The 72,089-nt window shown below is 36.7% G+C and overlaps 1 protein-coding gene and 1 pseudogene across 1 annotated transcript; both read left to right on the top strand.

The window, feature by feature from the left end:
• The first annotated feature begins 38,376 nt into the window (after positions 1–38,376).
• LOC114299362 (cytochrome P450 81Q32) lies at positions 38,377–40,984 on the top strand. The gene is made up of 2 exons (XM_028244082.2): positions 38,377–39,447; positions 40,283–40,984. The coding sequence occupies exons 1-2, from the start codon at positions 38,422–38,424 to the stop codon at positions 40,910–40,912; spliced, it is 1,656 nt and encodes a 551-aa protein (XP_028099883.2). The 5' UTR covers positions 38,377–38,421; the 3' UTR covers positions 40,913–40,984.
• Positions 40,985–63,689: 22,705 nt separating this feature from the next.
• LOC114299365 (cytochrome P450 81Q32 pseudogene) overlaps positions 63,690–72,089 on the top strand; it is a 9,189-nt pseudogene continuing 789 nt past the window's right edge.

The raw sequence follows: 72,089 nt of genomic DNA, 5'->3' as shown, positions 1-72,089 counted from the left end.
AGAAAGCCGCGAGCAGAAGTAGAGCTTGTTTCCGTTCAGCAGGAGTGAGGGAAGGTGGAGGCTTATAAGGTGGAAAGATCTTATCTACAGAGAGGGCAAGCCTTAATATCTCTATCCAACAAGGATTGGGCAGGGAAGAAGGTGTAGATGCTTCTATTTCAGGAGGTGGAACAAAGGTAGAAGGAACAAGGGCATTAATATAATCAAGCCAGTCAGAAGAACAAATCTTCGCCTTCTGGGCTAAGAATGATGGATTGTACCCTTGTGCCTCTTCTAGGCGTCGGGTGGCGTGCACTATCTTTGTAGGCATGGAGGATGTATACCATGCCACAAGCAGATTCTCCTCCAAACTACGTTGATGATCAATGGGCACGTAAGGATAGACCACCGAGCTTCGTGCATAAGAAGGGAACTCCAAAGGATCAGTAAATTCGACAAAGTGATGGTTAATTCGTTCCCTCAAATCACAAGACTCAGGTTTTGACTAACTTGTCCAGTCGGAAGCACCAGAAGAGGAAGAAGTCGCAGCCTTGTCCCATGCGGAGGATTGTGAAGAAGAATTTCCCATGTCCATATTTGCAACTTTCTGAATTAAAGGATTGAGAGCAATTTGTTCGTAGTCCAAGGGTAAGACAGAAGAAGGACCTCCCATGTCCATATTTGTAAGTTTCTTGATCGAAGGATTAAGGGCAATATGTTCGAAGTCCAATGGTTGATAATTTGCAAAGGCATCCATGACCTGAATATAGAAAGGTGGGTAAAGGTGGCTAATAAATGCATGGACGTTCTTTCGAGGAGGAATAACATCGACATATGACTCTTCGTGTGCTCGATCGTTGGAGGAAAAAATTAATTCGGCCATGAAATGTATCAGTCTGTTTGAATGCTAAGACGGTGGAAGTGTTCAAAGGATTAAACGAGAGTTTAATACAGATGGTGAGTGACAGTTGCATTTCTGGGAAGATGCAAAACCCATGCACGTTCTAAGACGTGGGAAAAAGACCCTGATCCACTAATATCACCAAGTCTTGGGTATATTAGTGCAGGGGGTAATGTTGGTTGTATATTTTGTACAAGCCAGTTACAATTTGACGCGTGGCAAAGTAAGGGTAATATGGGGAGACCATTCAAGTTTTCGATCCTGATCGTATACGTGGCAGTTGATATTGGTTGTTATGAGATCTGAGTAGCAGTGGATCAACAAAGAGATGCAAGGTGATGTGGCATCAGCGGTTATTCTTATTTAAATTCAAATTTAGAAGGGAAGCTTAACTGCAAATGATAACATAGTTGAGCTAATCTTGAGGCTACATAATCAGCGATCATGGGGGAGCAGTTCGACGGTTGAAAATACAGTTCGACTGTCATCTTTGAGCAGTATAAATAGCAGAGAAGGCCCTGGAAAAAGCCCCCGGACTCAGATCTGAAAAACCAGTCTTATTCTACTTTACTTTTACATACCCTGTTCTTTACATTCCAGTACTTCAAATTCTGCACTGTATTTTCATTCATAGGAGTAGTTTCAAATAGATTGTCGCTTCGAATCATTGTAAGTTTTTCATTCTAGTGAAATGCTTCAGATTTTCTTTATTTGATTGGTATTCTGTTTAAATTCTCTTAAATCAAGCCATCAGTAAAAGTCCTCTTCATTGAGGCTGAGAGAATTAAAACACAGTCGTCTGATAATTGGTTGGCAATTAAATTTCTGTGAGGACTAAATTGATCCTTGCTGGCACGCTCGCAATCACAATAATAACCTTCGAAAGCTAAAAAACCAACAATAATTAATAACATTTTTATTCACACTTTCTTAATGATTGATAGATATAATAAAGAGTTAGGTTTTAAATAATTAAATTTAAAATCAATTAATAATTGACATTGAATAGTTTATATTACTGTGAATAAATTTAAATAAGTTTTAGAATAATTTAGGATTTCAAATTTTTTTTTTTATAAGTGAAACCTATAAAAATAATCATAGCGGTAGAGAATGTGATAAATCAAATAAAGGTAGAATACAGAAAAATAATAATTTATTAATAAAAAAATCCATATGTAATTCAATGTCAACTTTTCACTTTAAAACAAAGTGCCTATGATATGAAAATAAGTTTAATTATAAAAATTGTATTATTACATTATTCTTGTGGTATTTTTTATATTACTTTTCTTTAAGAATAATTTTTTCATATTAAAAATATCAATAATGACTTGGACTCCCTTTTTTTCCTACCCCTTAACCCCCTCTTCACCTGATTAGCTACTTTTTCTTTCTTTTTTTTTTTTGTTATTCATTCTCTTCCAATCACCACCCGCCACGTATCTGTGGGGATGGTGGGGGTAGTGATTGGAGGGGGTCTCAATTATCACTCTTTATATTGATAGAAATGATTTTTCAAGATTGGCCCCACAGTAATAAATATTATAAAATTATGTTCATTCATGCCTTTTATATATCCGATTACGTGTTCCTATTAAAAGTATACATTTTTAATTTGTTGCTTTAGAAAAAATATTTATATACATAAATTTTATACAAGAAAAGAAAAAGAAAAAACCATATAGCAATACAAATTTATTGCATCATTATGTACAAATTTTATGAATAATTTTTATGTTTGTATACTATTATTTTTTTATATTGTACGGGGAGGAAATAATTCTCCTCGTATAATCCTGTTGACCAAGTCCACGCTTCTCCGTACGACGTCGCTTTTTTACCTGAAAACACAAACATGAGCTAGCCGGCGGGTGTGTGCCGGAAACCTCTCCGATGCCTAAGTCAGAAAACTTGACAGATAGACAAAGCTCTAAGTTCTCAAAAAGATTGTGTTCAATTACCTCCTCCAAGGTGATGCTTGTGAGCTTTTATAAGTTTCCCGTGGCACAATCCTAGTAGGATTTGTACTTCTCCATGCAGAGTCCTTCTAGGATTCATACTCCAAAGGATAATGCTTATCCTTTTACACCCTCCCCCACTGCTTAAACCAAGTGGGATGGTTTTCTCCATAGCCGAACTACCACACGACCGAAATAACACTGGCTATGCTAAGTCACAGAGAAGGCCGAACTGTCCATAGCTCGGTCTTCTCTTCTAACTCATTACTTCGGCTGCCCTTGTTTAACCTTGGTGCGTTTAGATCAAACTTCCAAGTAGCAAGTTCTGACTGACCTAGCCAGAGTATGTCATGACCGGACTAACTCTGAGACCGGCCTAACTCCGAGTTGCCTCTGGACCGGAGTAACTTTACTCCTCCTTGGGCCGAAGCAACTATCTTTTCTTGAGCCGGAATACACTCACCTCCTTGGGCCGAAGCAACATTGTCTCCCCAAGGCCGGAGTAACCTTGCCTTCTAGGCCGGAGTATTCAGTACGGCCTTTTTACCTAGTCCTCTACGTTTTGGGCCTCGAAACCCAACTCGAAGCTCGGCCCAATTTTTCCCAAAAATTACCCTCTCAATTGCCCCTTAATTCCATCTGTGCAACATGATTGGGATTACCAGCCTTCTGGCCGAGCTAGAGTTTGTTACCCTTTTTCAGCCGAGCTAAAAATCCTTTAGCCTTTCCAGCCGAGCTAAGTTTACCTCGGGTATCACTATATCCGGTCAAAACGTCTCTTTAATCACAGCGACTGTAACGCTTCCCATTCCAGTGACACGTGGCAAACTCTGATAAGCTGTGGCCAACTGTCACGCCGCCCTACAAAAATTTCGTACAGTTCCCGCCCCTTTTTGCCGCTTCTTTCTCTCTCCTTTTTCACAAAAGAACCATTCTACCTTTGAATCATTCACTTACATTCTTCAAATCCTTCGTCTTCTCTCTGTGTGCTCTAACTGTTCTTCCACTATTCTTGAAAAGGCTGTGGTTTTGCTGCCATTCTTCCTCCCTCGCCTTTGTTTCCCTCTGGTAAGTTTGAAAAAACTTGTTTTTGCTTTCTTCTTTTCTGTTTTCCCTGTCTTGGCGAAGCATGCTTGTGCATTTTTTTTGTTTTTGCCTCTGTATTCTTATGAAAAAATGAATAGAACTTGTATGTGTATGAACTGTTATGTAGAAAAAGAAGCCTTAGATCCAAAATCACATTGCAACCGAACTAGGATTCTGTTTGCCCCTAATAGGTAGATTTCCGTAGTCAATAACCGAACTAGAACTTGTAGGAATGTCAGTAGTTTCTTCTGAACCACTCTAGCCAAGATAAGATTACCGAACAAGCTTGCACATACCGAACTAGGTACTTTGGTCTATAACCGCGCTAAGACTTTGGGGCCAAACCGGCTTTCTTAGTTCTGAAACCGAACTCAGAAAGCCGCCCCTAGGGGCTCAACCGGAGTAACTTTCCTCACACCGCAACCGATTTAGGCCTTGGGACTAAACCAGCTTTCTTAGTTTTTTACACCGAACTCAGAAAGCTGCCCCTAGACGTTTAAACCGGTCTAAACTGCTCAAAACCGAGCTAACAAACCTTCTTTTGGGCCGAGGTAGAACCAGCCCACTAAGCTGAAGTAGGATTCGTATATCTTGCTTATAATTTGTAGCGCGGTCCAACGATCTGTGCTTAACCCCTTTGTTTTCTACTTTGCAGACTTAGGTTGCCCAGGCACTCCTGCGTGTGCTCAACCGAGCTACTGAGCCTAGTTTTTGTACCGAAATAATTTATTCATAAATTATACAACAAATGGGTAAGTATAGATATTTAGTCGAAACCCCTGGTGGCATGGCCGAATTTAGGCAAGATTACCAGATTCCTGATGATGTCCAACTGGTGTTGGCCAAGAAAGATGCTACTCCCTGGGACAATGAAGGCTTCGTCCCTTTCACCCTTCAATCCATAATAGAAACCGGACTACGGTTTCCTGTCCAACCGCTAATCTGCGAATTTCTTAGACAGACTAGGTTGTGCCCCACCCAACTGTCCACCAATACATATCGTATCATAATGGGAATAGCCGCATTAAACCACCAAACCGGACTGAATCTTGGCCTAGCCGAAATATTCCATCAGTATTCCATAGGCTCAAAGAATGCTGGGTGGGTCTACTACCTTAGAATTCGCCGCCGCCGAGAGAAGATAATTAAGCACACTCCGGACAAAGATCTTAACGATGATGATTTCTTTTGGGTCTCTGGGAACTTTGAGGATTTTCAAGCTCAAATTCCTGGCCGACCTATAAATTGGAAAATGGGAGAGCCTGGTAATTTTACTTCGGTCTTCTGCTTTGTGTGTTATCTCGGTTGTTTAGTCTATTAGCCGAACTAACACTTCTCTTTTTTGCAGATTTCGCCCATCTCCATTCCTTGTATAGCTATCCCAACCTCGGAGTCTTGCGGGCTGCATTTCGGATTAAAGAAAGAGATTGGGCCAAGCTTCTAAATTTCGAACCGACCTACCGTTACAGCGGTCGACGGAAAGCAAAGGTAACCGATTTTCTTCTCGAGGAAGACCCAGAACCGGACCCAACTTTGCCCGAGATAAGACTTGTCCCACTATCAGCTGAGGAAGAAATGGCAAAGAAAAGCAGAGTTAGGGCCCTCCTGACCGCAACAACCAGGGCCGAAGTAGCACCAACTACTGAGGTGCAGCCCGCCGTCGTGGCCCTTCCTTCACAACGGCCTTCTTCATCTCGCCCTTCAAAACGCGCCCGATCTACGTCAGCCGAACAACAACTTGTTGATGAAGTGGAATTCGTCCCCCAAAGTCCTCATCCTGCCTCCCAACCAGAGCAAACTGACCGAGCTCGATCTCCGAAGTGGGCTCCGCCTTTGATCTTCAATGACCGAAACATCAAAGCCACTGACTCGGTCGTGGCCGAAAAAGACCACCAACTGGCCTTTAACCTGGCAAAAAGTGTGTGCCTCCCCAAGGACATGGAGCACCACTTGAAGCAACTGAACACCGAAATGAAATCAATTCGGTCTGCTTCCAAGTCCATGATCTTGGTAAGTAGCTCTGTCTGTTTTTTCCTGTCTAAATTTTTCTAACTTTTACTTCGGCTGAGATGAGATTTTTGTTTTGCCAGGCCTTGCAAAAGAACAATGTCACTTATAGGAAAGTCCAAGAACTCCGCAAAACCACAAGGCAGGCGATGGCGGAAGCCGAAGCAAAGTCGGCCGAACTACTACAAGCCGAAAAGAGAATGGCCGAGTTAGAAGCGGAGAACGGCCGTCTTGCCGATCTAGTTAATTCGGCGGAAGCGGAGAAGCAGAAAGCTGCCATCGTTATGAAGGACAAGTATTTGCGGGAGTTGTTGAAGCTTGAGAAGAGAAAGGACGCCGAAATAAGCGAACTGAAAAAGAACATGGAGGCGGTCGACAATGGGAGGTATAAGCGAGGTTTCAAGGAGGCAGAGGAGGCCTACGTCAAGCAATGCGATGCCGCCAAGGAGCTTTTCTTCAAGTGCGGCTGGAGGGCGGCTGTGGAGAAGCTCGGTCATGATCAACAGACCGAGGTCTTCAACCCTCCAGAGTACTTTATACCGAAGTCCCTTGCGGGGTATGCGGATGCCATGCAGCAGCAATTCCTTGAAGGTTCAGATACTGACGAAGATTCTGCTTCTGAGGATACTCCGGTTGAAAACATGGATCAGATAGATCGGCCGGAGTCCAGAGTGGAAGATCTGACTATTGAACAGCCAAATGAAACTGTGGCTCCGGTCGATGCTACTATTGTGACTGAAGGAGTGCTGCCACCAGAGACCGGTCTTCCAGCTGTCACTGATGCTGTCTTTGATGCCGAGATTGAAGATCTTTTCGCTTGACTTTGTATTCTTTTCTTCTTTTTTTTTTTTTTTTTTTTTTTGTAACCGAACTAAGCCCCCTTGTAATGACTTCTCTTGCAATGAAAATTTTACTTCTCTTATTCCGGTTATTGTGTGTATGCTTGCATTTGTAATGTCTTCTATTACTCCAAGTGTTATTTCGGTTTTTGGTTGGTTAAACTGTACTTACCAGCCAACCACTCCTTAGCCGACATAATTACTTCGGCTGAGGAGTACTAAGTGTTGGTTTAATCCAGCCAACCACTCTTCAGCCTTACACTTACTTCGGCTGAAGAGTAACAAGAGTTGGTTTATTCCAGCCAACCACTCCTTAGTCATGCACTTACTTCGGCTAAGGAGTACAAAGTGTTGGTTTATTCCAGCCAACCACTCTTCAGCCATGCACTTACTTCGGCTGAAGAGTAACAAGAGTTGGTTTATTCCAGCCAACCATTCTTCAGCCATGCACTTACTTCGGCTGAAGAGTAACAAGAGTTGGTTTATTCCAGCCAACCACTCTTCAGCCATGCACTTACTTCGGCTGAAGAGTAACAAGAGTTGGTTTATTCCAGCCAACCATTCTTCAGCCATGCACTTACTTCGGCTGAAGAGTAACAAGAGTTGGTTTATTCCAGCCAACCACTCTTCAGCCATACACTTACTTCGGCTGAAGAGTAACAGGAGTTGGTTTATTCCAGCCAACCACTCTTCAGCCATACACTTACTTCGGCTGAAGAGTAACAAGTGTTGGTTTATTCCAGCCAACTATTGAAGTTAGTTTTTCCAGCTAACTTATAGTATTTGGTTATTCCGACCAAATGTCCTGCAGCCTGGATCCTTATCCTGGGCTTAGGAAAGGTGTTGGTTTAATCCAGCCAACCTCTAAGTTTGTTTTTCCAGCTAACTTAGAATAGAATGCTTGCAATATACTTAGTCTTTCAAGCTAACTTTTACAAAGAATAATTCGTGCTAAAAAGAATTTCTTATTTTATTGAAGGAAGAGAAAAGTACATATGTTTGGAAAAGAAAAGCTAAAAGTAAAATAACTTGAGATTGGCCGTATTCCATGGCCTAGGGATTGCCTTGCCATCCTTGTCTTCTAGGTGGTATGCCCCTTTGCCTGCTAACCCAACCACCTTATAAGGACCTTCTCAATTTGGGCCTAACTTGCCGTCTCCTGGGATCAAGGTGTTTCCCATTACTTTGCGTAGTACCCAATCCCCAATCTTGAATTGTCTTGGATGCACCTTTTTGCTGTATTTTCTGATTAACTCTCGTTGGTATGAGGCGATGTGGACTAACGCTCTTTCTCTTCTTTCTTCTGCAAGGTTGAGTTCTAAGGCTATGGCTTCTCCATTTAAGTCTGGATCAAAATTTTCGCTTCGAATTGTGGGGAGGCCAACTTCTAGTGGGATCACTGCTTCCATGCCATAGGCTAAGGAGAATGGTGTTTCTCCAGTTGATCGCCGAGGCGTGGTGCGGTAAGCCCATAAGACGTGAGGAAGTTCATCTGCCCACTTGCCTTTTGCTTTCTCTAGCCTTTTCTTTAGTCCATCCAAGACGACTTTATTTGATGCTTCAGCCTGCCCATTTGCTTGAGGATATGCCGGTGTGGAATTGTAGAACTCTATCTTGTATTCTTCACAAAAGCTTCTAAAGATTCTGCCGTCGAACTGAGTTCCATTGTCTGAGATCAGTGCTTTTGGTATGCCAAACCGAGTGATAATATTCTGCCAAACAAACTTCTTCACATCTTTTTCTTTGATTGACGCCAATGCTTCTGCTTCCACCCACTTTGTGAAGTAGTCTGTTGCTGCGAGAAAGAATTTTCTGCCCCCGGGTGCTGTTGGAAGTGGTCCTACTATGTCTAAGCCCCACATTGCGAAAGGCCATGGGCTAGTTAAGGGTAGGAGTTCTCTTGCTGGTTGATGTATTTGGTGCGCGAATTTCTGGCATTTTTCACACTTCTTCACATATTTCTCTGAGTCTGCTTGCATATATGGCCACCAATATCCTTGTGAAATAGCCCTGTAAGCGAGCGACCTTCCCCCTTGATGACTTCCACATACCCCTTCGTGTATTTTGAACAGGAATGCTTCTACTTTGCTGGGATGAACGCACTTGAGGTAAGGCCCAGAGAACGACTTCTTATATAATGCCAAAGATGGAGATAGCCAAAACCGCTGCGACTTCGCCCTTATTCTGTTGGCTTCTTTTTTCTCTTCTGGTAGGATGCCGTCTTTTAGGAACAGGATGATGGGATCCATCCAAGAGGGCCCTAATTCTGCGCAATACACTTCTTCTGCTTCGGGGTCTTCTATGCTTGGTTTTGGTAAGAAGTCGACGAGTAATGGATGAGGGATTGATGTATCTGCCATTGAGGCAAGGCCTGCTAGCTCGTCCGCTCGGCTATTTTCCTCCCTGTCAATTTGTTCTATCCTTACCACATCAAACTTCTTGATCTCCGTTCTGACTAGCTCTTGGTACTTGGCCATTCTGTCATCCTTTGCTTCGTATTCGCCAGAAATTTGGTTTACCACCAGCAGTGAGTCACTGTACACCATTAGTTCGGTTGCTTTCATGAAGTGTGCCGACTTGAGTCCTGCGAGAAGCGCCTCATACTCTGCTTCGTTGTTGGATGCTGGGAAGCCAAGGTTGATTGCTTGCTCTATAACCAGGCCGTCTGGAGAGATGAGGACTATGCCAAGCCCTGCACCATGTCGGTTGGATGCTCCATCCACAAAGAGCTTCCACATCTCTCCAACGAATAGTTTCCAGCAAGTGGAAGGATCAGACGATGTCGTGAGGTCAAGAATGGTGTTTTCTTCAAAGTCCAGGTTGGCTGTCTGCCCTTCGTCCTCTGTTTGAACTGCTGGTGAGCCTTTGTTTGGCTCCTCCTTGTTGTCCTTAGTATGGTCTGCCTTTGTGCTTGATGGACTACCTTCCACTAGGGGTTGCGCTATTCCGGCGTCAACTTCCGTCCCTAGTTCGGTTGATAGACTACCTTCCACTAGGGGTTGCGCTGTTCCGGCGTCAACTTCCGTCCCTAGTTCGGTTGAGTCATTCAGGTCGACTGGGCAGATATGATGACTTCCAGGAGTAAACTCTGCGATGAAGTCTGCCAAAGATTGAGCTTTTATCGCGGTCTTGGGTTGGAACTTGATGTCGAATTGTCCCAACTCTACTGCCCATTTCAAAATTCGCCCACTGAAGTTCGCCCTTTCAAACAGAGCTTTTAGTGGAAAGGCTGTGAGGACGACTATGGTGTGGGCGTGAAAGTAATGCGCCAACTTTCTGGATGCCATCATTAACGCTAATGCTAGCTTCTCTAAGGGCAAGTACCTTGTTTCGGCTCCCAACAATGTCTTGCTTACATAAAAGATGGGTAGGTGTTGTATTCCTTCTGCACGAACCAACACTGCGCTAACTGCGTGCTGAGAAACTGCCAGGTACAAAAAGAGTTCTTCACCAGGAACTGGAGTAACAAGTAGTGGTGGGGAAGACATGTACTCCTTCAAGCTTTCCAGAGCTCGGTCGCATTCTTCATCCCACTCAAACTTGGCTTTTAAAGCTTGGAAGAATGGTCGTAGTCTGTCTGACGACCTGCTTATGAACCGGTTTAGCGCAGCCGCCATACCAGTGAGATGCTGCACTTCTTTGACTGAGTTTGGTCTCTCCAACTCCTGGATTGCTTTGATCTGAGAGGGGTCTGCTTCTATACCTCGGTTGGTCACCAGGAAGCCCAAGAATTTGCCAGATCCAACTCCGAATGCGCATTTGGATGCGTTGAGGCGCAACTTGTGTTTCTTCAGGATCTGGAACATCTCGCCCAAATCTTTCAGATGGTCATTCTTATCCTTGCTTTTGACCACCATGTCGTCGATGTAAGCCTCCATTGTTCTGCCTAACAATGGTTCAAACATCTTGGTGACCATCCTTTGGAATGTCGCCCCTGCGTTCTTTAGGCCAAAGGGCATGACCTTGTAGCAATATAACCCCCTTGGTGTTGTGAAGGATGTGACCTCCTGGTCTGGTTCATGCATGGCGATCTGGTGGTAGCCTCTGTATGCATCCAGGAAGCTGAGACGGTTATGCCCTGCCGTTAGGTCCACCAGTTGATCTATCCTTGGTAGAGGGAAGCTATCTTTTGGGCACGCCTTGTTGACCGTTTTGTAGTCGACGCAGACACGCCATTTACCATTCTTTTTTGGCACTACGACGGTGTTGGAGATCCATCTTGGGTAGTGCACTTCCCTTATTGCTCCTGCCTCCAGTAGGTTGCCTACCTCTTCTGCCACTATTTCGGCGTGGTGGAGTGCCGATCTGCGTGTGCGTTGAATGACTGGTCTGGCGGATGGGTGGACATTGAGTTGGTGACTGATGAAGTTTGGATCAATGCCTGGCATGTCGTAAGGTGTCCAGGCAAACACTTCGATATTAGAGGTCAAGAATTCCAAGACCTCTAATCTCTCAGCGCTGGACAAAGATGAGCCAAGCAAGAAGAACTTATCCGGGTTCTTCTCATCTATTTTTACCTCCACCAAGTCTTCCACCGCTTTCTGATCAGCCTCTTTGCCGACGTCAGCGAATAGTTCATTACTCTCTGGCTCTTCCACCGAATGAACGTATCCTTTGGCAGCTCGGCTTCCATTCGCTATGGCGAAGCACTGTTTTGACATGATCTGATCGCCATAGACTTCTTCAATTATACCGGCGTCATTGGGGAACCGCATTACCTGATGGTATGATGACGCTACCGAACGCATGGCATGCAGCCATGTTCTGCCCAGGATGATGTTGTAGGTGGAGGGGACCTTCAATACCCAGAACTCCACCTGTTTTGAAACACTTCCTGCTCTGACTGGAAGGATTATTTTGCCGACAGGCCACTCTGGCATGGAGTTGAATCCAATCAGGGGAGAAACTGCAGGTGCCAAGTCTTTGTCTTGCAACTTTAGTTATTTGAATGTGTCGTAATACATGATCTCACATGAACTACCCTGGTCAATCAGAATCCGCTTGACGTCAAAATCCTTGACTCGGAGAGTGACGACCAGGGCATCATTATGGGGGCAGTAAATTCGTTCTAAGTCCTTATCTGAAAAGGTCATGACGTTTGTTGCCTCTGTCCTCCCCTTCTTGATGGCAGGTTGGGCACTCAATATTTCCCTAAAGTGCTCAGCCTTCTTGATTGAACCTCTGAGCTCACATACGCGCTCGGGTTCAAAAACTCCATGAATTACATTGATAATGCCTTGAGGTGGTGCATCGTTTGGCATTCCATTGGGATGGTCATTATGATCTTGGGGGGCCGGCTGCACTCCTCCTTCAATGTATTCATCCAAGTGGCCTGCTGCCACCAATTCTTCCAAGTGCTGTCTTAGTGGCGTGCAATTCTCAGTTCGGTGCCCCTTTTCTTTGTGGAAGGTGCACCGTGATCTGTCATCGTAATTCTTCTGACCTTCCCCTAGCTTGGCTGGCCACTTGACAAAAGGCTTGTCTTTGATTTCGCTCAGAATCCGATATATTGGTTTTTTGAACACCGTTGTTATGGCAGTGCGGATTCTCAACCATCTTTTGTCTGGGTCTTCTCCGTTATCTCGTTTGCCACGTCCGTTCTTGTTATTTCGGTCAACCGTGTTGACCTTAGCAAGGGTTTTCTTTTCTGGTGCCGCGGTCGTACTTGATTTTGCTTTAGCACGCGCGCCATCCTCTTCTACCCTGATGTGCTGATGCACTCTCTCCATCAGGGCCTCCATGGTGAGGGGTGGCGTCATGGTAATTGAATCCCTTAGTCGGTTCCCTACTGGTAGGCCTCTTTTATATTGCGCAATGGCTAGATTGGTGGGGCAGTCTCCAATCTGGTTGAATGTCTCCCAGTAGCGACTGTTATAAGATCTGAGGGTTTCTTTCTCACCCATGTCGATGGAGAGTAACTGGTCTATCTCCACCGGTGTTTTAGTATTTGTCCGAAACCTTGTTACGAACGCTTCTGCCAATTGGGCCCAGGAGGCTATGCTGCCCTCTGGGAGCTTTTCGAACCAAGTCAAGCCTAAGTCGCCCAGACTTGATGGGAAGAGTATGCACATTAGGGCCTCGTTTCGCCTGTACACAGCCATGACTTGGCGAAAGTGGCTCAGGTGAGAATACGGATCCGTCTTCCCTTCATATGTATTGAACTTCGGCTGAAGGAAGCCTGATGGTAGGGGTGCGTTTTCGATCGCTGGGACAAACGGCGAAGTCTGTAGTCTTGCCAATGCCTTGTCCGTTGGTTCGTAGGCCGGTCGCGGTATGGGCATTCCAACCTCGACGCTTCCGTGCGTTCGAGGAGCCAACCGTTGTAAGGCCGAAACTCGGTGTGGATCCCTTGCCCTGGCATCCTCCTTGCATCGTGCTTTCTCTTCTAGCACGGTTCGTAAGTCGGATGACCTGGGTAGCTCGGTTTGTCTGGATCTGGTTTGGTGTGAATGTGAAGGCCAATACGTGCTTCCTTCAGTGTATGATCTTTCGGATCTCGTCCTCTCAGACCTAGAGTGACGAGTCCTTGAGGACAAGGAGTGAGTGTCGCCTGTCCTGAGGCTTCTGCTCTCTCCTTGGGAGGGCGTAGTATTCCTACTACGACTCTCTGAGTGGCGAGGGGGCGTCTTGTGCTTGCGCCCCTCTCCTGTCGCCACATCTTTGGTCTTCATCTGGCGTTTCAAGGCCTCCATGTCCGCCGCCATCCTTCGAATTAGTTCATCTTGTTCCTTCACGCGATCTTCCAGGGCTTGAGGATCAATCCTCCTCCTTTGCCTGTCAGGACTCTGAGAGTGACGAGGGCTGCTATTCCGCCTTCCCCTGCCACTCCTCCTGGAGTTATGTTGTTGGGGCTCCAGATCCGCCATAGGAGGGACAGAGGGTAATCCTTCGCGCCTTGCGCCCCCCTCTGGAGTTAGTCCGTCGACGGCGGACTGCGGCAAGTCTTCAATGTGTGCCATTGAATGAGAAAAGGAGAAGCTTAGTCAAGAGGTTTTTGTTCTTGTCTGTTCTTCCCACAGACGGCGCCAATTGTACGGGGAGGAAATAATTCTCCTCGTATAATCCTGTTGACCAAGTCCACGCTTCTCCGTACGACGTCGCTTTTTTACCTGAAAACACAAACGTGAGCTAGCCGGCGGGTGTGTGCCGGAAACCTCTCCGATGCCTAAGTCAGAAAACTTGACAGATAGACAAAGCTCTAAGTTCTCAGAAAGATTGTGTTCAATTACCTCCTCCAAGGTGATGCTTGTGAGCTTTTATAAGTTTCCCGTGGCACAATCCTAGTAGGATTTGTACTTCTCCATGCAGAGTCCTTTTAGGATTCATACTCCAAAGGATAATGCTTATCCTTTTACACCCTCCCCCACTGCTTAAACCAAGTGGGATGGTTTTCTCCATAGCCGAACTACCACACGACCGAAATAACACTGGCTATGCTAAGTCACAGAGAAGGCCGAACTGTCCATAGCTCGGTCTTCTCTTCTAACTCATTACTTCGGCTGCCCTTGTTTAACCTTGGTGCGTTTAGATCAAACTTCCAAGTAGCAAGTTCTGACTGACCTAGCCAGAGTATGTCATGACCGGACTAACTCTGAGACCGGCCTAACTCCGAGTTGCCTCTGGACCGGAGTAGCTTTACTCCTCCTTGGGCCGAAGCAACTATCTTTTCTTGAGCCGGAATACACTCACCTCCTTGGGCCGAAGCAACATTGTCTCCCCAAGGCCGGAGTAACCTTGCCTTCTAGGCCGGAGTATTCAGTACGGCCTTTTTACCTAGTCCTCTACGTTTTGGGCCTCGAAACCCAACTCGAAGCTCGGCCCAATTTTTCCCAAAAATTACCCTCTCATATATGATGAGAAACTACAAACAGTCCACATTTGATCTGTATAGCATGTAATATTCAAATACACACAATTATTCGTAAATCAATAAATCGTGTGTATTGGTTTAATATAGATGCAATGCAAGGGAGGCAAACTGTGTTTGCACCTTGTTTTTTGGAGAAAAAAAAAAATTGTTACCAAAATAATTAAGTCCATGTTTTTGTCATTTTTACAAAATTTATCATTAATGTTTTGCCTTTTTCTTTTTATAAATTCAAGATTCAAACAAAAATGAGAGATTGAAATAAAATTTAAATTTTGTTGCAATATGCATACTGATTCTATAATTAATAGTTTTGTTATCAAGTTTTAGCAGAAATTTATATAAGAAATTAAAATTTCATAGCTATCTATAATAGAAATAATATTTAGGGTAAATTACACTTATACCCCTGAGGTTTGAATTTAATATATATCACCCACTGACGTTTGGAAAATTACACTAACCCCCTATCATTGTAATTATTTAGACGGAATGAAGACATGAACTCATGCACTCTCTCTTTTTTTGCTTTGCTTTGCTTTCTCTTTTTTTTTCCCTTTCCTATACTTTCTTTTTTTTTTTAAATGTAATTTCCTCTGTTTTTCTACTAATAGTTGTTACCTTTTATATAAGTAGGGGGTTTGTGAAATGAGACTATTAACCACAGGGGTGAGAATATAATTTTCAAAACGTCAGGGATGGGTAGTAATTGGATCAAACCTCAAGGGGTGTCAATGTAATTTACCCTAATATTTAAAAGGAAAAAGCAGAGGGATAGTTTATTTTATTTTTGTTGCAACCAACAAATCAATGCTTTGGTCATGTTTATTTGGTGGATTGGATTGGTTGAGATTGTTAATAAGAGGATGGCTAGTGAAAAGATTATTAATGTGAGGATTGTTAGTGATGGGATTAAATAAAAGTGTATTTGTCGTATGAAAGATAATTAGTGATGAAATTATTAAATTATTTTTATATAAAATAAAAATAAAATATTTCTATATTAAAAAAAATCTAAAACAAATATAAAAAAAAATTACAAATAACAAGTTGCACTTGGTTAAAAAAAAAAAATGCATCTTAATCCCCTCATTAGTTTTTTTTAGTCTCAGCCCATATGAGGGCAACTTAATCCTGTTGGGAGTGTAGGAGCAGGAGTGATACTCCACCTGGAGTAGTAATCTCTCTCTACAAAAGAGCCACAAACAAGCTTATAATGGGACCCACCTTTTTACTACTCCAATCTCACACCCTGATCTGCAAAATAAACATGACCTTTGGGTTTAGCTAAAACGGCAGCTTATAGTCGGACAGCTGTGGGTGCTCTCCGTGCATTAATTTTTTTTTAATGAATTTTTTTGGATATGTAATACATACCGTATATAAATTTAATATAAAATTACATAAATTTTCATGAACTTATATAAATAATTTTACAAAAATACGTAAATTAAACATAAATTTATGTACATTCACAAAATCATGTAAATTTTTACAAATTTATATTCAATTTACGTATTTTTTAAAATTACTTGGGTAAATTCATAAAAATTTATATAATTTTATATTACATACCGCGTGTAATTTTATATTATATATTGCGTGTATATAATATTTTGAAAATATTATAGTAGTTCCTAACTTTTAACTCCTCAAAATTTTGTAAATCTTCCACGAAGGATCTGCTTAGAAGATTCAGCATTCGAGCGTCAACATCAATTATTGACATCCCAGAAGAAAAAGACAAATTTTGTTGAAGATAAAGCCTCTCTTCAATAATCAGAGATAAGCACACAAAGAAAAGACAAATAGCTATTGTAAATATCTATGTCTGTAATTATTTGTGTCTGTCAATAATAAGACTTCTCCTTCACTCACTACTTTAATAAAGCAGATGACCCCTACCCTGCCTTATTAAAGAAAAGCTATGAGAATCCTTACACGTGTCCTGTAATCAATTATAGTGTCAAAATTTTATCAAAAATGGAGGATTAAATGATATGCGATGGGGCCCAAAACAGTACCCGATATCATTATCCTAATCTTTTATTGATAAAATTTTATCTATATCTAGAATAGTAATTTAAGTCAAAATCTATGCATTTATGGCATAGAAATTGTTGTAAAAGTCTATGGCCTAAACTAGAGTAGCCTTTTAGACTTTTTGAGTCCAAAACTTTTGACGTATAGTTTTTTTTTTTTTTTTGGATTGTTTGAAATCTTTAGACTTGTATGTATCTATCAACTTTGTGTATAAATTGGCATTCATGCCAACGGAAGAAGCAGAATGAAAAATTCCCCTTCACTCTACTTTGTAAAAATTTCCAACCCCTCTCAAAAACCTCTAAGTATACCAAGTCTTTCAGAATTTCAGAGTCTGTAATATAATCTTTGTAAATATATTCCTTTTTAATATGATGTGTGAGTAGTCTCTCTTTTTCCTTAAATATTTCAAAAGGGTAACTCTTCTATTCTAAAAATTTATTTTCTTTTTGGAAAAACTAAGTTTATGGAATACTTGTTTGCTCGTTAATATTGCATACTTTGCACCTTCGTAGTATCTGTTATTTTTTATTTTATTACTGAGTGACCTTAGCTGAAGAGCCCGTGTGAGCCGTGGTTAGGCGTTTGAGGGCAAATTGTAGGCAGGAGGGGAAAGGTAAAAAATAGAAAATAAAAATATATTATGTTGAACGAGGCTTAACTTCAAGGTAGGAGTACATGTAATGAAAACAAACATTACCTAAAAATAGTTTTGCCAAAGAAAAGAATTTTAGAATACAAAGAGAGCAACCCGAGTAGAAATATTAAAGAAATATTGCCCATAAAAGGAATTTAAAAATCAAAACTTTATGCCCTTAGAAGAAAAACTTAGGATTAAAATCAAAATCAGTACTGAACTTATACAAGAATTAGAAGATCAAAAATTAAGATATCAATTTCTCTTATCATTAGCTTCTGGCAGATCCCTAAAAAATTACAGTTTAAAGATTTTTCAAATAAATAGACAGATAACTGTAAAACAAGAAGCCTTAAAGCTAGCCATACAACAGCTTGAAGACCTATTAGCATAACTGTAGAATTAATTAGATAATTCCTTAAAGCTAGCCATACAACAGCTTGAAGACCTATTAGCATAATTGTAGAATTAATTAGATAATTCTCAGCCCAATTTCAAAATAGTGGTAGACCACTAACTCATTATCCCCAAAAATTGGTATCAGAGCAGTGTTCGGTTTTAGGACAGTTTAAGTTAGTTCATGCATTTTGCTTATGGAAATAGAGTAGTTTTTATTTTTGGACAATTTAGTTATAAAATTCATATTATAGTAGCTTTTAATAATTTTAAAGTAGGATTTAATTTTGTGTATGAAAAGAGTAAAATATTTAGATTTAGAACTCATCAATCATAACCATCGTCTTAACATAGATAAAAACAAATTTCGTTGTAATTTCGAAAGTACTTTTACACATCAGCTCCATAGTGAACATAATTCTCAGCTAAATAGTATCATAGATTATCAGATTAATTTTACAGAAAATATTAAAAAGGACGTAAATAAAATTAGTAATCTCTTTACTTCATCCATAGACCATCTTCGTAATACTCGTTGTATAATTAAAGATCAAGATAAAAAATTAGATTATATCCAAGATCAGTGTAGTTTTATCTTACAAAAACGAATAGATTTAAATTTAGAAAAATTTCCCACTAAGCTAGAAATAGAAACTCTAATCTCAGCTATAAATACTAGCAGCTCAAAACCAATAGAATTAGAATTTAAGCAACTAATTGAAAAAATTCATAGTCAGATAAATCAAATAGCTAAACAAATAGAACAAATTAATCAAATTCAAGATAATTTAAAACATAAATTAAAAATTTTAGAACAACTAATTAGATATTAGTTTATGAGTAGTGATAAAAAAAGCTAATAGGGACTATCAAATTTTTTTAAAATAAGCAGAAGATTTTCATAATAACCTAGAAGGAATCAGTAGCTATCAAGGAATAAATCAGTCAGATAAAATAACAGTAAGACAAAATAATATAGAAATTTTATTTCTAATTAGATTGTGTGAAAAATTTGAAGAACTATCAAAACAACTACACGGTTTAGAAAATCGTTTAGCTTCTTTAGAAAGAATAATACTTCAAAAAGGAAAAGGAGTAGAAGGACAAACAAACAAACCCCAATCTTAGATAAACGAAGAGGATATAGTTAGATATTTCGAAAAGCTTAAATTACCAAAGAAATCTGCTTGTAGAACTTACAGAAAATAAAAATGTTTAAACAACTAGTAAAAGGAAGTAGTAGTAAAAAGCGTAATGAGGATGAAGATGTTAAAATAGAAAAATTTATAGATGTAAAACAACAGATAGAAAAATTTAAGAAGGAAAAGTTAGAATTAATTCCAGCTAAATATGTATATAAGTTAGGAGAAATTCATAAAAAATAATATTTATTTAAACACTATGGTGAACAAATGATTAGTGTAACTCATGAAGATGAAAAAATAGAGCTAAATTTAATAGATAGAGAAAGCTATAAATATGCAGTAAATGAACACCTCAAAATGACTCACTTAGGATTAGTAGTGGTAGGAGTTAAGGCTTTAACCAGAGAAAATTTAGGAACTAAAGTTTTTGTATGTCTTTATGATGATAGGTTTAATGATGTAGGACAAAGTATTTTAGGCAGCTATGAATTAGACATGAATTCAAAAGGAGGAATAGTTTATTTTACACCAGATTTCCTATTACCAACCTCGACTTTTCATAAAAAGATAAAAATAGGAATAAAAAGTAGGGGATACAAAATGAAAAAATGAGAAAAGAATTGATTAGTCTACACAGGATTTTTAGGTTTAGTAGTCTCAGAAAGTAATACTCATTATAGACTTACGAATGATCAGATAGTGAAGTTGTTAGGCGCAAAAGGTATTAAGGCACTACCAGCTAAAAAATTTAATTCTGACGATAATGCAACACTAGATTGGAAACTAGGAGATTTTTTAGGACAAAAGAGATTAGCTCCTCAAGATAACTTATTATATCAAAGAGCAGATGGAAGCTATGCAGTAAGATTTACTCAGTATACTTATGTAGCACCAGAAAAATCTGAAGATGATGAATTTAGCAATATAGATAGGGAAGAAAATCAAGATAATCATAGTGACATAAATCAGTTTTATGTAATGACAGAGGAAAAAATAATATCACAAAATAAAATATATAATATTGATAAGATGGATTTGGAAAATTTCACCCTAACTGATATGAATAAAATATTAGATACTAGATATTATGAATACTTAGCTAGAGGAGATACCCATGATGAAGCAGTGTCATTTTTAGACCAAGAATTTCATACTGAATATGTAAATGATATCATAGAAGATAAAATACATCCTAGCAAAATATTTAGAATACCAAAACAATCTAACTTAGAAGATACTTTTTATATGAACACAGAAAGCACAGGAACTAGTAACCCACAACCAATTGTAGAAGATCCCGTAGAACCAATGCATTATACAGTAGGAGGAAGAAGGCCATTAGCAAGTTCAGGACGTAGTAAAGCAGACCTGATTAAAAGTTATAGATTTCATGGAAAGCGTAGACAGCCAGATATGAATATACAATTACAGCCAACCAATAATCAAGGAACCTTTTTAGATTTAGCCAGATTCGACCCTCAGATATGGCAAGAAGTAATAAAAAAATAGGAAAAATATGCAGTAAAAGCATGGATGAGTAATCCCTTTGAATCAACGGATGTGTGGGAATATATAAAAACACTTTTAGGAGATTCAACTTTTAATATATATTTAACCTTTATAGGAAAATATGAGGAAATAATTAGACAGCTTAAAGGGCTAGGAGATAACCCATGGAATTTCACTAGCTTTATAAAAGAAATATTTATAGGATATGACCTTTCTAGAAGAAATAGTTACACTAAAAGCATAGCATTAACTGAATTAGATCAGATAACATTAGGAAGTTGGAAATATATTGTACCCTAGTAAAGAATACTTAGCCATAGCAGCTAGAACTGGAAAAAGTTTTGATGAAGAAATAGGAAATAAATATTTTAGAAAACTACCCGGAGAGCTAGGAAGAGAGATTGAAAATAAATGGTCAATTTATTATGCAAACTTACAAGCCCAAATAGCCTCAGGAGAAGTAAAAATAAAAGGAACCTTAATAGGACCTAGGATAGTTTTTACATTTCACAAACTTAAAGAAAAATGTATAGAAGTTAAAATATAGAAAGATTTGAAAAAACAAAATTATGGATTTTGTAGCACTGTAATATATACTCCTCAGCAATATGAAGATAAATATAATAGGAAAAAATACAAAAAATATGGAAAATATAGAAAAGAAAAATATTAGAAGAAAAAATATAAAAAACCATGAAATAAACAGAAATTCATTAGAAAGAGTAGAACTTTTAATAGAATAAATTATAAACTGAAAAATCTAGAAATCCCCTAGATGTTGATTTGTGATTATGTATCAATTTTAAGCAGAATATAACAATCCCAATCAAACAATCAAGACAAAGAGACACAACGATTTTACGTGAAAAAAACCACAATTGGACACCTCCAACTGTGATCAAAAAACCACGGGCAACAGCCACAAAACAATCCACTAAGAAGATTTAAAGGAATTACACAAGTATACTCTCAATTACCTAGCGAATCCACGCCTAATTGAACCAACCTCTATGTGCCTCTTCCAACCCGTCTTCACCTCGGAATTGTCTTTACGATGAACCACCCCGGAATCCACCAAAGCTTCAGGCTCGAATTCTTCAGAATCCACCGAAGAATAACTCTCTCTTTTGTAGAACAAACAAAACCTTTGATGTATACTCTTTAAAACATGAGTTGAATACTCAATCAAAACATCAAAGAAAACTCACAAAATATCCCCAGATATAAACCCTAGAACCCAAAAAGAAGATTTGGAGTAGTAATACTAAAATCTGACCCAACACGCGAATTTATAGAATCTGTCCCGCGATCTCTGCTCGAGCGCCCAACAGCCCGCTCGAGCGGCTTCAGCAAAATATGCGCGAAATATAACAGAGGTCCGCTTTAGCGCTAGAGAGCCCGCTCGAGCGCGAAATCACACATCTCAGTACTTTTGCAGGCGACCAAAAACTGCTGGAACCAGGGAATCTCCACTCGAGCGGGGGAATGTCCGCTCGAGCGGACAGGCAACTTGGAATGCATTTTTGCATTTTGCTTCGGGGGCGCTGCCCCGGACCCGCCAAGGGGCGCTGCCCCCTCGACCCCCGCGAGCTGACCGGGCAGCTCGATCCCAGTCATAATCAACGAAGTGGCAATCTTGAAAGCATTAGCATCACAAACTTCTCTGAAAGGCTTGATTCAGGTTGGATTTGCATCTAACAACTCATAGCCTCACTGAAATAAAAGTGCGAAAATAAATACAACTGAAAGGAGTTTTGTCAAACGGGATTGCCAAGAAATAAAACCTAACAATCTCCCCCTTTGGTAATGCCGTGACAAAACACACCTAAAAAATAAAATCCTAAACACCCCAACCCATTACAGCCAACAAAAGCCAACTTCTTTCTCAGGGTCTTGATCTGCAAAGCAGTTATTAGTGCCACAATCTCCAAAACAACTATTAGTCCCACAAGAATATATGAATAAGCAATAGACATATGACACGATTAACTTGTAACATGAGATGGAAAACATGAATAGATGAAAGCTAAGACTCATGAACAACAACAAAAGCAAGATCATAAACCACACAAGCAATGATATGACGATGTAAATACCAGAAACATACAAGAAGGGCAAATAGTGCATAGCAACATGTAAAACATATAGCCAATCTCCCTTATCAAGCATATCAAAGTGTTCATGCTAAACAACTCTTGCAATGATAAACCAAACTCCCTTACCAACCCAAATCAAGATGAACCAAACTCCCCCTCACTAAAAGTAACCACAAACACTGAAAACAGTGAACAAGAAGAAAACGATAAAAATAATATGGTGGAGCAAGCAAGGAATTTCAGATTAGTACCTCAAAACACATAAGATTATCCAAGAAGCACCATTACAAGAAAATACAATGTGCGCAGCTTGTAGAAGAGTCCTCATGAAAGAGAGTGATGCATTATGTGAAAAGCATAGATCCCATGATAAAAAGCGTGTGTGTGACTCTTGGAGTTCGACAAACACTAGATTCAATCCTAGTAGTGATATGAAAGCTGGACTTCCGACAAGAGAATCTAAGCACAACAAAGGAAAGTCAAACCACTAGGAATCAAGGGATATTTGGTGAGTAAAGGCGGAGGCTCCCCCTCAATCAATGAATCTTTTTTTTTTTTTTTCCTTTCTTTCTTTTGCACATTTTTTATTTCTTTTGCATATTTTGTCTTCTTCTCTTTCTTTTTCTTTTTCTTTTTCTTTTTCTTTTGCACAATCATTGGGGGCTGAAATGCTCGAGAGTATGGAAACCGAACCAGAGAAGCATGGATATAATAAGGATGGCCTGGTTGGTGACTCTGAGGTAGCCTTTTCCTCATGGCTAGACTGCAAAGAATTAAGGGGAAAGCCATGGAGATACAAAAGGATGGTAGGTGGTTAAGAGACTCAACATCACCCAAGATATGCTAGTATAGGTCAATTCCTCTAGAAAAGCAAAAGATACAATGCCAGAAGTCCATAAAAAAATAATCACTAAGGCGGAAGACTCCAAAATTTGCTAATCCAAGAGTGTGTACAAAATGAGACATACTAATAAAAAAACACACACTCCAAAATGAGTAATGACCACAGAAAGCACACATATATTAACAAGTAATGGATATTCTCATCAAATCCAATATGCACTAAGGACCACTCAAAAATTTCAAGCTTGCAAAACCATACTAAGAAAATCTTTTTGGGATTTTTTTTTTTTTCAAAAATAAAGCATGACAAAAAAAAAAGAACAAGCACGCATTTTTTTTTTTAATTAAAAAACAACACACAAAAAATCCAAAAGCTAAAACAAATAAACAAATTAACACAAGTCAAGTTTTCTCACCCAAACTGCTTTAGTACGAACAACGTTGTGAGAATTGCAGTTCTTGGGTGGTGTCTTGACGTTATGGTTCCTTTCCCCTACAATAGGAACCCGTCTCGACATGGTTTCCAACTTCCTATTCCTAGGTCTTGGCAAATACACTCTCCCATGCAACTTATAACAATAAGGGCGAATATGACCATGCATACCACAATGATGACAAATAAAAACAGGGTGTACCTTCTTTTCTTTTACCTTACCAACTCTAGGAAGTTTGAGAAGTCCATCCTTAAGTTGAATTTTTTGTTCTCCCTTTCCTTGAGTTCTTGTATCATGAGATGTGGAAGCAATCTGTTTTTGCTCTTTCTTACCACCAAAGCCAATGCCACTCTTGTCACAACTCATTTGTTGAGACCCAATGATATCCTCCAGAGTCTTTAATCCTTTGTTCCAAAGACCAATGGTAGCCATAGCACACTTGAGCTCTTCCTCTTTCTTGATCATTAGTTCTTCCAAAGCAACTTGTGACATCTCGAGAGATTCAATCTTTTCTTCATACATGGCATGGGTTTGCAGCAGCTCATTCCTCTCTGTCTCATAAGTCAACAGTTTTGCACAAAGAACTTGTCGATCATCAGCTACCTTGATGGCATTAATCTTGGCCTCGAAAATCTCCTCCTTAAGTTTGACATTCTCACTTTCACATGCTTTGAGTTTCTTTGTGAGTTTGTCATTCAATTTGAATAAGTTAAGAGACTCCTTACACAACTTTTCATAAGCTTGCTCAAGCTCTTCATGATCACTCTCCGAGGATTCATCATCAGTGATATTCTCAACTGACATCTTCGGAGAATCTGTTTGTCCTTTAGCTTCGGAAGCCGCCATGAAAGCAAGGAATTGTTTATGTCCCTCTTCGCCTTGATCTTCGTTGTCACTTTCATCTTCATCAGATTCTGATTCATCATCCCAAGTGATAGCGAGGGCTTTCTTCTTCCTCAAACGAGTAGGGCATTCTGAAGCAAAGTGGCCAAATCCTTGGCATTCATAGCATTGGAGTCTTTCAGAGTTCCCTTGTATCTTTCCTTTCTCCTTCTTGGCTATAGGATTAATTTTGAGTTTTTCTTTGCCTTTAGATTTATGAGAATGAGTAGATTCCAAAAGATTAGGATTCTTTTTCAAAAAAGATTTTTTAAATTGTTTAACAAAAGCAGCCGTAATCTTGGAATCTATATCACAATCCTCATCAGAATCCTCTCTAACTTTATGAGCACTACTAAAAACAATATCTTTTTGTTTCGTTTTGAAATTCCTGTGTGCCTCATAAGTTTGGAGATTTCCAACCAACTGATCCAGCTTGAGGTTGTCAACATCTTGAGCCTCCTCAATAGCCGAAACTTTTGGTTGGAACCGATCGGGCAAGGATCTCAAAATTTTTCCCACAACTTTGGATTCTGGAATTTTTTCACCTAAATTGAAGTTGGAATTTACAATGTCACTCAACTTCGCATAAAATTCATCAAAGGTCTCACTATCTTTCATTGAAAGGTTTTCGAAACTAGATGTAAGCCTTTGAAGTTTTGAGCGTTTAACAGAAGGAGTGCTCTCACGAATAGTTTGTAAGATATCCCAAGCCTCTTTTGCGACTTCACAATTACAAATATGACTAAATTCTTCAGGTGTGACAACGCAAAAGAGAGAATTGATGGCTTTACTATTCCAGCTACTATTTTGGTAATCAATTGTGTCCCACTTATCAATTGGTTTGGGGATTGTAACTCCATCAATGGTAATTGTTGGTTCAGTCCACCCATTCATGACGGATTGCCAAACTTTTTCATCAATAGATTTTAAAAAAGATCTCATCCGAGTTTTCCAAAAAGAATAATTGGATCCGTCAAGTAGGGGTGGTCGAACCATAGAATTTCCTTCACGAATTGTATCCATTATCACAAATCAAACAAGATCTCGTTCTAAAAAAAAAAAAATTTAAAAAATAGAACGACCTGCTCTGATACCAATTGAAAAATCTAGAAATCCCCTAGATGTTGATTTATGATTATGTATCAATTTTAAGCAGAATATAACAATCCCAATCAAACAATCAAGACAAAGAGACACAACGATTTTACGTGGAAAAAACCACAATTGGACACCTCCAACTGTGATCAAAAAACCACGGGCAACAGCCACAAAACAATCCACTAAGAAGATTTAAAGGAATTACACAGGTATACTCTCAATTACCTAGCGAATCCACGCCTAATTGAACCAACCTCTATGTGCCTCTTCCAACCCGTCTTCACCTCGGAATTGTCTTTACGATGAGCCACCCCGGAATCCACCAAAGCTTCAGGCTCGAATTCTTTAGAATCCACCGAAGAACAACTCTCTCTTTTGTAGAACAAACAAAACCTTTGATGTATACTCTTTAAAAAATGAGTTGAATACTCAATCAAAACATCAAAGAAAACTCACAAAATATCCCCAGATATAAACCCTAGAACCCAAAAAGAAGATCTGGAGTAGTAATACTAAAATCTGACCCAACACGCGAATTTATAGAATCTGTCCCGCGATCTCTGCTCGAGCGCCCAACAGCCCGCTCGAGCGGCTTCAGCAAAATATGCGCGAAATATAACAGAGGTCCGCTCGAGCGCTAGAGAGCCCGCTCGAGTGCGAAATCACACATCTCAGTACTTTTACAGGCGACCAAAAACTGCTGGAACCAGGGAATCTCCGCTCGAGTGGGGGAATGTCCGCTCGAGCGGACAGGCAACTTGGAATGCATTTTTGCATTTTGCTTCGGGGGCGCTGCCCCAGACCCGCCAAGGGGCGCTGCCCCTTCGACTCCCGCGAGCTGACCGGGCAGCTCGATCCCCGTCATAATCAACGAAGTGGCAATCTTGAAAGCATTAGCATCACAAACTTCTCTGAAAGGCTTGATTCAGGTTGGATTCGCATCTAACAACTCATAGCCTCACTGAAATAAAAGTGCGAAAATAAATACAACTGAAAGGAGTTTTGTCAAACGGGATTGCCAAGAAATAAAACCTAACATAAACGACTACCCAAAGAAGAAAAAGATAAAAGAAAACAAAGATATGTTAGAAAACCTAATAGTAAAAAATGTAATTGTTTTATATGTGGAGAACCCAATCATTTTGCAAAAAACTGCCCAAAAAGACAAAGGCCTAATGCTAATAAACAGATAGAAAGACTACATATTATAGAAGACTTAGAAGAAGATATAGTTAGCATAAATAACAATGATTCAGAAGTCTATAACATAGTCAGTGATTATGAATATAAAATGGAAGCTATAAGTTCAGATAGTGATTCAGAAAGTGATCCAGATGTAGATAATCTTTTAGGACAACTCAACTAAGAAATAGGAATGACTCATTCTCATGATACTTTCTTTATGATGGAATGTGATGCAGATACTGAATGTCAGCATAATTTTCAAATAGGACTGGGATTTGATATCACTAGATGCAATTATTGTAATTGGTTTTCAGCTAAAGATAAGAGAGCTCAGTGTTTATTATGCAGTATAACCTATTGTGTAATCTGTCTAGAAAAATTAAACATGACACGTAAGATAACATTAGGAAATAACGGCGAGCTGTTAGAAGACCAGAGTGTATAAAACTGAGAATTACCTCTAACAATTAGAGAATTAGAAGTACAAGTAAGAGAACTTAAACTTCAAATACGTGAGATAGAAACTAAAGCTAATTTTGACATAGAATGTTTAGAACTAGAAAATAGACAGCTTAAACAGCAGCTAGAACAATTTCATAATAAATACCCTTTAAAAGACAAACTTGTTGAAGAACATATGAATTCTTTAGAATTAGTCAACCTAGTTGATTCTCAACCCTTTAGTCAGTACTCCTAAGCACAGTCAGATAATGCATACTTACCATTTAATTACTCTGTTATACCCAAACCAAATTTAGTCGAGATCTCTTGTGTAATTAAATTTGCAGAAAAAACCCTTAGTATAGATGCCATGATAGATACAGGAGCTAGTAAATCACACATTGAACAACACATAATTCCATCAGGATAGAGCACAGCTTTGACAACCCCAGCTTTAGTCAGCATAGCCGATGGCACTAAACAGACATACACACATTGCATTAATGGAGCACAAATTAGTTTTCATCATATAGGTTCTCAAACTCAACATATAGAATGGTTTCCTTTACCTCAAGTTTGGATTGGAAATACACGACAAAATCATCCTTTCATCTTAGGACTTAACTTTATACTCAGTCTACAAGGTGGCATGTTTATCAGCCAAAACAATATCAGTTTCTTCAAGCGAACTGTACATACACCCATAGTATATGCCCTTAGCACCTTAGCTCATTCATCAGAGTTGTGTACGAAGCGTGGTGGTACCATAGGAGTAGATTCAGTTCCCACCAGTTTTTTATTTCCTAGTAGAAATATTCTTCCCGAACTAGCCCAAAAGTATAGACCTGATGAGATAGCAAATACTTCTTTAGAAAATTTAGACATAGAAAATTATGAATTAGAAAATTTAGAAGAATTTGACTTTGAAGAAAAATGAGACTATTGGAACCTAGACGATTTTCAACAAACAGTTAACCTAGAATTAATTTTTGCAAAAATAGGAAAATTAAAGAAAATTAAAGAAAAAATCAGTATACAGAAGAACAGAAAATGATTTAGATGAAATAATAAGATTAGCTGAAACAACAGAGATTTTAGGAGAACAACCCATGAAATATTAGGAAAGAAATAAAGTTTTAGCCAGTTTCGATATAAAAAATAAAGATTATAGGATTACATCAGCACAAATAGATCATATGCCAGCAGATATAGAAGAATTTAGAACACAGATTAAGGAGTTACTAGATTTAGGAGTAATTAGACCTAATAATAGTCCGCATAGGATCGCTGCATTCATGGTTAGAAATCATGCAGAGATAAAAAGAGGAAACACTAGAATGGTTATAAATTATAAAAGATTAAATGACAGTATAGAAGATAATAAATATTATATACCAGATAAAGATTAACTCATAGATAGAATACAGACAGCAAAAATATTTAGCAAATTTGATTGCAAGTTAGGATTTTGACAGATAAAAATGGAAAAAAAAAAAAGCATACCTTGGATAGCCTTTTGTTGCCCACAAGGACATTACGAATGGCTAGTTATGCATTTTGGACTAAAAAATGCACCTTCCATATTTCAGCGTAAGATGGATCGTATATTTAATAAATATAGATTTATACTGGTATATATAGATGACATATTAGTATTCAGTCCAGATAAAAATAGTCACATAGATCATTTATATATAGCATTAGAAGAATTCATAAATAATGGAATAATAATTAGCAAGTAAAAGATGGTATTAAATAAACCTCATATAGAATTTTTAGGAATGGAGTTAGGAGATGGAAAAATTAGGTTACACCTCACATAGTTAAGAAAATTTTAAATTATTCAGATAAATTAGAAGATACAAAACAACTTCAATCATTTTTAAGAATTTTAAATTATGCACGGATATATATTTCTAACCTTAGTAAAATAATAGGACCCCTATATAGTAAGACCACACCCACATGACAAAAATATTTCAATAAACAAGATATAGCTCTAGTTAGAAAAATTAAAGACATTTGTAGAAATTTACCAGACTTACAATTTCCCTTAGAATCAAAATATATAGTTGTAGAGACAGACGCAAGTCAATTAGGATGGGGAACAATATTATTAACTAAACCTAGTAAGTATGATAGTAAAAATAAAGAACGCATTTGCAGATATAGTTTTGAAAAATTTAAAGAAAAAGACATAACCATGACCAGCCTAGATCTTGAAATATTAGGAGTAGTATATGCAATAAACAAATTTAGATTATTTTTGCACAAACCCTTTACAATAAGAACAGACTGTGAAGCTATAGTTAGATTTCATAATAAACTTAACCAGCGCAAATTAAGTACCAGAAAATGGGCAAAATTTTTGGACTGTATAGTAGGACAATGATATAAAGTAGAATTTGAACATATTAAGGGGAGTGATAATAGGTTAACAGATTAGTTAAGTATGAAAATTTATTTAGAAAAAGAAAATAACCAGCTTAATTTTTGTGCAGATAATGGAGAACAACAAAACCATGAACTTTGGGGGATTTGCTCTTCCCATTCATGAAGGCAGAAACAAGTTCAGACCATTAACAGGAATTGAGTTAGACCCGGTTCAATAGTGTCTTCTTGATAACCTTTGGAACAGCCATAACCACTCAGCTAAATGTCTGTCAGCTCTAAACTCTCTTAGTATATACTTTTCAAAAATCCAGAATAAACCTTTGTTCAAAAGCTTTTCTTTTTATGTAGTAGTTAAAGGAACCAAGCCTGGTATTTACCATGACTGGATAGAAGTTGAACCCTTAGTTAAAAATTTTCCCAAACCTCAGTTTAAAGGATTTTATGATTTCGAGTTAGCCAGTACGTATGCCCGAAAGCAAATAGGAACCAGTTATTTTATCAGCTAGATAGCTAAAGATTACTTGGATACATTGGGCAAGATGTAGTCAACCATTCTTACTACTAGTAGAGTTCCAGTTAGCCAGATAATTGGAATTAGTAATACTAACCCTTAGATAGATTCTCAAAATCCTCTCCAAATGTGCAGACATTGTGAAGGCCTTACTAGAAATTTCAAGAAAATTATGGATAAAGGCAAAGGAGTCAGTAAAGAGCTAGACCAGCTCCGAGACGAAGAAAAACAATTGAGAGCAACCATTCGAACCCTAACCAACCAGCTTAAAAAATTAGCTCCAGGAAAAACAACTGCCCCATTTCCTAACCAAGAAATCAAACAACTCACCAGTGAGGAATTTGAACAATTGAGTGCTATAATGTTTTTCTTCAGGCATTCTATCATTTGATCTTTTTGTGAGAAAAGCTAAGAAATAGAGGACCTCAAACACTATGTATACACCTTAGCCGAAGAAAGTAGAAATAGTGAGTTAGTCACTATACAGCAGTTTCTTCAGGACCTCTCCATAGCAGAAGCTCACTGCCCACTGCCCCGGCATAGCTTATCAATGGACTTATCTCTACGAAGATAAAGAATAGCCCTGCTTAGAAGAGGAAAGATGTATGGACAGGCTAGAACATTTTGGTCGATACCAGTGTAATTTAGATTTTAGCATCTGTCTTTGCCAGATAAATCTAGCAACGTTTGAGCCATTGGAGATAGAGATTAGGGGCAAAACGCGTTATCTCACGGCCTCACAATTGTTAGGTTACGGCTTTGTCTCTAGAATAATTTTTTCAAATCCAGATCAGACAGATAGCTTTGGAAATAAACTTGCTCATTCAGTACTTCGTGTAATGGAAGAACATCATCCATATGTAGAAGCATTAATTGATAGCATACTACAAGAGTGGAAAGAAATAAGGTGCATTCCAGCCAAGCATAAAATGTACCTCAGAGGAACCTCAACATTTCTGAGATACCCAGGACTTCTCAATCGAAGACCCCGGCAATACAGAAAGTTTTCACTCAGAGATCAGCTCAATAATGGAGGAAATTCGCTAATAATCCTCCATTAGTATATAATGAAAATTATGGACATCTAGTTTGCGAAGATAGAAATTAAAAGATATACTGTAACCCAGCTATCCCAGGATATCCCTTCAGCAAAGAAACATTCGTTGATGAAAGTCAGTATCCTAACTATCAGCATAGCGTCTCTCATGAGTCACCACTAATGGGAGAAGATGACCAAGATAATCAATGGGAAGATGAACCAGCCATGGGAGATGACTTTTATGACCAACTTTCAGCGGCAAACTTGGACAATTTCTCAGATAGAATGTATGGAAAAAATAAAAAATAAAAAAAAGGTGTGCACTTGTGTAATTTTATATTGGCCCTGTTTGGTATAGCTTTTTTTCAGCTTATTTCAACTTTTAACTTAATTTAAGTTATTTTGATGTGTTTGGTTTAACTTAACAATGCAACTTATAGCTTTTTGTAAGTCAGAAATTAGCTTATTCTTTGAGTGGGGCAGGAGAAACTTAATTTATAAGTCAGAAATCAGCTTATGTTCATAGTTATAAGTTAGAAACTGTTAAGACATAAACTATAAGTACTTTCCCACAGCTCTACCAAATAGGATCATTATATACCGCGTGTAATGATAATTTCTCAAGAAAAAGATGGATTTTAAATAATTATTTTGACCGCGTGTAATTTTATATAATTTTATTTTATGTACCGCATGTATTGACTTTTTTGGGTGAATGCCGAATTGATCATTTCCCAAGCAGAAGATAGATTTTAAATAATTATTTTGACCAAATTTGCCCAGGTGCTATGAATGAATGTCTAACCTAGAAAAGTATAATTTGAACTGTAACTACTTGGGAGTTGTTTGGAGTCCAAGTTTTTAATAGTTTTTTATTTTTTAATTTTCTTATTGATTTTTGTAGTTAATATATTTAAAAAAAATTATTTTTATGAATATTTTTTGTAGAAGAAAAAATGACATTGAATTTTTTAATAATATTTTATTTTTTTATTTTGTCAAAGAACATCTGATAAATTACAAATACACTCTTTACGTTTTTAATAGTTTTTTATTTTTTTAATTTTCTTATTGATTTTTTTAGTTAACATATTTTTAAAAATATTTTTTGTAGAAGAAAAAAGAACATTGAATTTTTTAATAATATATGTATATTTTTTTGTTGTTGTCAAAGAGCCTCTGAATTTATCGGATAAATTACAAATACACTTTTTAAGATTTATTTAAAATATGAATTGTTTCCTGTTATTCTAAAAATTCTAAATAGCTCATTGTCTAAATTTTTCATTAAACAAAATAAATAGTGAAAATAAAATATCAAATTACTTTCTTATACAATAATAAAATTACTTAAATTATTAATTAAAATATATTTTTGATATTATTAAAAATTATTATTGAATTGATGATTTATTAATAAAATAAATTATTTGTTATACGATTACAAACTTAATGGGTAAAATATAATTTAAAATTACTTTTAAACAAATTTTTCTTTAACTTTCTCCATCTTTCTCTATCATTTTCTCCTTTTGTTGTAGGAAGTAATTAGCATATGCTACAAATTATTTCATTAGCTTAAGTGATCAAGTTTAATTCAAACTAATCATGTTTAATCTTTAAGAAAAATAATTTACTGAGCAATTATAACATAATGATTACATGGGACGAAATTTACCTTCAAATTTTTATATTTCACGATTTCAATCATATTGAAATACATTTAACAGTATACGAGTATTTTCAATCCTTAATTTTTTTAATATAATATTTAAATTTAATAAAAAAGTACTAAAATATCATCTTCAATCCTTTCATCAAATATTTATCAAAATAAGGAATAAATATTATTTTCATCAAATTGATAATTTATGAAATCTTTCATTAAATTTAAATTTAATTAAAAATGATTTTTTCATCAAATTTAAAGAAAATAAAATTGAAATAAGAGAGAATTTTTTAAAAAGTTTCAACGAAAATTTAATAAAAAAATTGAAAAATGTTTGAGAGCTTAAAAAAGTACTATATTGTAGGATATGTATCAACTTTTAATTCGTTACACACTTATACTATGTTTGGATTGAGTGATTTTGAGAGAAAAGAAAAGAAATTGAGAGATAAATATTTTTCTTACTTGTTTGGATAACTTAAGTAGAGAAAAATTGGGAGAAATTGAGAGAAATGGAGAGAAACACATTTCTCTTATAACTCTCATTTCCAATATTTCCAAAAGTGGAGAGATTGTGAGAGAAAAGAAATCAACAGATTCTTATATTTTCATAATACCAATTTTGTCCCTATAAAAATAAAAGAAATAAAATGATTGGCACCCATGTCCTTAAGGGCTTTTCATATTCAACAAAATGTTATTTTGATAATATAACATAAAAATGTTTCTTTTATTTTCTCTTATGAAATCTAACCGAACAAGAATGAAAGAAATTACAGTCATTTATTTTATTTTATTTCTTACTTATCCAAATAAGAATGAGAGAAATTACAATCATTTATTTTCTTTTCTTTTCTTTTCTCTTGTAACTTAAACAATCATTTCTTTTCTTTTTTTCTCTTAGGTTTTCAAACATAATGTTAATGATGGTCGGCTAAACTTTCATGTCATATCATTGCAAAAATGCTAGAGACCCAAAAATTTGGACTTGGGGATGTTGATGTGCCTTCAAGGCACAACAGCCTACTGTGCCCTTTTGTGGGAGTTTGTCCCGAATATTTTTCAATAATCTAAACCGTTTATATTGTAGGGTTCGTCAAGAATATTATTCATGTAAAAAATTAAGTTAATTGGATATTCATATCCCATGGTTAGGTTTTAATTGTTTTTACAAATTTATGAAAGTTATGTTAACCGTTAATTTTTATAAAAACGAATGTGCTTTGGTTATACAGTTGCAGATATCCAATCAACTTTATTTTTTGCATGGATGATCTACTCAACGAACACTACAATATGAACAGTTCAGATTATCGATAGAGACTCGGGATGACACTCTACAAGGGAATACAACAGCCTGTTATGCCTTTGGGCACAACAAGATCCCTAGATCCCAAAAATTCTATCAAATGTCTCACATGCATATGGAATCCACACAATGTGGATCTCATACCCATGTGAGACATTTTAATGTGGGTCCCACACTCATGTGAGATATTTGGTAAAACTTTTGATAAAATTTTTGGAATCTCTAGCATTACTCTTTAATATTCATTTTAAAGTCAGACTCCAATCTTTATGAAGAACTCATCTATTAGGTTATCATTTTATTTTTACAAAATTATATTAATTATTCAAAATCTCTCCTTTTAATTTAGCTTTAATTAGTCTGATGAAGCTATTTTTGTTTTGATTTGTCAATTATTAACTAAAATACCATTTTAGCAACTCATTTGGAGTTAATCTCCTAAACTTCAATATTCATTTTTAAAGTCAGAGTCCAATCTCCAGAAAGAGCTCATCTATCACGTTATCATTTTATTTTCACAAAATTATATCCTTAATAAGTTCCAAATGTTTACATTATCTCAAAAAATAGAAAAGGTAATGGAGAAATCCTCAAACAATATTAGTTGGAGATACAAACACACGTTTTTTTGGGCACATACGATAATTTTTGTTAAAACGTAAAAACAAAATTATTATTTATAGAATCAGCATGCTTATTGCTACAAAATTACAAAATCAGAATGCATATTACAAAATTATAGATTAAGCCGATACACATGATTTATTGATTTATGAAGAATTGTGTGTATTTAGATATTACATACTGTGCAGATGAAATATGTTCTATAACATTATTTAAAATATATATATATATATATATATATATATAATAATATTATAAATTTGTATTCATTTATTTCCAATCAAAAGAGCCTTCTGAACAACATATTATTTTTAAAAAGTCACTATTATATAAGTTTTTTTTTTTTTTATTGGTATAAACTTATGTATATAAACAAATTTTTTAAAGCAAAAAATTAAAATGTATACATTATCTGCACTCTATCCTGTTTATGTATAAATCAGATATAATTCTTAAAAATAATTATATATTCATGAAAAAGTTGATGACTTTAATAATTAAAATTTATAAATTTTATCATTATTTTAGAAAAATTTTTTTAACTACACACGGATTGGTCATTTCCCCTTATGTAAATGCACATTCTGTCCTAGTAATAAATACTAAAGGCCTGTTTGGTAATCATTTCATTTTTAGTTTTCAGTTTATATTTACAAAAATTTTAAAAATTATCATAAAAACTTATTTGATAATTTTTTTGGTTTATAAATGGTTGTCTCAATTTATAAATTTGAGAAAAAATGAGTTTACGTTGGTTTTTAAACAAAAATTTAAAAAATTGACTAACAAATTTTTTTTTTCAAATAATTTTTCTTTCAATTATTTTTTTTCAAATTATAATGTGTATATCCCATTATCATAAATAATAAAAAATAAATATAAATATTTTAAGCCTGAACAAACATATTTTTTAGTTTATATTTTTAAATTTTTTTAAATATTTTGTTCAAACTAAACGCGTTTGTAGTTTATGTTTTCTAAAAATAAACAAAAACTAATTTATAAAATTTTTGTAAATATAAACCACAAACGTAAACGTTACCAAACGCTACCTAAGATAACATATTGACATGTATTAAGCATCATAAACATAATCTTATAAGATGTATTAGTGTGGGGTCTACCTAAAAAACCATATAAAGAATTTACAAAGCAGTGTTACTATCTTAAAGTAATTATAAATTTATAATTTTAATTATTAAAGTATTTAAAGTTTATCATGATTGTATAATTAATTATTTTTTAAAAATAATACTGATCTGTTATTTTCTCAAATCATATCTATCAACATATTTTTTATATTCAGTTTTACATGTGATTTCCCGCCGCAAACGCCCACGACTCCCACACATTTGTCAGAGAGAGAGAGGAAAAAAATAAAATAAAAATAATGAGTGATCACCAATCAATTAGAGATCACGGGAATCACAAAAATTGGGAGTTTTAAGCATTTGTATTAAATTTATGGGCAAACTTCATTTTATCCCCTACGGTTTCCCCTACGGTTTAAGCCATGTGCGGATTACTCTCTGACTTTCGAATATCACCACATAAACCTTCCGTGGTTGATGGGGTAATGTGCACCGCTTTTCCATGTATTCTAACCGGCTGTGCAGTGCACGCGAGTGTGGTGCAAGTGGGCATGAATTGATAATATTCTCTCACAATAAAAAGACCAAAATGCCCCCTAAGATTAAACATAAAAGCTTACTCAAGAAGATTACTTTTTATATTGCCTCCTCACTTTGTATGTTGAGTTGTAGGCTAGTCTACCCAGCAAAAATGTCATTTTTCAAGCATTGGAGGTGGAGAAGGACAAATGTTGAAGTTCATGAGTAAGAAATGTCATTGTGAGAGAAAAACAGCCATTAGAATTGTGGAGTCCGAGAAACCTTCAAAAGGTAGGTTGTACTATGTTTGTGAAAATGCGGGTTTGGGGGGTTGTGATTTCTAGGCTTGGTGCAACCCAGATGGATATACTCCCATCTATGGAAGAAATGAGATTGATGATCAGAAGCCAAAAGTTGAGAAAGGTGTGTAGTTTAATAGAAGACTGATGAAACTGGAGATGAAGATAGAGGCATTGGCCATGATGATGAAGACAACTATGGTGATTTTGCTTGTGTGTTTCATTTCCACCATGTTAATGTTCAGTATGAAATGAATTTGTAAGAATTTGTAATGTGCTATATGTACTTGATGTATGTTTGAAAGCAATGAAATGATGTTTATGAAATTTGTAATTTTTGTATGTTCTTTTTTACTACAACATAAAAATGCATTAAAAATTATTCCAACACATACCCTGCTTAAAAAAAGTCAACAAATTCTTAATTTTTTTTTACTGTATTTCAATGCAAAATATACAACCAACTACTACAGAAATAATTATTTTGTAAATCCGATTGATTACATGATTGCATAGGTAATCGTGTTGTCTAAATTGGAAAAAAATGATTACTGTTTATTTAAAAATCAGGTATAATTCGAAAAAATAATTATATATTCATGAAAAAGTTGATGGCCTTAATAATTAAAATTTAAAAATTGAATCATTATTCCGGAAAAAAAATTTCAACTACACACTGATTGGTATAAATCAAAAAAATTATCAAATAAGTTTTTATGACAGTTTTTTTAATTTTTGTAAATATAAACTGAAAACTGAAAACAGAATGGTTACCAAACAGGCCCTACACATTCTGTCTTAGTAATACTAAGGTCAAATTTGGCAAGTCGAAAAAAGTCAAAAATCTAAAAAGTTATTCAAAAAGTTAAAAAGTTATTACTATTCACTAAAAGTCAAAAAAGTATGACTGCACAACTCTCAATTCTAATTTTTTCCTACACACTAATTTATACAATTTTTTAATACATATTTTTCTATAAAAAGTCAAAAAGTTAACCCAAACAACCATATTTTTTTTCTCAACTTTTTAGTCCAAAAAGTAAAAAAGTACACTTATTTAGAATATCCCAAATAACCCCTAAGATAATATATTCACATGAATTAAAGGCATCATAAACATTATTTTATAAGATTTATTAGTACATGGTCTACCTAAAAAATCATGTGAGGATTTTAGTATCATATGAGGAATTTACAAATCAGTGTTATTATCCTAAAGTAATTATAAATTTATAATTTTAATTATTAAAGTATATAAAATTTATCATGAATCTATAATTAATTATTTTTTTAAATTAATACTGATTTGTTATTTTTCCAAATCATATCTATCTATCCACATGTTTTTTATATTCAATTTTACATGGATTTATGTTATTAAATTTAGAATAATATTAAAGATCATGAAAAAAATATTATGAAATATTTCTTAAAAATTTTTTATTCCTTAATTAGTGTATAGTGTTTTTTTATATGGGTAATCTAATGATAGAAAATATTTTCATAATACTTTTTTATGATACCTATCAGTACACTTAAATTTATTATATCCTCTACTACAGTAATAAATATTTTAATCCGATTGATTACGTGATCGTGCTGTTTAAATTGGAAAAAATGATCCCTCACAGTGTCGTTATCATCTCTACTGTACTAGGTTCACCCATATACACACTATATATATTATTACAATTTTCACATCCATCCATCCATCCTCACAAAAACAAAGATATTCAATCTTCATTGCGAACCATGGAAGTTAGTTTGCTACACGTGTCTCTCTCTCTTTTCTTTCTTATCATTGCTCTCAAGCTGTTATCAAAAGCAAGAACACAGAAGAATCTCCCTCCAAGCCCACCAGCTCTTCCGGTCATCGGTCACCTCCACCTCCTCAAACAACCTATCCATCGCACTCTCCACGGACTATCCCAAAACCTCGGGCCGATCTTCTCCCTCCGGTTCGGGTCACGCCTGGTGGTGGTGGTGTCATCGCCGTCCGCAGTGGAGGAATGTTTCACCAAGAACGACGTCGTCTTAGCCAACCGCCCTCGTCTCATCATCGGCAAGTACTTTGGCTACAATTACACCGGCATCGGCGCGTCCAGTTACGGCGACCACTGGCGCAACCTCCGCCGCCTCATGGCGCTGGAAATCTTCTCGACCAGCCGCCTCAACGGCTTCTTATCGATTAGGCGAGATGAAATCAAACTTTTACTCCGCGGATTGTATCGAAACTCGTCTCGTGATTTCGCCAGAGTCGAATTGAAATCCAAGTTTTCTGAACTGACCTTTAATATCATGATGAGAATGATCGCCGGAAAGAGGTATTATGGCGGCGACGACGACGACGAGTTGTCGAACAACGAGGAGGCGAAGGAGTTCCGGGAAATCGTGAGGCAGGCATTCGAGTATGCCGGTACATGGTACCCAGGGGACTATCTACCGGTGTTAAGGTGGATTGATTATCAGAGTTTTGAGAAGAATTTGGGGAGACTTCATAAGAAAATGGACGCTATCCTGCAAGGTCTGATCGATGAGCACAGGCGTGACAAGAGTAAGAACACCATGATCGATCATCTGCTTTCCTTGCAAGAATCACAGCCAGAATATTATACAGATGAAATCATCAAAGGACTAATCGCGGTTTGTGGACTCTCCCCTCTCTCTCTCTCTCTCTCTCTCTCTCTAGCCCATCATACAATTTTTATGCTGCAATTCTGCAAATTAAAATCTATATATATCACATGATTTTTCATAATCAAAAATTTGACTTCATAAATTTATTCATTTTCTTTTCCTTCCACAGAACCTTCCTCCAAATCTTTGTTCAAACACAATTTGAAGGTGAACTACCGGACAAAGGAAAACGCTATGTCCGCATAAATGTTATTATTAATTTCTGATTAAATTAAGAACAAAGTATTTCGTAACAAACTGAAATATTTTTTTAATTTATATAGCAATTAATATTCATAAATAATTTCTTTTAAAAAAGGATATATGTTAGGGGATGGCTTTCATTATTTGTTTCATTTTTTTAAGTAGATTAGCACTATAAAAATATGTTTGCAGGTAGAACTCTTTGTATTAAAAATGATAATAATGTTTTTTTTTTTTTTTTTTTTTGGTGAAGATATGAAATATTTTACATACTCATATAATATTTATTGTGTATAAACATAATAGGCTAAACAAATGGTAAATTCATCTCCTGTTGTCCCGTACTTTTGTGAGTAATGATTTGTAAACACAAAAGAAAAAAATATATACATAAATGATTTGTAAATGAAAAGAAAATATATATATATATATATATATATATATATATATATATATATATATAAATTACACACAAAGAATGTAGTAGAATTGAGATCGAACACTTTAAAACAAAATACCTTCTATTACAAAAATAGTATTGATTATGTAAAAATATAATTTACTTTTTCAGTTTAATTTATTAACTTTTAATGTCCAGGTTATGATATTAGCGGGTACTAATACATCAGCAATGACAATGGAATGGGCAATGTCCCTTCTAGTAAACCATCCAGAAGTGTTGAAGAAGGCGAGAGCTGAGATAAATGCTCATGTGGGCCAAGATCACTTGATTGATGAACACGATATCTCAAAGCTACATTATCTTCAAGCTATTATCTCTGAGACCTTTCGATTGTTCCCAGCAGCACCGTTGTTGGTACCACATGTATCATCAGATGGTTGCATTATAGGAGGGTTCAACGTGCCACGTGGTACATTGTTATGGGTTAATGCGTGGGCCATTCACCGGGACCCTAAGGTTTGGAATGATCCTACAAGCTTTAAGCCTGAGAGATTCGAAGGTGGAGAAGTGGAAGGACACAAGTTGATACCATTTGGAATGGGAAGAAGGGCTTGCCCTGGGGCTGGTCTGGCACAACGTGTCGTGGGTTTAGCTTTGGGGTCATTGATTCAATGCTTCGAGTGGGAGAGGGTTACTAAGGAGGCAGTTGATCTAAAGGAAGGAAAAGGACTTACCATACCTAAAGCTGAGCCATTAGAAGCTATGTGCAAAGCACGTAACATAATCACGAATAACGTTTTCTTTGAAGCTACAAACGTTGTTTGAGCATTTTTTTTTTTTGAAAAATATGTCGATATGTTCTCACGTGTTAATAGTAACTGAGTTGACAGTGTGTTATTTTTGTTTTGTTTTTTGTGTTGTTTGTGGTGTATATAAGTTCAAATATATGTTGTACGTGAGATTGATTTTTCAAATAAGTTAAAGGAAAAATTATAAATAAATAAGAAATAGATTTTATTACAAATTAGTAGATAGATTGATTTTTCAAATAAATTAAAGGAAAAATTATAAACTTAATTTGCCTCTCACTCAATTGACACAGAATGCTACACCATTTGCTTGGACTGATGAAAGAGAGACTGTCTTCCAAGAGTTAAAGACTAGGTTAGTAACTGCACCAATTTTGATTTTGCCTAATGGTACTGATGGGTTTCGAATTTACAGTGATGCTTCCTACAAAGGCTTGGGTTGTGTGTTAATGCAAAATGGAAAAGTGATTGCTTACGCTTCTCGACAACTTCGCCCTCATGAAAAGAACTATCCACCCTTAGCGGCTGTGGTATTTGTTTTGAAAATTTGGCGACATTATCTATACGGCGTGACTTGTGAAGTGTACACTAATCATAAAAGTCTCAAATATTTCTTCACCCAAAAGGAACTGAACATGCAACAGAGACGATGGCTTGAGTTATCAAGGATTACAACTTGCAAATCTTGCACCATCTAAGAAAAGCCAATACCGTTGTAGATGCCTTGAGCCGAAAATCCATGGGTAATTTGTCATGTTTACTCACCGGTCAGAAAGAATTAATATATGATCTAGAAAAGCATGAGATTGAAATTGTACTGCACGAACAAGGCAGAATCTTAGCCACAATTTCTGCTCAACTTGCACTCATTGAAAAAATTAAAGAGAAACAACACGAAGATGAGTTCTTGAAGAAGATTTTTGATGAAATTGACTCAAAACTGAGGTCTGGGTTCGTGATTGAAAATGATGTGTTAAAATTTCAAAATAGATTTTGTGTACCGGATTGTTTTGATTTAAGGAAAGGTGTCATGATCGAGGTCCACAATTCAAAATTTGCTATGCATCTGGGAAATACAAAGATGTACCATGACATGAAACAGAATTTTTGGTGGCCTGAAATCAAGAAGAGCATTGCAAACTTTGTAGCTAGATATTTGCACTGCCAATAAGTTAAAGCTGAACATCAACAATCTGCTGGATTGCTTCAGCTACTCCCAATACTAGAATGGAAATGAGAGCATATCACCATGGACTTTATTGTGGGTTTGCCTCACTCTTCTTGAGGTATGGATTCTATTTGGGTCATTGTTGACCAATTGACTAAATCTGCTCATTTTCTTCCTGTTAAAACTATTTATAATGCGAACAAGTTGGCTAATATTTATATGAATGAGATTATGAGATTGCATTGTATACCAGTATCTATTGTATCTGATAGAGATTTGAAGTTTACGTCAAGGTTTTGGCAAAGTCTACAATAGGCTTTGGGAACTGAACTGCGACTGAGTAGTGGTTATCACCCACAAACAGACGGCCAATCTAAATGTAACACCCCAACCCTTCACATGTCATCGATATTGTCCGCTTTGGGCCATGCTCGTACGGATTTGTTCTTCCTAATGGGCCACCCATCCCAGAACTACTCCAACCTAAGTATGCTTAACTAGGGAGTTCTTCTAGGAATTTCACCACCCGGGAAAAAGCCTCGCCGCCCACATGCACCGAGAGACGCCAAGGGCCCACACCCGATACTCCGAAGAGTCGGCTTTGATACCATTGCATTAAAAATGATATTAGAGCCGACTCTTTGGAGTATCGAGTGTGGGCCCCTGACTTTTTTTGGTACATGTAGGCGGGCTTGTGAGCTGGCAAGCTATTGCACGGGGATGTACAGCCCTAAGGGGGATGGATTGTAAAGTCTTGGCGTCCCACATCGGGAATGGATGGGGAGTTCCTGGGCTATAAAAGTAAAAACCTAGACCCTTATATAGCATCAAGGCCTTTTCTCGGGTGGTGAAATCCCTAACAGAACTCTCCAGTTAAGCGTGCTTAGGCTAGAGTAGTTCTGGGATGGGTGATCCACTAGGAAGAACAAATTTGTACGGGCGTGGCCCAAAGCAGACAATATTGATGACAGGTGAAAGGTTGGGGCATTACAAATGGTATTAGAGTTGATTCTCTGGAGTATTGAGTATGGGCTTCAAGCGTCTCTCGGTGCATGTGGGCGGGCTTGTGAGCTGGCAGGCTACTGCACGAGAATGTGCAGCCTGAAATGGGGTGGATTGTAAAGTCCTGGTGTCCCCCATCGGGACTGGATGCGGAGTTTCTAGGCTATAAAAGTAAAAATCTAGACCCTTATATAGCATCGAAGCCTTTTCCCGAGTGGTGAAATCCTTAATAGAACTCTCCAGTTAAGCGTGCTTAGGCTGAAGTAGTTCTGGGTTGAGTGACCCACTGGGAAGAACAAATCCGTGTAGGCGTGGCCCAAAGCGAACAATATCGATGACATGTGAAGGGTTGGGGCGTTACACTGAACATACCAATCAGACTTTAGAAAATATGTTACGGATGTGTGCCCTGGATTTCCAACGAAATTGGGAGACCTACTTATCGTTGGTCGAGTTTGTGTATAACAACAGCTACCACTCGAGTATCGGTATGGCTCCATATGAAGCTTTGTATGGTAGGAAGTGTCGTTCTCTAATTTTTTGGGCTGAGGTAGGTGAAAGACCGTTGTTAGGGCCGGAAGTTGCGCAAGAAACAACCAAAAAAGTGAAATTGATTCATCAACGTCTGAAAGCTGCACAGAGCCGTCAAAAGAGTTATGCCGATGTCCGAAGGCGTGGTAGAGAATATGAAGTCGGAGATTATGTATTTATCTGTAACGCCCTCAAAAAAAACAACATTAAACCCATCAAATAAGACATGCATTGACATATGAACTAGCCACATTCTTATATTCATTAGAGTCTCATTACATAAGTATTACATGTTAACATCATAACAAAATGCCCTACGGGCTTACAGCTTTCCAAGTTAACACTTGGTTACAACAAAAGAGTACTAACTCGTTTACACATTAAGCCCTTGGCTTGAAGTTACATGTAATACATCAAAAGTTAAGCAGCAAAAGTATGCCCGCCACTAGCCTCCCAGCTATGTCCTTGGAGGTGGCATGCTACCTGCACCTGAAAATGATATTCCCATATAGGGTGAGCCACAGCCCAGTAGAAATACACTAAACCAACCATGAACAATGCCTAAAATATTAGCAATTGATGGATGGCCAACATTGATACAATCACATAAATCATATATTTATGTCAAACGACTTACAAGTCCCAATTTCTTTTCATTTTCCTTTTTTTTCAACAGATAAGCATGCTAGCTCTTTCATCATTTCCACAGATATGTATAAAAACTATATCCCACATTCAGATAAGCATATAAGCTATATCCACATTCTCAACAGATATGTATAATAACAATATCCCACATTCACAGATAAGCATATAAGCTATATCCACATTCTATAACAGATATGTATAACAACAATATCCACAGATAAGTATAAAAGCTATATCCACACATCACAAAGATAAGCATATAAGCTCTATCTTCACTTCTAGACAAGCATATGAGCTGTATCTACGGAGTGAAGATAGAGCTTATATGCTTATCTTTGTGATGTGTGGATATAGCTTTTATGCTTATCTGTGGATATTGTTGTTATACATATCTGTTATAAAATGTGGATATAGCTTATATGCTTATCTGTGAATGTGGGATATTGTTATTATACATATCTGTTGAGAATGTGGATATAGCTTATATGCTTATCTGAATGTGGGATATAGTTTTTATACATATCTGTGGAAATGATGAAAGAGCTAGCATGCTTATCTGTTGAAAAAAAAGGAAAATGAAAAGAAATTGGGACTTGTAAGTCGTTTGACATAAATATATGATTTATGTGATTGTATCAATGTTGGCCATCTATCAATTGCTAATATTTTAGGCATTGTTCATGGTTGGTTTAGTGTATTTCTATTGGGCTGTGGCTCACCCTATATGGGAATATCATTTTCAGGTGCAGGTAGCATGCCACCTCCAAGGACATAGCTGGGAGGCTAGTGACGGGCATACTTTTGCTGCTTAACTTTTGATGTATTACATGTAACTTCAAGCCAATGGCTTAATGTGTAAACGAGTTAGTACTCTTTTGTTGTAACCAAGTGTTAACTTGGAAAGCTGTAAGCCCGTAGGGCATTTTGTTATGATGTTAACATGTAATACTTATGTAATGAGACTCTAATGAATATAAGAATGTGGCTAGTTCATATGTCAATGCATGTCTTATTTGATGGGTTTAATGTTGTTTTTTTTTAGGGCGTTACAACTTGGTATCAGAGCGTACCGGGTTCGAATACTTTGGGTACGTGGGAAGTGATTAGTATCACAATGGGTTTGTCTCGCTTGATAGAGACTTAGATGTAGTATCATATGCTATGTGCTTAATTGATAACATGCTTATGTGACTATGTGGGTATGGGATTTAATTTCTAGGATGTTGATTGGATCCTTGGGTTTCTGGGAGTCTTGTTGGAAAAGCACTTGATCAATGCTGTTTCTAACCGGAACTCTAGTAACGCCTCGGGACTATCATTATCCAGAAATGAAATTCGTAAGTGCTTATGTGTTTATGTGCTTATGTGGAGTGAATTACAATTGTCCATGTATTAGGATGTGAGTGTTTAGTTTCGGCACATTTGTGAATGTGCTAACGTTCTGTGTTGCCTTTATTAGGATGTCAGGACGAGAAAGAGGAGCTAGGCGTGGTAGACCTGCGAGGCAGGAAGTACCGTTACCGGGTGAGATTCCGGCAGTGTAGGAGGGAGTTGGACAGGCCAATGTGGCCGAGCCAGTAGGTCAGCAGGCTATGGGTGCCTTGGCCAGAGAGATAGCAGGAGCTTTGGGTATTCTTAGAGCTGGGAATCAGGCAGCTGAGACAGGGCCTTCTTTCTTGAAAAGGGAGTTCTTCCGGTCTAATCCGGACGAGTTTATCGGGGATCCGAAGGAGCCACTGAAGGCTGATGAGTGGTTAGAACAGATGAGTAAGACGTTCGAGATGCTTGGCATTGAGGACGGAGCACTGAAAGTGACCTTGGCATCCTTCCAGCTAAAGGGAGATGCGGGTCAATGGTGGAAGTACGAGAAGGCTCGTGTGGGCGGTACTTGGGAGGCGTTTATAAATGCTTTTCAGGAGAGGTTTTTGTCTGCAGCAGCTAGGGAGAAGCTGAGGGATCAGTTTAGCCGGCTTAAACAGCAGGGCTTGTCAGTGGCCGAGTTTGAGGCTACTTTTACCAGTCTGTCCAGGTTTGCACCGGAACTGGTGGCGTCTGAGGAACGCCGTTGCTATGAGTTTGAGCGGAAGTTGAGGCGGGGCCTCAAGTTGAGAGTTGGTGGGTCTTACATCCGAGAGTATAGACACCTAGTTGATGCTGCTGCTCATATGGAGATTATGATGCAGGAGGAGGAGGAAGAACAGAGGGGCTCCAAGAGGAGCCAGGATAGTCAGTGTGATGGCAGGAGACAGAAGGGTTATAACCCTCAGCAGTCTCAGGGTGCAGTCTCTAGATCGACCTTTCCAGTGCCGAGTGTAGACTCGGGGAGAGGCAGTCAGGGGGAATTCACTTGTTACAAGTGTGGCCAGCTGGGTCACAAGGTTTCAGTTTGCCCGCAGAAGGGTGGGGGTCAGAAAGCTGCTTCTTCTTCAGCTAGACCGCAGAGTCAGAGTTTGGGCAGGGGGCAGCCCTTGACTTGTTATCAGTGTGGACAGCCTGGGCACCTGAAGAGGTTTTGCCCACAGTTGAGTGCCACTTCGGGAGCGTCTGGTTCTAGGCAGATGCAGGGTTTTCAGCCAGCTCAGTCTGTGCAGGCCTCGAGGGCCAATCCGGGAGCTTCGTCATCCCAATCTATGCAGCAGTCTTTTGCTCCGAGAGGTGAGCAGGTAGACCAGGGGCCTACGGGGCGCGTGTATGCTGTTACCGCGCAGGATTTAATACCGGCTCCATCAGTAGTGAGAGGTACTTTTCTGTTTTGCAACTCGGTTGCTAGTGTGTTGATAGACACGGGTGCATCTCATTCTTTTGTATCTGCTGCATTTGCATCTGTTTTGGAATTGGAGTTAGCACAGTTAGCATCTCCTATTTGTGTGGTATCACCTTTGGGTGGTGAGTTGATCCTGAAACAGGGTGTTAGAGGATGTGATATAGAGGTCGCTGACTATAGGCTTCCTTTTCCGTTTGTTGTCATGCCCATGAAGGGTTTTGATGTTATTTTGGGTATGGACTGGCTATCGTCATACCGGGCTGTTATCGATTGCTACCGCCAGAGGGTCACGTTATGTACCTTGAGCGGGGAGTGGTTCCATTTCTTGGGAGACCCGGTTGGTAGTGTTTTGCCACCGGGGTTTGATTCGCGAGGGCGAAGTGAGCTTAGTAGTCTACTTGCCAGCTTTGAGAGTGGTGAGAGTGGTGAGACCCAGCATGTATTGCCGAGGGTGGTTTGTGAGTATTCAGATGTTTTTCCCGAAGATCTTGTTAGTTTGCCACCTCACCGAGAGATAGAGTTCTCTATTGATTTAGTGCCCGGCACGGCGCCGATTTCTATGGCACCTTACCGTTTTGCTCCAGCAGAGTTGGTTGAGTTGAAAGTTCAGCTCCAGGAATTGCTCGATAAGGGCTTTGTTCGCCCTAGTGTTTCGCCGTGGGGAGCACCGGCCCTCTTTGTTAAAAAGAAAGATGGTGCCTTGAGATTGTGTATAGACTACCGGAAGTTGAATCGGGCTACGGTTAAGAATAAGTATCCTATGCCCCGTATAGATGATTTGTTCGACCAGTTGAAGGGTTCCCGTTGTTTCTCTAAGATAGACTTGAGATCGGGTTACCATCAGTTGAGGGTCAGGGAGGAAGATATTCCTAAGACGGCATTCCGTACGCGGTATGGCCATTATGAGTTTCTGGTGATGCCATTCGGGCTTACCAATGCACCGGCAGTCTTTATGGACTTGATGAACCGGATTTTCCGGGAGTTCTTAGACCGATTTGTGGTAGTTTTCGTGGACGATATCCTTATCTATTCGTCTTCTGAGGAGGAGCACGAAGAACACTTGAGAGTGGTGCTTGAGTTACTTAGAGCCCATAGGCTGTATGCCAAGTTTGAGAAGTGTGAGTTCTGGCTGAGAGAAGTCAAATTCTTAGGCCACGTGGTATCCGGGGAAGGGGTGTCTGTTGATACATCCAAAGTTGAGGCAGTGCAAGATTGGGCACAGCCTAAGAGTGTGTTTGAGATCCGCAGTTTTCTGGGATTAGCTGGGTATTACCGTCGGTTTGTGAAAGATTTCTCCAGGTTAGCGTCACCGTTGACTAGACTGACTCGGAAGGGAGTCAAGTTTGTGTGGAGTGAGACTTGTGAAAAGTCGTTCCAAGAGTTGAAAGTTAGATTGACCACCGCTCCGGTGTTGATTATTCCGGAGAGAGGGTTGGGTTATGCGGTTTATTGTGATGCCTCACGAGAGGGTTTGGGTTGTGTGTTGATGCAAGAGGGGAAAGTGGTAGCTTATGGCTCACATCAGTTGAATATACACGAGAAGAATTACCCCACACACGACCTAGAGTTAGCAGCTGTGATCTTTGCCTTGAAAATTTGGAGGCACTACCTTTATGGTGAGAGGTTCGAGGTATTCTCGGATCATAAGAGTTTGAAGTATCTATTTACACAGAGAGACTTGAATTTGAGGCAGATGAGGTGGATGGAGTTCATCGAGGATTATGATTTTGAGTTGCACTATCATCCGGGAAAGGCCAATGTTGTGGTCGATGCCCTTAGTAGGAAGACCATTAGTGATGTAGCTTGTATAGCCATCCGGGAATGGGAGATGTTGGGAGCACTTGGCGAGTTTGGTTTGCTACTGGGCGAATCTGTTGAGGCTGCGACCTTGTTTTCTGTTGTTGCGCAGCCTACACTTGTGATTAGAGTGTTAGAGGCACAGAGAGGTGACCTTGAGGTAGAATCCCTCCGAGAGAAGATCTCCAGTGGGAAAGTTGAGAAGGGTTTGACGGTGTATCCCGACCTGAGTGTGAGATACCGAGACCGTTTGTTTGTACCGGAGTCTTGCCGTGAGGAAGTACTCCGAGAGTTTCATCATTCGCGCCTTGCGGTGCATCCGGGAGGTACTAAGATGTATCAGGATTTGGGTCGCCAGTTTTGGTGGCGGGGTATGAAGAGAGATGTGGCTGTTTTCGTATCAAAGTGCCTTACTTGCCAGCAAGTGAAGGCCGAGCATCAAAGGCCAGCGGTTTGTTTCAACCCTTGCCTATTGCCGAGTGGAAGTGGGAGCATGTCACTATGGACTTCGTTGTAGGTCTTCCGAGGACTCAGCGGGGTAGTGATGCTATTTGGGTGGTTGTAGACCGGTTGACTAAGTCGGCGCACTTCATTCCTATGCGCGTGAGAGATTTGGTAGATCATCTTGCCGATTTGTATATTCGGGACGTAGTGAGATTGCACGGGGTCCCAGTGACGATCATCTCAGATAGAGATCCTCGTTTTACTGCTAGGGTGTGGCAGAGTTTGCAGAGTGCCTTGGGCACTAAGTTGACTTTTAGTACGGCTTATCATCCTCAGACTGACGGGCAGTCCGAGCGTACTATTCAGATCCTCGAGGATATGCTTCGGGGTTGTGTCCTGGATTTCAGTGGGACGTGGGAGAGGCACTTGCCATTGGTAGAGTTTGCCTACAACAACAGTTTTCAGTCTAGCATCGGTATGGCACCGTTTGAGGCCTTGTATGGTCGACCGTGTAGGTCTCCAGTTTGTTGGGCCGAGGTGGGTGATGCACCTTTGTTGGGTCCGGAGTTGGTTAGGGAGACGACGGAGAAAGTTGAGCTTATCCGTAGGAGGCTTGTTACAGCCCAGAGTCGACAAAAGAGTTATGCCGACCGTAGGAGGAGGCCTTTGGCGTTTGAGGTAGGTGATCATGTCTTTCTGAAGATATCACCTAGACGAGGCCTGATGAGGTTTGGGAAGAGTGGGAAGTTATCCCCTCGGTTTATTGGTTCTTTTGAGATTCTTGAGAGGATAGGTGAGGTTGCTTATCGGTTAGCCTTACCGCCGCAGTTGTCCGGAGTGCATGACGTGTTTCATGTGAGTATGCTTCGGAAGTATGAGCCAGATCCATCACATGTGCTGGATTGGACTGATTTAGAGGTAGATGAGGATGCCTCGTATGAGGAGAGACCGGTTCGGGTCTTGGATAGGCGGGATCAGGTCCTGCGTGGCAAGACCATTCCTTTGGTGAAAGTCTTGTGGAAACATCACGGAGTGGAGGAAGCCACTTGGGAACGTGAGTTGGAAGTCCGTGAGAAATATCCGGACTTGTTTGTTGATATGTAATCTTGTATTTAAATTTTACATTTTGTTGAACTTAAGAGCTTTTATATATGTCTTAAGTTGTGAAACATTGAAAATGTTTTGGTTATTGGAAGTATGTTTTGGAACTTGCCTCATATGGAAGTTGAATGTGACATTATATATGCTGATTATATTGTTGAAATTGGAAAGATAGTGCATAATGTTGATGCATGTTGGAAATACATATGTTGTTTACATATTGTGATATGTCTCTTGTTAAAGGGATGGGATGACTGGTAATGGGTCGAATTGTTAAATGTTAAATTGTAACATTGTTTAAAATGGAGGAAAACTTGTTGTGAAAACTTGTGCTTAATTTCGGGGGCGAAATTCTTTAAGGGGGGGAGGTTATAGCGATCCCGGGTTTACCCTTGTTGTACAGTGATCCGGACATGTGTCCGTGGATGTTGGTAGCTGATTATTATCATGTTTACATTCCTTTTTCTTCATATTTGAGTTATAGGATGTGTTGGGCAGGTTTGTTACAGGTTGGTTGTGTTCGGGAGCCTAGTGTTGCTGCCCAGAATTTTGGACCTTCGCTCGAGCGAGGAGTTGGTCGCTCGAGCGAGAGTGGGGTTCGAGTATGGTGGGTCGAGCCAGAGTGGCTCGCTCGAGCGAGCGGTTGCACCTGGTTCTGGACCTGAGAGCTGTCTTTCTTGGCTCGAGCGAGCTTCCTCCGCTCGAGCGGTCTGGATTTTTCTTCGCTCGATCGAGAACTTCTTGGCTCGAGCGAGAGTCTTCTGTGTCTGGTCGCTCGAGCGACCAATCCTTCGCTCGAGCGAGAGTGTTTTATATCAGCGGACAGCAGCGTCTTAAACATCACTTTTTCACTTCCTTTCTTTGATTAAACCCTAAATCCGAGCCTCTCTCTCTCTAAACTTGTATTCTCTCTAAGATTTGATCTCCCTAGGGTGTGAATCTAGCCTAGGGCCTTTGTTAAAAAGATAGAGGGTGTTGAGAGCTTCGATTTAATCTGAAAAAGTTTGGATTTGGAGCAAGTTGATCTTCGAGTCTTCATCTCCTTTTTGGCTAAAACTTCAAGGTAGGGATATCCTACTCCTCTCTATGGGTTTTGTCTTTAAATTTTGGTATTTTGAGATGTTGGGCTTGGTTTGGTAATTTTGTGAAAGTTTGGGACTTTTGTGTAATTTTACAAAAGTTGGGGTTTTATTCATAATAAACCTAGATGCATGTTTGGCATAGAAAAATGGAATGATTGTTGAATCATTGATGAAAATGGGACCTAAGGGTTGAAATGTTAATTATGGGAATTGACCTAATTACATTGTTTAATTAATTGGGATAATTAATTGGGAAGAATGAAGAAATGAAATGTTGATTGAATATCCATTTGTGCATTTATTTTCTGTTTAGAAATAACTGCTTTGGGCTATCGGTGGAGGATAGTCGTGATTGTTGTAGACAATGCATGATGATTAGGCAAACTGAAACTAATCAATGAAATGTGTCATGGAACTTGACGGTTGATAGAATACATTAATTGTATGTATTGGGTGATTGTATATAGAACCAATGTGTTTGTATACGTTATGTGTAGAGGAGGAGATAGGGGATGTACTCCGCGGTTTAGGGGAAGATAGGGGATGTACCTCTAAACCGGTTAGTGTTGGGAGAAGATAGGGGATGAACTCCGTAGATACAGCTCATATGCTTGTCTAGAAGTGAAGATAGAGCTTATATGCTTATCTTTGTGATGTGTGGATATAGCTTTTATGCTTATCTGTGGATATTGTTATTATACATATCTGTTATAGAATGTGGATATAGCTTATATGCTTATCTGTGAATGTGGGATATTGTTATTATACATATCTGTTGAGAATGTGGATATAGCTTATATGCTTATCTGAATGTGGGATATAGTTTTTATACATATCTGTGGAAATGATGAAAGAGCTAGCATGCTTATCTGTTGAAAAAAAAGGAAAATGAAAAGAAATTGGGACTTGTAAGTCGTTTGACATAAATATATGATTTATGTGATTGTATCAATGTTGGCCATCTATCAATTGCTAATATTTTAGGCATTGTTCATGGTTGGTTTAGTGTATTTCTACTGGGCTGTGGCTCACCCTATATGGGAATATCATTTTCAGGTGCAGGTAGCATGCCACCTCCAAGGACATAGCTGGGAGGCTAGTGGCGGGCATACTTTTGCTGCTTAACTTTTGATGTATTACATGTAACTTCAAGCCAAGGGCTTAATGTGTAAACGAGTTAGTACTCTTTTGTTGTAACCAAGTGTTAACTTAGAAAGCTGTAAGCCCGTAGGGCATTTTGTTATGATGTTAACATGTAATACTTATGTAATGAGACTCTAATGAATATAAGAATGTGGCTAGTTCATATGTCAATGCATGTCTTATTTGATGGGTTTAATGTTGTTTTTTTTTAGGGCGTTACATTATCAAAGTGACTCCAATGAAAGGTCAGACATGGTTTGGAGTAAAAGGTAACTTGGCACCGAGATATGTTAGGCGTTATGAAATCCTGGAGAAAATTAACCCGGTGACATATTGGGTAACCTTGCCTCCAATCATGGAAAATATGCATAATGTCTTTCATGTTTCAATGCTTCGAGCCTATTTGAGGGATCCACTCCATGTTATTGAGCTGACACATATACTCTTGAAAGATAATTATATGTATGAAGAATGGCCAATTCAAATCGTTAACCGAAGAATCAAGAGATTAAGAAACAAGGAAATTCCATTGGTGAAGGTCGATTGGTAAAATCATGGAGAAACGTATGCTGCATGGGAAACTGCAGAAGATATGATGAAGAGATATCTGGATTTATTTCTGTTAGATCCAACATTCTTCCAAAATGAAGGTACTTCGAGTTTAGAGGATCAAACTCTTTAAAGGAGAAGACAGTAACAACCCCGACCTTTGATTAACATGTAATCCATGATTAATCCATGATTAGGAATGCTTAATAAGTGATTAAAGTGGAATTTTGCATTCATTACGTGTGTCATGTGTTATATGAGTTTTTATCTGTTTTGTGTAAAATTATCTGTTTCTAGTTTTGTTCTATTCTGTAAATTGAAGGCCTTATCGGCATCCAATCATGAAATTGACTTGGTTTTTGTGTTCGTTGGAATTTTTAGAATTTTAGGGTGAGTTTAATTAAATTTCGGTTTGGAGCAATTTAATTAGAATAATGAATGTCCAATTGATTAGCCTAATCAAAAATTAATTAAGCCATTAACTAAGCCTATATAAGGCCAATATAACTCTTGATTTCTCTTACTCATCACTTTATTTGCACTTTGAGACCCAAAACGTGAAAGAGAGTGAGAGGTTAAGAAACTTGAGATCAAACTTGAGGTAAAGAAAGTCATTGCTTGGAGACTTAAGGAATTGCTCAAGATTATCTCAAAATCTTAAGGGATTGAGAAGTTAAAGTGAGAATTCAAGCCTTAGGTCTTGCTTTTGAGCTTGTAAATTCATGAATTTATGAGAATTGAGTGGATTAATATGAGTATTGGACTAGAATGAAGAAATATTAATCATATCATACTTGCATGTTCATTTTCATCATAGTTTAAGTTGAAATTTCAAAAAATTGGTCATTGTATGTGTTCATTCTACCTTTGTTTTGAGAATTCATCTTGCTTTATATCATGCTATACCAAATGATCATGTTTTGGAAGCCTTGAAACCAATCATCACATGCATGTTATGTTTTCAAATATTTGAGTTTAGTTTTGAACAATTGGCAAGCTTTTGGGCCTCGATTTTGTGAAATGATTTAGAATTCATCATGTTTTATCCATTTACAAGTATTTCTTCAAGTTTTTGGCCCAAAAGACCATGATTTGCAGCTTTGAAATTGAGTTTTTGGCCCAAAGAATTAGAAATTCCAGATTCTGTCTTTCCACTAGAGCGACGAATCCTGCGCTCAAGCGACCACTCTATGTTTTGCACATCCGCTCGAGCGACCAAAGGTTGGCTCGAGCGTAAAATGCATGCTCCCAGAAGTTTACATGTTTTGCAGACCGCTCAGGCGACAAGAGTTGCGCTCGAGCGAGGACATGAGTCTCACGCTCGAGCGAGCATCGAGCGGAAAAATCGAGCAACCAGTACTTTTTTAGAGTTTATAGACCACTCGAGCGAGGGAAGTTGCGCTTGAGCGGCCCCTCACATATTTGTATGTCTGCTCGAGCGAGAGAAGTTACGCTTGAGCGTGACCCCTGTTTTCAGCAAGTTTTGTTAAGAGTTCCAAAGTGCAATTTTGGCATCCACATTGCATCCTAGGCATTCCTAGGCCATGATTAAGACACAATAAAAGGTTAAGACCTACAAATGCACTAAGAATGAAACAAAAGAAGTTAAGTACCAACCAAGTGTGTGTTTCATTATGTGTTTCAGCTATGTGTGTGTAGGTCACGCGCCACAAGTTATCTGTTTTGTCTGTTCTGCAAGTGGAGTCATCTATGAGTAATAACTTAGTAAAGTTGTGTTCAATTTTATTTACTTTTTGCATGATGGCATATGATCTGTGTAGCTCGGCTTTTCGCGTTCCCTTTCGGAAGAATGAATAGCCTTTACAGTTCGGACTCCACTTGTGTGTTGGTTCTGATTCTGATTTCACAAGTGCAATGTGAAACAGTGAAAACACAAAAAGAGTCCAAATCCGACAATTTCTTTTAGAAAATCGATGTTTGAATCAAATGCTAAAAAATGGACTGCTTTGCCAGATATCAGAGTCGCCACCTAAATATTTATTTTAGAAAATTTAGGAAACCCATGACTCGTGCCAAAGGCCATTAGTCCGTCGTTACCAAAGTATCTTGGTTCGGGAACTTAGGTATGAAAGGGGAAGGTCAATAATTGAACACCCCACTCACCCGATCAAAGATCAGCCTCTACTAATCATGATGTGGTTTTTATGTACAGTATATGCTCTCGTTCTATATGTAACATACAAGTATAGACTAATTTCACGAAAAGTTGGAACATTTGATTCCAAGTTTGTTTTGAAAAAAAATGTTTTGAATATGTATCACTGAAAATGGTGATCTCATATATACATGAATCAAAGTATCCAAATTCAAGTGATTAGCCTTCATCCACAGGCATTCAAACAAGTATATCAAGTAAGCATTTAGCCTCATGGTAGTATGTTTGATATGACAGTAATCACACTTATGCAATATGCTAAAGCACAAAAACTTACCTTATGTCCGAAGGCGAGTCAAAAGAAAGTAAATAGTTAGAAAAAATACATGAACCTAATTAATGCGATATGGCTAATGCAACACATACAACATACAAGTAATAAGCTCGGCTACTAGCATGGCATGCGAGTCAATTCAAGGCATGTGATAGAGCATGTATTCAAGGAAAGAGTTTGAATTTGACATTTGAATAATATGATGAGCCGAACTTTTATGCATGCAAAACGAATGGATGCAAATCATGGAAAATGCTAATTAAATATGATGTCTCTAATCTAACCATCATAAGCAGTGAAATAAAAGGGAGAAAGAATGGGGGTTGGAAGACATACAACTTATTACATATTTGTCCTCGCGAAGGAGGGTCCGAATGTCCAAATGTCCGAATAAATAATTATTACAAAACCGAATGAATAATAAATGAAAGGGGCTGTCTAATTTATTACAAAAATTGATGTAAGGCAAGCCTTGACCTAATAAACTCGGTATAACGTCTGATCGAATTCAATTAATCATATTAGTTCTTTATGTCGGTTGTAATTCAATTTTAACCAATTTTATTAGCCTTTTTTATTACCTGTCCATTTCTTTATCTTTTCTCCTGTTTGTGCAAAAGTGATATTTACGTCCACTAAGTCCAAAATGCAACAAGGAGAAACAAGCATCAACTTAACCCGAGAAAATTTTATTTGGGGGAAATTACAAAGGAAGAGTCAAACTTATTCAAAAGCAATAAGGGATTCAAAGTCAAACTCAAGATGTGCAACAAGGACTAGTCAAACTCAAAAGAGTGATAATGACTTAGAAAAAACCCAAACTTGAGTGATAATGACTTGAAATCCAACTTGATAATAAGTGATAATGACACTTTCCTTAGTGATTTCCAAGGGTCAATTAGTCCATTAAAAGTAAACACACTGATGAATAAAGAGAAATGAAAAATAAAAGATTGTGCTTTAGTATAAGAACATGTATATATTTGGGGTAGTGAACCTCCAAAGAATTTAAACCGTTAAGTATAGAGCGTTTTATGCTTTTGGTAGTAAATCTCCTAAGAGATTAAATCAGTAAGCATAGAATGTTGTATACTTTTGGTAATGTACTTCTTAAGCATAAAACGTTTTATGCCTTTGGTAGTGAATCTCTAAGGAGATTAAACCATTAAGCATAGAACGTTTTATACATTTGGTAATGAACCTCTTAAGTATAAAACGTTATATACCTTTGGTAGTGAATCTCCAAAGAGATTAAACCATTAAGCATAGAGCGTTTTATAGTTTTGGTAATGAACCTCTGAAGTATAAAACATTTTATGTCTTTGGTAGTGAATCTCCAAAGAGATTAAACCATTAAGCATATATATTGTTTGATGTTTGATGTCGGTAGACCGACATCAAACGAGTTGTTTTTATTATTTTATAGTATATATCATATAATATATAAAATACATATAATATATAATTTATACCAAAATACTGAACAGATAATATAATTATATAATTATATATAAAATACGAAACATATAATATAATAATATCATTTTTTTTATTATTTTCTTTTATATATATAAAATATATAATTTATACCAATTTATATAAAAACACCAAAAATATGAACAAACACATAAAATTATGCAAAATTACAAAAATACTAAACTAATGAAATATTTAGTATTTTAAAACAATTTGGCCAAAATGGTGAAGGTTGAGATTAAAACTAAAATTCCATCTTTCTTACTGAGGATTCTGTGAGAAACACATTCTAATTGTCATCATCGGGTAATTAAAAGAAAGCGCCTAAGTCTTAGGGCCTGTCAAAATTGGGGTGTCTACAACCTGTTTTATGAAATGTTATATTCATTACAATAAATTATTATCCAATTTTTGACAAGTATTCGTGGCATCCTTAGTACAAGGCCCTTGCTCGAGGGTAATAAGGCTGTGGTCTCAAGGCCCTTTCCTGGGGGTAATAATACCGTGGCTGAAGTATATTACAAGTTTCTCGGTACCGGAGGTTCCTTAATGGAACTGACAAGCATGATGACGCTAATAGATGTACCATATATGATTAAACATGAGCTCTGATTTCTGTATATGATTTGAACAAAATATGAATATAAATCTATTTTTGATATGAACTCTAATTTTTGAATCTGTTATGGACATCATTCATTTAAACCCTTTATTATATTATTATTCACTAGGCTCCCGCTTACTATTTATTTTATGTATGTAGGTGAGTAAGCTGGTGACCAGGCCTAAGCTGTTGCCTGGAGTGTTTTAAGTCAACCAACCATTGTGCCTCCGAGGGAGGTTCCTTTTTGAGAAGTCTAATTCTGTGAACCTCGTGAAGATGTTTTTGTTGATTGTTTTACTTATCTGTATATTGGGGCTAAGTCCCTTTTTACTGTATCTGCAATGAGTACGACGTAAGACTACTGCATTATGACGTCACATGTATGTGTTTTAAAGATTTAAATTTCTGTCACATATATGTCTCCACAGCTTAATGGATTATATATATGTTTCTATATTTGCTTCTGTAGCCCTTAATTATAAGTTTTTCTTTTCAGAGGCCTTTAGTAATCCAAGAATTACTAGCCGATTATGACGCTAAACCTAAGGGACGGGTTTGGATCGTAACAGTTTGTTATACAAATTACGTTGAAACGCTAAACCTAAGGGACGAGTTTGGATCGTAATAGTTTGTTATACAAATTACGTTGAATTCCAGTGTCATAGGATCGCATTGCTTTGGCTCATGTAGAATGGATTCAAATAGTACAACTCCAAATGATATTGGGCCTAACATTATGAATCAAATAATATTTTGCATAAATGTGGATTAATTTTTTTAAAAAACAACTTTCAATAAAATCAAAATTTGGAAAATTGTTAATAAATCACGATTTTTTAACTAAAAAGTTTTGCAATTAATTTTTTTTTTAATGAAACAAAAATTTGGAGAATTGCCTTGGAAAACATAATTTGTTAACAAAATAGGCTATGAAATCTTAACCAAAAAAATTGAAAGTTTAATTATTTATTTTAGTAAGTACGAGTTGCATATTGTTTTTCATTTTTTTATTTTCAATTCGAAAAAAACACTCATACCTTAAAAAGAGAACCCGACTTTATTTTATTTTTCGATAAATTGTACTGATCTCTTGTGAAGTTTAAATAAAATACAATAAATTTTACAATTTTAGCATAATATATCAAATTCCCTCAATATTTTAATGTACATAATATTTAGTCATATTTTCATCAATAATTCATTAGTTCAAACTAATTTGGACTCTCTTCGGTAATTTAAACCATTTATTTTATACAATTAATTAAGAAAATTATTCATGCAAAAAATTAAGGATAAATCACAAATACACCGTCTGAGATTTGCTTAAAGTATAAATTACCTCCTGTGGTTTAGAAAATTACAAATACTCCTTTGTTAGAATTTTTTATTTTACAAAATTAACTAAAAAAATAAAATTTATAATTACTCCCCTATACAATAATAAAATTACCTAAATTATTAATTGAAACATATTTCTAATATCATTAAAAATAGTTAATTGACTTGATAAAAGACGATTTGTTATGAAATTAACAACCTCAGGGGGGAATGTAATTTTCAAAATCACAGGTAGCGTTTCATATTTTAATCAAATCTCAAGGAATGTATTCGTAATTTATCCAAAAATTAAATTGATCTAATATTGATTGTCATACTATTGAAATATTTTTATCTATGCAGTCTATTTGTTTTTAAGAATAAACCATTCATATATTATAATATATATACAATTGGATCATGTGATTACTTATATTTGACCAACTCAATTTCTTACATGCATACTTTTTTTTTAAATTTGTCATATGAGATGAATGATTCCAATCATTAACATAAATATAAATTAGTCCTAAAATGCTCAAAATTCACCCATAAAGCTAGAATTTTCAACATGAACAAATACGAACTCCTGTATTCATAATATAAAGTAATTTTAATTCAGTTAACTTTATTAAAAATAAAATTAATGTAATTATTTTAAAATTTATTATGACTTCGTTTGGGATATATGTTGACTTTTTAACTTTTTTACTATTTTATTCTGGGACTAAATTACTTTGTTTGGGATAAATTTTTTAGCTTTTTTAATTTTAATAAGAAAAAAATAAAATAATTATGATTTAAATATAATATTTTATTTTATTAATTTTTTTAACTTATTTTATTTATTTATTTATTTATTTTGATTGTTTTGACCAAAAAAAAAAACCAAAAAAATGACAGCTGTTTTTTTTTTTTTGAAGCTTCACGATGGTAATTTTTTTGGTTTGACTGTCATTAAACCCAAAAAAATCATAAAAAGGGCACTCTGACGATCAAGTCAGTACTCAATTATCTCTCAAAAATAACAAATAGTGCTATAACTCACTAGCCAAAATACAAAAAGCGTACCTTAGACTCATGGAGGTGCCTTATTTTTATAGTCGGCACTGTCCTGATCCCTGTAGAAGCTTAGCTTCTCTTGGACTCTGGCTCAATGCTCATCTTGGATTCTTCAATAGATAAAGATAAACTCCTTAAGAGCTCTATTCTTATCCAGGTTGAAGTCCTCCCCTATTCTAGGACTCTTATTCCTTATCCATTAATCTCGGACTCCGGTATCGTCCCAGGTAACCTCGGCCTAATCGAGATTACCTCGGCGGACATGTGACACCTCGACTGCCACTTCGGTGCCACCTTGGCCACATGTTGTTATTCAAAAAATATGCCCCCACAATTTTGATTTGTTGATTATTAACTAAAATACCATTTTAGAGACTCATTTAGCATTAATCTCCAAAACTTCAATATTCATTTTAAAGTCAGACTCCAATCTCCGTGAAGAACTTATCTATTACGTAATCATTTTATTTTCACAAAATTATATTAATTATTCAAAATCTTTCTTTTTAATTTAGCTTTAATTAGTCCGATGAAGCTTCTTTTTTTTTTTTTTGATTTGTTGATTATTAACTAAAATACCATTTTAGCCACTCCTTTGGAGTTAATCTCCCAAACTTCAATATTCATTTTAAAGTATAAAGAGCTCATCTTATCATTTTATTTTCACAAAATTATATCCTTAATAAGTTCCAAGTGTTTACATTATCTAAAAAATTAGAGAAGGTAATGGAGAAATCATCAAACAATTTGGACACATGATAATTTTTGTTAAAACTTAAAAACAAAATTATTATTTATAGAATCAGCATGCTTATTGCTACAAAATTACAAATTCAGAATGCATATTACAAAATTATAGATTAAACCAATACACATGATTTAATGATTTATGAATAATTGTGTGTATTTAAATATTACATACTGTGTAGATGAAATATGTTCTATAAAATTATTTATAATATATATATATATATATAAAATAATATTATAAATTTGTATTCGCTTATTTCCAATCAAAAGAACCTTCAGAACAACATAATATTTTAAAAACAGTCTCTATTATATATGTTTTTTTTTTTATTGGTATAATCTTATGTAAATAAATAAATTTTTTAAAGCAAAATATTAAAATGTATACATTATCCACACTCTATCATGTTTATGTATAAATCAGGTATAATTCTAAAAAATAATTATATATTCATGAAAAAGTTGATGACTTTAATAATTAAAATTTATAAATTTTATCATTATTCCAGAAAAAAAATTTCAACTACACACGGATTGGTCATTTCCCCTGATGTAAATGCACATTCTGTCTAGTAATACTAAAGATAACATATTCACATGTATTAAAGGCATCATAAACATAATTTTATAAGATTTATTAGTGTGGGGTCTACCTAAAAAATCATATAAATAATTACAAATCAGTGTTACTATCTTAAAGTAATTATAAATTTATAATTTTAATTATTGAAGTATATAAAGTTGGTCATGAATGTATAATTAATTATTTTTTAAAATTAATGCTCCTTCCGTCCCAAAATATTAGCCCCTTATTCCATTTTTTATTGTCCCAAAATATTAGTCCCTCTTTATAAATCAAGTACAAAAATAATATAAATTTCCTATTTTGCCTTTCTTTTAAATTAATAAACAATTTAAAAAGTACAATTATAACATTGATATTCCTAAAAAATGTACTATCAAAAGGGTAATTTTAGAAAATTAATTTTTTTCAAATGCAATAAGTGTATTACCAAAAAAAGTTGAATTCTCCAAAAGAGATCAATATTTTAAGACGGAGGGAGTACTGATTTGTTGTTTCCTCAAATCATATGTATCATCATATTTTTTATATTCAGTTGTACATGTGATTTATGTTATTAAATTCAACCTGACTCCACACATTTGTGAGGGAGGGAGGAGAGAGGAAAAAAATAAAAATAAAAACAATCAGTCATCACCAATCAATTAAGCATCATGGGGTCACAAAAATGGGGGGTTTTTAAAGCATTTTTGTATTAAATTTATTATACCCTCTGCTACAGTAGTAATTATTTTATAAATTTGATGGATTACATGATCGCATAGGAATTCGTGTTGTCTAAATTGGAAAAAAAAAAATGATTACTATTTATGTATAAATCAGGTATAATTCTAAAAAATAATTATATATTCATGAAAAAATTGATGACTTTAATAATTAAAATTTATAAATTTTATCATTATTCCGGAAAAAAATTTCAACTACAAACTGATTGGTCATTTCCCCTTTTGTAAATGCACATTCTGTCATAGTAATACTAAGATAACATATTCACATGTATTAAAGGCATCATAAACATAATTTTATAAGATTTAGCCTCTGTTTGAGAAGTGAGTGAGTTTTTTGGCTTTTTGATTTTTTTTGACTATTTTAGCCTAGACTAAAAAACTTGATTTGGGAAGGGCTTTTTAACTTTTTTGACTTTTTTTATAAGAGAAGAGTGTAATGATTATGGATTGGATGTGATGTTTTGTTTGTTGTGGTTAAAATAATTTATTTTGTCTTTTGTAACTAAAATACTCCCAAACCTCCTTGCCAAACGGAGCCACGTCTTTTGCCTATTTTGTCTTATTAGTTTAGGGTCCACGTCTACCTGAAAAATCATACGAGGAATTTACAAACAAGGGTTACCATCCTAGAGTAATTATAAATTTATGATTTTAGTTATTAAAATATATAAAGTTTAAAATTAATATTAATTTGTTATTTCCTCAAATCATATCTATCAATATATTTTTTATATTCACGTTTCATTTAGGATGTATGTCACGACCCAACCCCAGGGGCTTAGGATTGAAATCTTCACTTATTAACTTATTCTTATTCGTAGCAAATTAAACTGCGCAAGCGAAAATAAAAATAAGTAAACAGAAATTTTACTTCATTTTACTATTTAAGAAAGATAAAATACATTTCTAGGGCTTTCATTATTTTATTATTCAGTGACCAGCTCCGAATAGAAACAAAAGAGAGCAAAAATATAAAAAAAAAGAAAGATAAATTAGTGATTCAACATCAGTCCATGTGCAGGTTCCATTTTGTGGGGTTACGATTTTTCCTTACATCTTGTTACCTGAAAGGGTAACAGCTATAAGCACACAGCAGATTGAGAAATATTATGCTAAAAGTGTAAAACAACCATGGATAATTAGTTAGGCTAAAATATTTACATATTTTAATTTAAAATGACAATTTATTTAAAGTGGCAGAATACAAAAATCATGTAAATAAATAATCATAACCGCGATATAAAACAGAATAGAACAGAGGTCACAGAAGTGACAGTCAGAACAGAGGTCAATGGATCCATGACAAACAGAGGACCACAAAGTGGTCAAACAGAGGCCAGTGGCTATTTAAGTCCCCCAAGGCGTGGGACTCCCGTAGTGATACTTACAAAACATAATTGTTTATAAGGTTATAGTCAAATATATACTAAAATTTAAACAAACATATCCATGGGTTTCCTTTTAAGTAAATAGAGTTTAGAAAGTAACCCACGTAACTGAAATGTTTATAAACATAACTTTTATTTATATAACTTAATAAATATAACTTGTGTAAAATAAGCTATGGTAATTCAAAACATTCGTAAAACATATAATGGTAAATCAAGGTATAATATACTCACCTTAATTATAACCTTTAGCCTTACTTTACTATCAGAACTTCCCTACTATAGATTCGTTACTCTCACCTACGTACCTCTCTCTCTCTCGATTTTCCCTCTTTCTTTTGTTCTTTCGTGTTTCCTCCCTTAATTCGCAACACCTTTGCCCCATTTTATACTGTTAACCGAGCCATGATGGAAAGCCACGTACCCCTCTCTCCTCGAGGTCATAATGATGCTAAGTGATTGAGCTTTTAATTGTGGATTCAATATAAGATTTGAATCTTTACAGGATAAGATTAAATCTTCTTAACATACTTGGGCCATTTTTCTTTCTTTTTCTTTTGGCTAAAATTCACAAGCATTGCTGGGCCAACAAATTTTCATTTCCTTTTCTTTTATTCATTTATTCCTTTGTTTTGGTGTTAAGCTTTTTCAATGTTCCTAATGTAAATTATATTACATCTTATTATTTTTTTTATCATTATAAAATTAATTATTTTATTTTACTTTACATATTATTATTATTATTATTCTTGTTAGCAATATTATTATTTATTTACTATCTTTAGTTTGACCCAATTAGTATTATAATTCCATAAATGTGTTAATTTACTCCCACATAATAATTCCTAATTAATCCTATATTTGATAATCTAAAGCCAAATTAAATTTATATAGTCATTTATTTAATAGTCTATCATTACATGCAACCATAATTATATATAACTCTAAATATTTATGTGGTACTTAATTAAACGTTCGGGGTGTCACAATGTAGGTTGACTTTTTCGCTTTTTGACTATTTTAGCCTGAGGCTAACAACCTTTGTTTAGAATAAGTTTTTTGGCTTTTTTGAATTTTGTGAAAGAAAAAATAAAATAATTATGAGTTAGATGTAATATTTTGTTCTATTTGACTAAAATAGTCAATTTTATCTTATAGGATTATTTTAGCCCAAAGTGATATCCAAACAGAGCCTTAGTTTTCCATGTGATTTATGTTATCAAATTTAGGAAAATGTTTGGGACTCCCATGATCCCTACTATGTAAAGTTTGAATTTTTTTGGGATTTGTGTCTAATAGTGACCAGCATCGCCACGTCCCGTTACGACGACCACTGGCGCAACCTCCGCCGCTTCATGGCCCTGGAAATCTTCTCGACCAGCCGCCTCAACGGCTTCTTATCGATCAGGCGAGATGAAATCAAAATTTTACTCCGTAGATTGTATCGAAACTCGTCTCGTGATTTCGCCAGAGTCGAATTGAAATCCAAGTTTTCTGATCTGACCTTTAATATCATGATGAGAATAATCGTCGGAAAGAGGTATTATGGCGGCGACGAAGAGGAGGAGTTGTCGAACAACGAGGAGGCGAAGGAGTTCCGGGAAATCGTGAGGCAGGCATTCGAGTATTCCGGTGCATCGTACCCAGGGGACTTTCTATGGGTGTTAAGGTGGATTGATTATCAGAGTTTTGAGAAGAATTTGGGGATACTTTATAAGAAAATGGACTCTTTCCTGCAAGGTCTGATCAATGAGCACAAGCGTGACAAGAGTAAGAACACCATGATTGATCATTTGCTTTCCTTGCAAGAATCACAGCCAGAATATTATATAGATGAAATCATCAAAGGACTAATCGCGGTTAGTGGACTCTTCCCTCTTTCTCTCTGTCTTTCTGTCTCTCTCTCTCTCTCTCTCACTCTAGCCCATCATACAATTTTTATGCTGCGATTTTACAAATTAAAATATATATATATATATATATATATATATATCACATGATTTTTCATAATCAAAAATTTGACTTCATAAATTTATGGGAAAATTAGTCTAGAGTCCCTCTCCCACTTTTCGTAATGGAAGAGATCCACAAACTTATTTTTTGATGTCTAAGGTCCCTAAACATATATCAGAGAAATTTGACTCTTTGTTTCTCTTATTTGCCTTTGTTATTCCAATCACACCACTATCTCCCTCTCTCTCTCTCTCTCTCTCTCTCTGTCTCTCTCTTTCTCTCTCTAATGGCCAATTTCAAACCCTAATCTCTCCATTCGGCCTTCAAATCACCCACAAAGAGAACGCCGATCAGCTCTCCATCAAATGCCGCCGCCGAATCCGGTTCCTCTACCAAACCTCACCGCCGCTCAAGGAGTCTCAGTTGCTTTTGGCTTCCAAGAATTTCATTACTAGAAAGCAAACCGTATGCCTTGGTCTGATTACCAAAAACCCAGCATTCAATTTCGCACAAATTTTCTTTCAGATCTCATCTTTCTCTCTCTCTCTCTCTATATATATATATATACTCACTCACATATGTCTTTCTCTCTCTTCTTCAAGTTTTCATCCTTGTTAATCACAAGTGCTTGGACAATTCTTGTTACTTTGACCTGCAATGTCCATATAGTTTTTTTTATTTTTATTTTATACATTTTGTTTTTTTATATGTGCGCCTATGTATCTTCATTTTCAGCACAACTCGTTTTCTGAAATGGATTTTAAACCCCTTTTTTTTTTCATTTTTATATATATTTGTTTTTGTAATGCCCTAAAAAAAAAAAAAAAAAACATAAAACCCAACATTCTTGATACAAGAAAGATATATCATATTTCATAAATCAGAGTATTCTTACAGAGTGTATTACATGTTGGCAATAAAAGTAAATGCCCTATGGGCTTACAACTTTCTAAGCCAACACTTGGTTACAAAAAGAGAGAGAGTACTAACTCCAATACATATTAAGCTCGTGGCTTGAATTTACATGTAATACAACAAAAGATAACCAAAAATAAACAAAAGAGTCTTCAACTCCCACAACCATCCAAGCTAAGACCTCGGAGGCGGCATACTACCTGAACCTGAAAATGATGTCCCATATAGGGTGAGTCAACGCCCAGTAGAGATATGCTAAACATAATATGAGCAATAACTAAAACATTAGCATTTGATAAATGTTTAACTCACATGAATCAATTCATAATCCTTTTCAATTACATGACAAATGTGTCCATGTTTCATTCCATTTTCCATTTCTTAACCAATTTCCCAATTCATAACCCTGGCTCAGAACCTGGCCATATACTTTAAATGAGATTACATCTCATATCAACAATACTTCCAAACATCACAATTGACACACATATTTGCTGTATCAACATTACACAAAATACCTCCATACTTCACAATAGATACACATAATTGATGTATTAATCTCAAATAAAACACTTCCGTTCTTCTTATATGATACACAGTTTTGCTGTATCAATATTTCAAAAGATACACAGTTTTGATGTATCGTTGGAGTCCATCCCCTATCTCCTCCCATACAATATCCGATTTAGGAGTCCATCCTCTATCTTCCCCTAAACCGTAGAGTACATCCCCTATCTCCTCTCACTCAACACAATGTATATAAACACATATCATATACATAAGCAATCAATACATAAATTTGATGTATTATTCCAACCGTCATATTCGATGACATTTCAATTGATTAGTTTTAGTTCGCCTTTCCACGTCAATCTAGTCAACGGTGAAGCTAGCCTAGAGAAATCCTTTACAAACCAACGGTAATACCCAGCTAATCCCAGAAAACTGCAGATCTCAAAAACACTCTTAGGCTGTGCCCAATCCTGCACTGCCTCTATCTTAGATGTATCAACAGACACCCCTTCCCCTGAAACCACATGGCCTAAGAACTTGACATCTTCTAGCTAGAACTCACACTTCCCAAATTTGGCATACAGCCTATGGGCTCTAAGAAACTCAAGCACCACTCTCAAGTGTTCCTCGTGCTCTTTCTCAGAAAGTGAATAAATCAAGATGTCATCCACGAAAACGATCGCAAAATGATCTAAGAATTCCCGGAATATTCGGTTCATCAAATCCATAAACACTGCCGGTGCATTGGTGAGCCCAAATGGCATCACCAGGAACTCATAATGGCCATACCGCATACGGAATGCCGTCTTCGGAATATCCTCATCCCTGACCCTCAACTGATGGTAACCCGATCTCAAGTCTATTTTAGAGAAACAATGGGAACCCTTCAATTGGTCAAACAAATCATCTATACGGGGCATAGGGTACTTATTCTTGACCGTAGCCCGATTCAACTTTCGGTAGTCAATGCAAAGTCTCAAGGCACCATCTTTCTTTTTAGCAAAAAGAGCCGGTGCTCCTCACGGCGAAACACTAGGGCGAATAAAGCCCTTATCCAACAACTCCTGGAGTTGAATCTTCAACTCACTCAACTCGGCTGGGGCAAAATGGTAAGGTGCCATAGAAATCGGCGTCGTGCCAGGCACTAAGTCAATAGAGAACTCGATCTCTCAATGAGATGGCAAACTAACAAGATCCTCGGGAAAAACATCTGAATACTTGCAAACCACTCTCGGCAATACAATTTGGGTCTCATCACACTCACTACTCATAAGGTTAGCAAAAAGACCACTAAGTTCACCCCGCTCTCGCGGATCATACACCGGTGGCAACACACTACCAACTCGATCCCCCAAAAAGTGAAAACAATCCCCGCCCAAGGTACATACTGTGACCCTCTAGCGGTAGCAATCAATAACAACCCGGTATGACGATAGCCAGTCCATACCCAAAATCACATCAAAACCCGACATAGCCATAACTACAAAAGAAAATGGAAGCTGGCGGTCGGCGACCTCTATATCGCACCCTCTACACCCTTGTTTCAGAATCAACTCACCCCTAACAGGTGATACAACACAAATAGGAGATGCTAACTATGCCAACTCCAAACCCAAAACAGATGCAAATGCAGCAGATATAAAAGAATGGGATGCACCCGTATCAATCAACACATTGGCAACTAAGTTGCAAAAGAAGAAGGTACCTCTCACGACAGATGGAGCTGGTACTAAATCCTACACGGTAACAGCATACACGCGCCCTGTAGGCCCCTGATCTACCTGCTCACCTCTCGGAGCAAAAGACTGCTGCACAGACTGCTGCACAGCAAAGCTCCCTGATTGGCCCTCGAGGCCTGAACTGACTGAGCTGGCTAAAAACTCTGCCTCTGCCTAGATGCACCAGATGTGCCACTCAACTGAGGGCAAAACCTCTTCAGGTGCCCCGCCTGACCACACTGATAACAAGACAGTGGCTAGCCTCTGCCCTGACCCTGGCTCTGAGGCCGAGCCGAAGATGAAGCTGCTCTCTGCCCTTCGCCCTTCTGTGGACAAGCTGGAGACTTATGGCCCAGCTGACCACATTTGTAACAGGTCACGTCTCCCTAACTGCCTCTCCCAGAACCTGAACTCGGCACTGGAAAGGTCGATCTAGCAAAACCACCCTAAGACTGCTGAGGGTTAGAACCCCTCTGTCTCCTGCTATCACCCTAGCCATCCTGACTCCTCCTGGAGCCCCTCTGTCACTCCTCCTCCTCCTGCATCATAATCTCCATATAGGCCGCAGCAAAACCAACCCCGCACTTTTTGTAAAGGAACCAAGGTAGGAGATCAATAGATATAGATGATATTGAAGAGAGAAGTTGAAATCTAGAGAGAGAGGCTCTCAAATCTGGGTTTGGGAAAATAAGAGAGAGAAAAGAAATCAAAAAGTGATCCAAAAAGGTGAAATCCTGAAGTGTTATAAAAGTCGCCCTGCTCGAGCGTGGAAACCCCCGCTCGAGCGTCAGACACAGACTCATGCTCAAGCGTCAAAAGCGCCGTTCGAGTGTCGATTGCACACCTGCAGAAGTTTTGCAGACATGGTCCCCGCTCGAGCGTCAAACTCCCCGCTCGAGCAGAGAAACAAAAACAAAGGGTCACGCTTGAGCGTCAAAACTCTCGCTCGAGCGTCCGAAGGCCTACAGAGAAAAAATACTAGGAGATGAAAATTCACACTCAAGCGTCAAAACGCCCGCTCGAGCGGACAAGTAAAATCAAAGGGCCCACTTGAGCGTCAAAAGCCCCGCTCGAGCGTGAAGGCCAAATTCTGGGCATCAACTATTGGTTCCAAGGCACAACCACCCTATTTCAAACCTGCCCAACATAGCCCAAGACTCAAATACAAAGAGTAAAGGATGAAAATAAGAATGAGACAACAACACAACCACGGAACCTAGTCCGGAATACAATATACAAGAGAAGGGGAAAACCGGGATCGCTATAGTTTTCTTGTCTTGTTCTTTGATGATTTTATATCAGTTTAACCTTATGTTCATGTTCCAATTGTTTAGACATGTGTAGCATGTACATTAATTTTTTGGGTTTTTTGTATTTATTGTATACATTTCTTGTTGTACCCATCAATGCATCTTCTCTGTATCACTTTTTTCATCAAAATCACTTTTAATTTTATCTGTTAACACTTATTTATGATGCTTTCCCTCTCTCTCTCTTACTCTCTGTATGTATGTGTTTTTAAAATATCTCGTGTGTCATATTTCTTTTATGTCCTATTTTTTGGCTTGGCGAGAAGCTTCTCTGAGTTACAAGAGTTCGTGAATCATGGTGGGTGGTTGCTATTGTTGCTTATTCACTCAATGAAATGATCTTCTCTCTTTGCTTTGAACTAAAATTTCTCTGGATTGGTCAAGAGAAATTTTCTGGTTTGAACTGAAATATCTCTTGGTTGGTTCAGAGAAATTCTCTGGTTCAAACTGAATTTTCTCTGGATTGGTCCAAAGAAATTCTATGGTTTGAACTGAAATTTCTCTGGGTTGATCTAGAGAAATTCTCTGGTTTGGATTGAACTAGTCCTCAATGTTGTCCAGGGAAATTTGGCATTTTCTCTGTGAATTTTCTCCAAGAAATTCTTTGAGAGTTTTGAATAATCTGGGAAGTTATTGGCCGACCCATTTCTTTAGCCATCTAATCCTTCTTATTCATGTTACCCATTCCGCTTTTTTCTTTTTCTTTTTTCCAATTTTACAATGCATAGTGAGTGCTTGATTAGTTTCTTGCAAATTATATATACACACTCAATGATTTTATATATATTATGTATATTTTCATAGATTTCACACTCATATATACCTGTACCCATGTGTGTATGTTTAATTTCATTCGTTCAATGGTTGTGCTTTCTGTCCTCCATCAACCACTCCTTCACCGTCTCTTCCCCTAACGAGTGCAACCTCTTATTTTCCAACTTTCTCTGGATTTCTAGCAAGGGCAAAGGTTGCTTGAAGAAGGGTTGCTACGTTGTTTGGAGCAATTTTCAAAATTTCTCTGGAATAATTTTCTCTGTGACGTGAATTTTCTCTGGACTTATTTTCTCTGAACTAATTTTCTCTGGATCAACTTGAGGGACCTTAAACATTATGAAAATATTAGATATCCTTTATGATATAAAATCTTAATACGAGAGACCTTAAAAAAAAAAAAACCTAAATTTATTCGCTTTCTTTTCCTCCCACAGAACCTTCCTCCAAATCCTCATTCAAGCACAATTTGGTAGTGAACTACCGGACAAAAGAAAACGCTATGTCCCCATAAATGTTGCATCAGCGGCATTATTAATTTCTGATTAAATTAAGAACAAAGTATTTCATAACAAACTGAAATATTTTTTTAAAAAATTTATATAGCAATTAATATTCATAAATAATTAAAAAAAAAAAAGGATATATGTCAGGGGATGGCTTTCATTATTTTTTATTTGTTCATTTTTTCAAGTAGATTCGCACTATAAAAATATGTTTGCACTATAAAAATATGTTTGCACGTAGAACTCATTGTATTAAAAATAATATAAGTGTGTTTGGTTTGAGTTTTTTGAAAACTGAGTTTTTTGATTTTCATATTTTTTTATTTCTAGTGAATATTTTTAAAATTTTAAACATTTTTTTTATGTTTTTAGATGCACCTTACTTAAATGTATCTAAAAAGTAAAAAAATTGTGAAAAAATATTTTTAAAAATTAATAAATACATAAAAATATAAAAAATATACTGAATTCTCATTTTTTTTTGTATTTTTGGTATTTAGTGCATTTTTAAAAGGTTTTTTAAATTTTTTTTTACTTTTTAGGTATATTTATGTTAGGTTTGTCTAAAAATTAAAAAAATTGCTCAAAATATTAAAAAAATTCAGTAAAAACAAAAAAAACACGGAAAATAAAAAAGTAAAATTTTCTGAAAAGTGTTTTTAAAAAATGATAACCAAGCATTTTTTTTTTTTTTTTTTGTAGATATGAAATATTTTACATACTCATATAATATTTATTGTGCATATAAACAAAACAGGCTAAACAAATGGTAAATTCATCTCCTATTGTCCATATTTTTGTGAGTAATGATTTCTAAACACAAAAGGAAAAATGTATACATAAATGATTTGTAAATAAAATATATATATGCACGTAAATTACATACAAAGAATATAGTAGAATTGAGGTCGGACACTTTA

This window comes from Camellia sinensis, chromosome 14 (assembly GCF_055761805.1).
Source record: "Camellia sinensis isolate YWXY chromosome 14, ASM5576180v1, whole genome shotgun sequence".
In the NCBI taxonomy this organism is placed as follows: domain Eukaryota; kingdom Viridiplantae; phylum Streptophyta; class Magnoliopsida; order Ericales; family Theaceae; genus Camellia; species Camellia sinensis.
The sequence above is the reverse complement of the archived record's forward strand: the minus strand, read 5'-3'. Positions and strand labels throughout refer to the sequence as shown.

What these genes read in the sequence shown, in the direction of transcription:
- LOC114299362 (XM_028244082.2), top strand. Translation starts at nt 38,422, where the DNA reads ATGATCCCTCACAGTGTCGTTATCATCTCTACTGTACTAGGTTCACCC. An exon ending in TCATCAAAGGACTAATCGCG is followed by an intron (nt 39,448 to 40,282) that starts GTTTGTGGACTC and finishes TTTAATGTCCAG; the next exon opens with GTTATGATATTAGCGGGTAC.